This window comes from Anomalospiza imberbis, unplaced genomic scaffold (assembly GCF_031753505.1).
Source record: "Anomalospiza imberbis isolate Cuckoo-Finch-1a 21T00152 unplaced genomic scaffold, ASM3175350v1 scaffold_224, whole genome shotgun sequence".
Lineage (NCBI taxonomy): Eukaryota > Metazoa > Chordata > Aves > Passeriformes > Viduidae > Anomalospiza > Anomalospiza imberbis.
Window position 1 is genome coordinate 41,150 of NW_027099855.1, and position 71,878 is coordinate 113,027.

Consider the following 71,878-nt stretch of genomic DNA (forward strand, 5'->3'; position numbering starts at 1 on the left):
TCATTTGGGTCACAAACATGCCTGCACGTCGGAGGTGCCCCTCCGATCCCATTTCAAATGCAAGCTCCTAGGAAGACGCTGCTGGCCACACCCAGGGCTCTTCACCTCTCAGCTTTCGCAGCCCACTTCTCCAGCTCAAGGCGCAAAATCCAAAGGCTGCTTTTACATGATGGACAAAATGACACCAAAGACACTGCTAGCCAAAACAGGCACTTACTGACGTGGGCTGCTCAGGCCGCAGGCTGACAGCAGGGGCAGGTTCATTGGCAGCGGATTCCTCCTCTTCAGCCTCTTCCTCGGGTGCAGAGGCAGCCAGAGCAGGTGCTGACGCTGCCCCTGTGCTCTGTGGGCAGACAGCAGCATGAGGGTCAGGAAAGAACCTGTCATTCAGAACCTTCGGTATATTCAGCTACAGGCCCCGCTGCAACTCAGCTGTTCCTTTAGCTACTGACTGACTTTAGCTGTTCCGTGGGGAGGGCCTGGTCCCTCCTGGGGACAGTGTCTCCTCATATCCTGCAAGGCTGTGAACTGCATCTTTGCACTGCTCTCTTCACTGGGGACAAGGAGCCTGCACAGCCACTGGGCACAAAGGGCTTCACTTGTACCCCAGGAGCATCCCAAGACATCCTAATGCTACCTCTTGTCTCTGGCTAAGACAAATTCACAGCCCCTGTCAGAACAGTAGGAAAGCGATGCCTAAGCGTCCAAGTTCCACACCCCTTTTCCAGGCCTCACAGGCTGGGGGAAGTGCTCTGGAAGAGCTGGAAGGATTCCAGCCCTCAGCATCTTCAGCCAGGCACGGGAGGTGCTGTCTGACCAGAAACTTGCAGCTATGCTTTGTTCCAGCCACAGGACTACCCAGAGGTGCCACTTACTGATGCTGGATGCTCAGGCCCTGCAGTGGCAGCAGGTGCACTTTGGTGGGAATCTTCCTCCCCTTCGGCCTCTTCTTCAGGAAGACGTGCAGCCAGAGGAGGCTCAGAGGTTAGTTTTGGGCTCTGCAGACAGACAGCAGTGTGAGGGACTGGTAACCTTCTTTATATTCAGCTCTAGAGCCAGATGCACTAAGGAGAAATCATCTGCACAGAAATGGCATTCTAAGTTGTTCAAACTCAAGTAGAATGGGCCAATTCTATGGGACTGCACTCTCTTCTACAGGAGAAATTCCATCATGGCTTAAAGCACCAAGCAACCCCACTTTCAGCTGCTTAAAAGCTCTGAAAAGGAACTGGAGGAAACAGCCCGGGATCCAACTCCTCCTGCAGCTGCTACTGCTGCTGCTGCTGCGGCTGCTTCTGCGAAGAGCCTGCACTGTACTTCCATTCATCCAAGCAGGCTGGCGCTGGACTGCAACAGGCCCAGCTCACAGCTTGCTCCACAATTGTCAAATGCTACCAACGCCAAAGGCTCCTTTCCCACTCACCCAAGGACCGGATTCTCTCCAGGCACGGGTGACGTGACCTGCAACACACAAGGGAAAAAGAACCAGATGCTGTAAGAAAACTGCCTGTGCTGGGCAAGCCTACCAGAAAGTCACCAACCCAAAGACAGATCATTCTGTTTTCACTACGTCACTCCAGCAGCAAGCCTTGTGTCACACAGCAAGCAAGACAACAGCACAAACCACTGCCTCGTGTCTACCTTCTGTCCTCTTTGGCCACTCAACCCATAGAAACTTGAGACTGAGAAAGTCCGAGTGGTTCTGTACTAGGCATTACAGCTTCTGCCCCACCCCATCCAGCAGGAGCTACAGCTCCTCTCTTTCCTGTACTTCAGTTTTCTGAAGAGATTGCATGCAGCAATTGCCATGGGCTTACTGAAAGCCTTTCCCCAAAATAGCTTCGCCCAAGTCCCCCTTAACCATGGTGGCAGTTCTGTGGTGACACAGCACAGGAACAGCTCCTGGCTTCAGCAGCACACAAGAACTCCTCTGAAATGTCTATCTCAGAGGCCTTTTCCAAGCTGAGTCTGTGGTTTCATCACAGAACAAATGGCTCTTCTAGCACGCAGGAAGTGTCAAGTTCCACAGGCACGTCCTGGGATGAGGGAATGCAGACAAGAAGACTTGAACTGAGGGACTTTCCCTCAGTCCTGGAGAGCAGCGCACAGCTTTCACAAGGACTCCTGTCAAGCTCTCCCAGTCTTCCTATCTTGGAAGTTGTCTTGCTTGAGCCAGCAAACTGGGGAGATTGCAGACTCCATTGCCACAGGCTATGCCACGGGAGGAGCGGAACCCCTGCAGGCTACATTACAAATGCTGCCCCACGCCCCACTGGCTAGAGACACCCCCTTCTTAGCTGCAGCTGTTGACAGCAGCTTTACCCAACTAAAGGCCTCTTGGTGGCATTTTGGTTTCCATATGCCGCACTGAACAAAACAGTCCACTTACGTGCCAGGTGGGTGAAAAAGTACCCAGAATAAGCCAAGGAGAAAGCCGTGCAAACTGCAGCACACACCCTCTCCATGGCTCGAGCAGTGCTGCTCAAGTCTGCACCAGACAACGCCTGTGGGGAAGAAACAAAAATACTCAAGAGTCCTGCTGGCAGAGACCTCGGCGATCAGCAGGTTCCGCCTGCAGCGAGCGTGCCACAGAGCTGCTCTGCGCACTGAGCCCTTCCGGGCCTCGGCACAGCAACTTTGCCTTGACAACGCTGGGATGCGGCCGCTGACATCACAATAGCAGCCACCCTAGGCTGGTTTGTGAATTCATGCATAGAACCAGGCCTTCTCTACAGCTCAGGCCAAAAAAAGCCTGCAAAGCTCTCCTCTGCTACAAAGCAACACAAAAAGCCCTCCTAGTCCAGAACCTGCTGCTCAAGGCATCTAAGAGTAACTCCAAGAACACACTAAGCCCCTGTAGCCCACACCGAGAAGCTGAGCACTGAGAAGGGACCAGGAGGTGAGGAACCACGCTAGTGGTCTTTGGCCACCAATGCTTCTGGCCAATAATGTTCCACCTGGACCTTCCTCAGCTCTTGAAAGCAGCAAACAAGGAGAAGCACTGCTTTAATTGCATTTAGAGCTTTCTCCTAGCTACAGAGACGAGGTCATGGATCTTTCAGCACTATTTCTTCAAAACATTGTACATCATAGCCATAGTAGGATTTCAGCAGGGAAATGCCATGACCGGAAATGCAAGGGGGATCCTTCTGTCTGGCTCCCTCTAGCACAGAGGCCTTGGCACCAAAGCACCACCACCGTTTCCCCCCCCAGCCCCAGCCCCCCCAGTTTTGTCCTTCCACAGTATTTCTTAGGACACGGGGCTGAGATGGGTGGCACAGAAGTGACAGCTCTGACACATGGCTGAAACCATCAGGGCCAGGGTGGCATCTGGGACTGTATTTCCGCTCCAGCAGAACAAGGCAACCCAGAGTGGTGACACTGATACCAAGTGAGTTCAGCCAAGCCAAAAGGGAGCCCAGCCAAGCCAAACGGAGCCCAGCAGGGTGGGAGGAAGAGGCAGTGAAGCGGCAGAGCTGATTCCCATGCACACGCCCAGCATGGCGGACTGATGGTAGCGGCAGTACCAAACAGAGCTCTGCAGGGAGAGACACCCATCACCATCGCCGCTGCCACCATCACTGCTGCAGAGAGGGAGCAGGAAACTGCCACTGCAGGTCCACAGCTGCTCCAGGCAGCACCAGCAGCCCCCATCTACCATCAGAATCATTCTGTAAGCCCTCGCCATCTTGTCTTTGTTCCAGGCGCCCCATGTGACACTTCACCTTTGTCGCTTAAGCCATTACCTCTTTTGCACAATTTTCTTCTTCTTGTTGTATACTGCTTTTTTTTTTTTTTTCCTTACTACATTGTAACTCTAACATTTTTTGCCTCTCATAGATTGGTTTTTCCGTTGTTCCCCTCCATTGTCGTGGAGAAGGGGAGAGAGGAGAGGCGTTACAAGGACTATCTCAGGATGAGGACACAGAAAGGAGGGAAGGTCTTAGAAAGAACAAACAAGCCTCATGCTGCCTCTTTTGGATAAAGAGAATAAAAGTGCAGGTTTCTTAATATCCAGCCACAAATCTTTGGAGTCTTGACAGCCAAGAAGCACAGGAACCCAGAAACCTTGTGGTGAGAGGCTAGAGATTGCTGGCTCAAAACATTTCAGGTGCTTGTATGCGGGGAAAGGGGCAGACCAAGCCTTGCTCTGGTGAGGTGATGCCCTACTCTGCCCACCCCACACTGCCAGGCCTGTATCCCAGCCCAGCAGTGGCCGCTGATCCCTGGCACAGCAGAGGCAACGCTCCACACCTGTGTCTGGAACCCCTAACTCAGCTCCTAAAAGGCCGGGTGAGTGGGAGCCCCATGTTGGGGAAGGCCCCAGGAAAGCCAAAGGGTATTTAACTCCCGAGACATGGCAACCACATGTCTTGGCCCTACCTCCTCTTGGAATTCTATCAGCTGAACACCACTGGAACCAGGATTGGTAGCTATGTTGGTTCTTTTCTAGGTATTTTCTCTCCTTCTCTCTTCCCCTTTATTCTTCCAATTCCATCCTCTCAGATTTTTGAGTAACTTAAAATCTAACAGGCTTGGAGTTTGTGAAGTTGAATGGGCTAAGTTAATGCTTGATGGAATGTTTCATGTGGATTGAATCCCGCTCTAAATTTTTTGCCAAAGTTCTCTGATTTTCAGAAGTTGCCAGTGAAGATTATTTTTGTCATTCCGACCTCTTGAGAACGTCTTGTCAGTATTTCTCCTGCTTTTCTACGTCCGAGTACGTGAACAAGTTTAAGTCCTTTTAAAGTGTCCCATAGAGCAACGTTTTTGGGGCCTTACATTTTAACTGGCACAATGAGCAGGCTGTTCTTGAGGTGACATGGCCATTTTATACAGCAGTAACTGCTCATGCCATAATAAAGGAGAAATAAATTTGCAGTCAAAGCTGCTATTTTCTGGCAGAAAAGTAATAGAATCCCACGCAGAAGCTGATCTCAACTGCTCTCCACTGGCAGACCTGCTAAAAGCTTATATATAAAGCTTGTCCAGCCCTAAAGAGAGATGGAGACTGAGAAAAGCCAGCACCATCCGCAGTTACTTGTGGAGAAAACATGAATTTTGGTAGAAGAAAAATTTAAAATCCCAGGAAAGGACCATGCCTGGTATCCATATGCATGGAGATTTGACTCAGAGAGCTGTAAGTTGCCAACAGCTAGAAAAGGAGCTGAATCAGTTGCAAATTGCCTTAGAGCCTGAAACAATAGCCAGCCTCAGGCCGCCGGAGCAGGAAGTGAATGCAGGGATGAAGCCAGCCCCCAAAACCTGAGAAGCCAGTTAAACGCGCTGGTCCAAAGCCAAAGAGCTTTAGACTTGCAACTGAACACGGCTGGGGAAGGCCTGGAACCAGCGTTTTCTAGACTCGAGGAACAGCCAGGCCTCCCTGACTGCAAGGTTACCCCCGCAGCCCTTGCGAGGGGTTTAATGCCTCCGAGTCAAACGCTGCCCTTCAGCCTAAACTCCGCCCGCCCCTAAAACATACAGAGGGGGGTGCCCCGAAGATGATGTCACCTTCCTCCGCTCTCTGGAGGCGAGGTTCGACTCAGCAAAGCCAATCTTCTTCCCTCCTTCTCATCCCAAGCCCTGCCTGCTGATAAAGAAGCAATTTGCTTATCAGGAGGCAGTGTAGGGTAGTGGTACCTCCCTCTGCAACAGAAGTGGTTGAATTACACGGGAAAATTAGCAATGATCCCAAAGAAAGAGAAATGGAGAATGTTTTGAGAATTTTGCTAATGGGGGCGGGGGACGGGGGGGAATGAAATAAATCCTTTTGGGAAAGAAGCGCATGGTGAAAAGCCCTGGTCTTTTGCCCGGGGAACAATCTGTTGCGTGAAGAGTTTGGACCCCTTGGAGCGGGGGAGAAGCCCCAAGCAATGCATGAGAAACAGCTGATGTCCCGTTTCCCTTCTTCTGGGTTATTGTAATTTAGTTCAAAACTTAAGGATCAAGATTAAGAAAACAAAATCTCGGGACCACCTCCAAAATTGGGTTGCGAGAGGGTGGTGAATTCAGCCATCCTAAGAGGCTTTCTGGAAATAAAATGGGGACTAAATGGAGAGTCCGTTTCCTTGTATTCTTAAAGAAGCTTTGCAGACTGCTCCTGCAGCGTCTCCTTCTGGCAGCAGTGGGTATTGAGCCTTGTCTGCCACCAGAGGCTGGAGGCCGAAATGCTGCCACTAGAGACTCTGTAGGAGAATCCTTAGGAGAAAATGCTTTTCTCCTCATGCAAGTTGGTTGTTTTGGTCTCACTAATAACCCTGAATGTTCAAGTATATCCTCACCAGGCAGGAGACTGGGTGTATGTCCAGACCTGGAATACAGAGCCGCTTCACCAGAAGCGAAAGGACTTTTGATGCCAGGGCTGTGAGATTTACAGCTCGAGATTCCCAAATTATGTGCTTAACGTTAGCTCTGGAGGCACGGAATTGTACTGGACAGTACAGTAAATGGAACTCCGCTGCAGATAAAGCTGCAATGGAACATTTCTGAAGTGAAAAGCATTCCATGGTTTATCTTTCTGCCCATTTCCAGAGCAATGTCCCTAGTATGGCAGCATGGCTGTTTGCTCCTGAATTAGTTAACCATGCTAGCAGGAGCTTGTACCTAGTGTCTATAATAGCAAGTATGGCTTTGAGTGCCAGAGGGGTAAGAGAACAAGAAAGAAAAGAGAGCCATGTCCTTTTCCCTGAGGACCACTCTAACATCACACACCTAGAACAAATACTACCTGACCCGTGGAAAAGAAATTTTGGCTTATGGACTGCAGTCTAAATTTGCAAAATAGAATGTAACAGAACGTGTAGATCCGACCAAAAGCCCATGTCACCTAAAACTGAAAAGGTCTCAAAAGGATGGTTGGCTACTCTAACTTTGGTTTGCCTACATGGTGCTAAGAATCCTCATCAGTATTGTTACGGCAGTGGATAATTTAAATAAGATAACTTTTGCCAAATAAGGCTTATTGGCGATTGTTGCTTTCTTGATGTCTTCTCAGTTTCTTTTTACAGGCTTTTTTTGTTGGTTTAATGAAAGGATCACCAAAACTTTCTGTGGCAGAGAAGACAAAAGAATACCAAGGGGATAGTTCCTCGGTCTGAAGCAGGTCCAAATGGGACTGAGTTTTCTCCTCCTAGAGGTGTTTCACGGAAAGATGAAGTGGTGACAGGACTGAAGAATTGCTCTTCTTCACCGCATTGAGTGTTTACATGTTTTTATCTTGCTACCTTTTAAGACATTTACGTGCATAGGTTTTAGATACGTTTGTTGCAAGCAATATTTTAAAAGTTTTGTATCTTCTCTCTGGTTGCCACAGTGGGGAGAGACAATTCCTCCCTACATTTATCTTAGGCAAATTTTTAGACCTCTTCCCGTCTCCTGAGAGCAAAGCACAAAATTACTCCACCAAGGCAAGTAGGTGTAATAATGGTAGGTGGTGTGTAGAGCATGATTGTGCACAAGAAAGGCATGTGGAACTGTGGGTGGCCCCTGGAAGGAAGGAAGGGAGCTTCCTGGAAGTAGGAGGAAAAGGGGCTGACAGAGGAGCAGAGGTGGCAGCTGGAAAACTCTCTCCAGCTGTAGACCAAGAAGGCATAAGTGGTAAAGCTGACGGAAGACAAGAAGAAAGAAAGAGTTTGGGTTTGAGAACCACTGAAGCGTTAGGTAAAGTCAGGAAGGTATTTGGTCGGCAGCCTTGACTGAAATGAGATGCTGGGGAGGTTGGAGCCTCTTGAGTTTTGTTATATCTTTGATCCCCAGCCCTGAGACAATCCAGACTACTAGGACAATGAAGTCATTTCAGATGGCTTTATTGAGAAAGGTTGCTCTGCTGTCATTTTCCGAAAGGCACTGAAATGATCCCTCTCTGGGTGCCGGTTCCCTTCTCTGCCCCACACGACCCAGCTAGCAGTGGGGCGGCCAGAGAAGAATCAGCAACAACACCCCGGGCATCCATGGGGCGCGAGGGGAAACTCTCCGGTCTCGGCAGCATAACTGTGGTGTGCTCCATGGCAGAGCAACAGAGAAGAGACGGGTACAACTGAAGTGCCAAAACTGAAGATATTTCATAAATAAAAGGGCACAAACAAGGGTGCAAAACAAAACATAAAGAGGCTGCTTCAGAAGATGCCAAAGTGAGGTCAACACAGGTAGACAGATATAGATATAGATATAGATATAGATATAGATGATAGAGATAGAGATAGAGATAGAGATAGAGATAGAGATATAGAGATAGAGATATAGATTACATAGATATAGATAGCTATAGCGATAGCTATAGCTATAGATTCAGCTATAAGTAGAGATAGAGATAGAGATAGAGATAGAGATAGAGATAGAGATATACATACATCTATATAGTCTTTCATGGCAAGTTCCAGAAGCCTTCTGGCCAATCACCGGCTGTTGATCTGCATGGCCACTCCCAGTCAGTCCCAGAGTCCTTTACTCTTCATGATATGCTCACCATAAGTTCTCTGGGTGTCAACCGTTGTGGCTTCTCTTCTCCCGAGTCTTCGTGTTGGTCGTTGATTGTCTGATGTGTGGCCACTGCATGGCCCATCCCCTCCAGCACAAGCTCCCACAACTGCCCCCTTTTGGTTTTATTTAAAATGAAAGGTCTAACAATCGTAGTAAAAATAATAACCTTGTTCTAACTAAAAACAACACAATACTTGATAGACATTAACTAAACTTGAGAATTAAAGAAACAGGCGGGTTGATATTGCGGAGCATAACTAAACAATAAGTAAATCCAATTTTCATTTCCCCTCACTTCTGAGGGCCCGAGTCCCAGGCAGCTCTCCGTCACTTCATTCCCCCTCACTTACCCACAAAACAAAAGAGAACAGAAAATCAAAAGGACTTGTGGTGGCACCCTCCCCTGGTGCCCTTGACCAACCACACAAATCAAAAGGAGAGGTTTTGTGGGGGACTAGCCTGTGGGGGACCTTACGGCGGGGCTGGGCACGGGTCTCCTGTGGGGGCAACAGAGCCCTTCCTCCGGCTGTACGGAGGCTGCCGGCTCTCCTGCCTAAATAAATAAAATAACTGGGTCGACTGGCTTCTGGGGGTCGCCTACGTCCGTAATCTCTGAAACATGAATTACAACAAAAATCGGGGACTGCTAATACAATAGGAAAGCGGGAGCAGGGTTGGGGGCTGTCGCAAAGTGGGTTAGGGTAGAATCCGGGGAGGCATGGCCGCTACCGTCCTGGCAAGGGCACAGAAAAGGAGGGGAGATGGCAGATGGCTGGTGGCTGGCCTGTGCTCTTGAGCAGGTTCCATCTCCAGTCCTGTCCTTCTCAGGGATAGTGGGTTCAGGGAAGCGGGGGATGGAATACGAGAACTGGGAAAGGAAATCGGTTAAATATTGTGCAACTAAAATTTAAATTTAAGTGATCGTCAAATATATCCTCAATTATCACCAAACATCGCAAAGTAAATGATTTTCAATAATCCCTATACGATCACTGGATATCACTAATAAGGTATCAAATGTACATTGAGACAAAAAACAGGAGTCCATGGGAAAGGTTAAAGTCTAGGGGACGTTCTTCCAGAGCATAGACCCAAGAAGTCCCCTAGCAGGCCCACAGGCCTCCACACTGGCTCACGCAGATCCAAACTGCACCAGTTTTCACTCCCTCATGTTGGCCTTAGCTCCCGTGGCAGAACTCGCCTTCCCACTGGACACTCACCTGTGCCTGAGCCTGTGGAGAAGCCAGGCTCCCTCCCCCTCTGCCCACAGCAACACAGACACTCCCAACCTTTCCCAAGAGCTGCAGCGCAACCACAGCCACAGCAGCAACCCCAGCAGTGACACCACTGCTCTGCTCCGTTTTGCCCCACTCTGCTCCTCTAGTCACAGCTGCAAGCCTGTCTCTCCACAACAGGTTGTGCCTGGCGGCAACAAAGCCACAAGACTTCTGCCCGCTTCCAATCCATGCCACAAACCCCATCTATGGCTCTTCCCACATTTAAGAAACACCTGACCATTCCGAAGCAAATTTAGACCTTAATGACAGGGTGAGAACAAAGGGAAGCTTCCAACACAGTGAAGGTTTTATTTATTATCCTATTTATTTCCACTATCAGTCTAAACAAACTACAAACTACGAGCTAGAAACTAGGAACTAGGAACTAGAATAAGCAACTATGGCCTCTTCCAGGGCTAGTATCTCCTCTCGGCCATAAACTGCTGCGTTGCCACGATCAGAGGCGTCAGGCTGGAGGTCGGCTCGGCGGAGGTTACAAACGGATGCTGCCCAAAGAGAAAAAGAAGAAATTAATTTCTACTTACCTCACAGGCTGAAACAGGCTTTCTCTGGCAACAAGAAAGATACAGAAAGGAGGGCATTCTGTGCACCTCTGTCTCCACATCCAGGACCTTGCTACATGGGGCCAACATGGCTCCCAATCCCACAAATCCATTAATTCAGATGTCTTCAGCTTAAGGAGATTTGGTCTAGGTGACCTTGAAAGGCTCCTTCCAACCCATCCTAGGCCAGGATTCTCCTCTCTTTTCCTTTGAAAAGCCCCCAGACTGGGGATTCTTAGGAGAGGGGCCCATCTGAGTCTCAATTTGCCAGTCTTTTTTTGGAATCACAATTATTGGGGTGTTCCACAAGCTTGTAGAAGGAACTATATTTACCAGACCCAATTGTTTTGACCAGCTTTTGTTCTGTTGCAGTTGTTCCCTCTGAGGGGCCACTGATCCACCCACAGAGGGGTGTTAATGTTCCACCTGAGTTTAAGTCTTGGCTGCATATCAGAGGCTCCTTTTAAAAATTTGTTTTCAGTGTCAGTCCCCACTGTGATAACAAATCTCTTCCCCACAGTGTGCAGTAGTAGAAAGCACATGTGGTTTTAGCTGTGCTTGTTTCCCTTCTGGCCCATATACCAGGAGTTCCTTAGCTGACTGCTGACATCCTGTGACATCTGCTGACCTCCATTGCCTGTGACCATCGCTGATGGTGTTGTGAAGGGCCAGGTCGGTGGCCATTCACATTCACTGATGATGGTTTTGTCGGCTCTGGTATCTTAATCCTGTGGAAGACTTGCCATCTAAAACACAGGCTAGAAAAGGTTGCTGCACTGAAGTAAATTTAGACCAGTAAACGCGAGGAGTGCCTGTGCTCCCAAAACCTCCAGTGCCCCTGTCAGCATTGACAGATGGTATCCATCTGGCAATATAGGAAGTGGGATGGATTGAGCAATGCATGATCTTGCTGGAATAATACAACGTGGGTTAGGAGTCCAAGCCATGATTTTTATTTCCCCCCTAGAATCAGAGTTGATGATTCCTGGTAAAACAGAAAGTCCACTTTTAGATGATGATGATCTCCCAAGTAACAATGCATGACATTTAAAAGGAAACGGTCAATTTAAACCTGTAGGTATAAGGTGAACCAATGTGCCATTTATTGTGGTTTTGGTGGAAACTGCCAAGTCCACCCCAGCGATGCCTGGGGTCCCCCTGATGTTCCTTGAGCTTGAGCTGCAGCTGGATCCTGTTCTGCTGGGAGACAAAGGATTCTGAACCTGTCTTTGAGTTTCCCTGCTGTGGCAGAGGTTTGCCATTTTGTCATACTTGGAATGGCATTAACTGCTCCAATGGTAACCTTTCTTGCATCTAGGGCACGGTTTATTAGGGTTTTTGTTCCCTTTGTTATTTATTCTTTGAGCAATACTTTTTCACATGACCTTCTTCTCCACAGTCAAAACATTTGGCTGTTGCCCTAGCAACCTGTAGCTGTTGAACTAAGGCTGTTGATAGTAAACCTGCTTGGTTTTGTTCTGTACCAACATGTGCACAAGCTATGATAGAGTCATGTAAGGAAACATCAGGTTTGTGTTTAACCAGGTCAAGTGCCTTGCAGCACTCAGGATTAGTATTTTCATAAGCTGAGGATTTGAGTAAAACTTCAGCTGTATCTGGTAAATCAGTTTGCCTTATCACAGCTGTTTGCAAACGATCAATAAAAGTAATGTAGGGCTCTTGATGTCCCTGCCTTATAGTAGAGAAGCCAGGTTCAGTCTTATTAACATCCATCACTCTTTTTTTGAAGTTCTTATAACCAGCTCCTTTGCTTGGTTATATGTTTCTGGAGGCATCCCTAACTGTTCTTTTATTATGGTCTGATGTCCAGTCCCTGTCAAATGATCCTTTGTTATCGCAGCATTAGCAGTGTCTATGTTAGCCCGCACTTGATCTTCACAAAGCCCATTGTACTGTGAAGTACAACTGTCCACCATATAAAATATTGTGCTGCTGTCCTAATTGACTTAAATAAAGCTTTCCAGTCAGCAGGTAACATAACACAGCTCTCTGCAATAGCTTCTAGGAGTCTAAAGGTAGAGAAAGATTGCAAGCCATTCACTTTCATAGATTTTCTTGGTTCTTTAACCATTTCATAGGAAAGTTGCTCATTGCCTTGATAAACTACAGGCAAAGGATGAAGCAATTCAACATCCCCTTGAAGCAAAGCTGTTTTTCTATAGATATCTAAAAGTCTTTTGGCTCAGGGAGCAGAGAAAATTCACGATCAGTCACGAAGGGCTGTTTTGGCCCTTTTGTGTCAGTAGATGGTGCTGCAGCCATATTTTTCAGCTGTTGCAATGGTCTTTTAGACTACGAATTTCAGCTTTTTTCTACACGTTTGCTTTCTTTTTCCTCCCTAATGGTCCCATCCACATGCAAAACAAGTGAATTAGAACATGAAAGCATTGCTGTGGGTGCGGGGAGAATGTATAGCTGGGAGTACTATGTCTTCAGAATTATGAAAAACTTGCAATGCAGAGTATATAATTTTCCATGTTATAAATTCATCTGAGTTAATATCAGGCATATGTGTTTGATGTGCTTCTAGAGCATCTTCCACTCGCTTCTAGTGATTGCGGTCATAGGAGCCTTTACGGGGGTACCAGCAACAGTTAGTTTTCTCCCATAGAAGAAGTTGTATTACTTTATTTTCCTGAATTTTAAGATTATGCTCCTTTGCTATACATAATAAGCAGTCTTTATGGAAGGCTTCTAGTTTAGAGATATTGTTGTCCATTTCATGAGAGAATTACCTGACCGCACTGCTAACCTTTTTTTTAGTCAGCAATGAAGGGACGTCCTCAATGATCCTTGAGGCTCACCATTGGTACAGTCGGGATGCACTGCTGGTCCAGGATTGCCTAAGGAGATTGTATGTAGGTTCAAGGAGCCATTTGCAAGCATATGAAAGAAACACAGTCCCCGGTTGTGGTATAACCACAGGCGTCTATTAAAAGTGTACATAGCTTTTATAATATTTCCACCATTGGGTTAGAATAGCGTGAGCCTGGAAAGCCAATAGTATAATTGGTAATAAAATTGCTATCCAATAATATTTGTGATCAATTCGCTAATAGCAACATCAGACTTTTCTCTCAAAGATAAATGCTTATATAATAGTTCTTCCTGCAAAATGCTGTGCACCTGCTACTTGTTACACCTGCTACATTTTTTAAAACTTTGTTATATCTCTTCTGCCTTGACTGAATAGTCTTTTTTTTTTTCCTAACTAAATAGTCTTTGTTATAAGTTCCCTTTGTTTTCTTTCCCTACATGAAGTAACTTCTGTCTTCCAATCATTGTGGTACTTGCTTGTGTCTGAATCAGTTTGTATTTCACAAATGAGCAGACCTAGCATAAAAATATCAAATGGTCCACCACAAAGGATTCTGATAGCATTGAGTTACACTTAATACAAAGCACTGCTCCGACAGGCACATCTGTTTACATACATGGCTGAAGGATAAAATCTTTCTGATATAATAATGTATGATTATTTATTAACTCACTCAGGTACTAAGTGACCTAGCTTTTCAGACACTGGAAAACGTGATAGGTTCAAATTTGGCCTCTCTTTTCCAATGAAAGGATATCAGCTACTGCTATAAAACTTTCTTGTCACTGAGAATGAGGGGCAGATAAACAAAGGTTAGTGGAATTAAATGTAGAGGGTAGTGGAGAGAATAATTTTGTATTCTGGATAGAGATGTCTCCAAGGAGAGGACACACCTGAGCCCTGAAATCAACTTCTAGGAGTGTTCATGTGCTTTGCCTTAGTCATGGGATTAAACACCTGATTTGTACTGACTGTTTCCTGCCTGATAGATAGTGTTCTTCTCAGCATTCTGAAGAACTGTGAGTTCTTAAATCACTCTTATTAGTATTAAGAAACTTGAGTTGCTAACCTGGTCCAGTAGAATTCTTTTACAGCACTGGATGTTTCAAAACTTCTTCATTTGACCTACTTTGGTTGTTCAGTTGGATTGTCACCAAAAGTATGTAGCCATTCTGCTTGTTGGGTGCACATGCGCTGAGGGTGGGACACAAAAGTAGTGTCCTTATTTAACAAGGACACATCTAACATCTGTGTACTTCATTCTAAAAGCTGTCTGACAAGCTGCCTTGACAAATATCTCATTTCATTGTTTGATAGTCCCAGAATGTGTTTTGGTGAAAATAAAAGACACCACCCAGAATTCTCCATTCAAGAATAGCCTTAATATTTTAAACTTTAACAGTTATTTGCATTGTATTTAACAGAGGGGTTTTGTGGATTTGTTTTGTTGTTAATTGTTGGGGTTGTTGTTGTTAATTTTTGGGGTTTTTTTAACTCTCTACTGTATAGAGAATTGTTTGCTTGCCTTGATGAAATGAAAGGGACAAATACTGATATGATCAGCTTCTTTTCAGTGTTTGGCGTTTTCTTGTTCTGGTACCAGTGTATTAAATTCAAATATCCTCATTCTAGAAAAAAAGAAGTAAGAGATTTTGGTATTCACTAGATAAGGTGCTGTTTACATTCTCCCAAACATTTCTGTAATGAATAATTTCTCTAAACTTCATGCTTAAAGCACATTAAAGTAATATTTTTGTATTCCCTGCCTCCTGTAAATGAAAACAGCGGTGAAATTTAATATGAAATTTGACACACACTTCTTTAGAAGGTGCATTTTTGTCAAGTGCCATTGACACTCTTGCCTGAGACAGGGGCTTAAGGGTCTGTATAATGGTGCAAACTCAAAAATGAGATTCCACTGCTAAAATCTGGCAGGGAGATAGTAGCTTTTATAAATAATATCCTGACAATTCTTTTGCTGCCCATAGCAATGGAGGAGCAAAGGAGAGACCACTTTTACTTTTCTGCTTAACATGTACAATATCAGCTTCCTAAATAGTTAAAAATGTTTCTCTTCTAGGATGAAGATTTCCTTACTTTAATTTACAAGGCTATGATGAAGGATGCTTTGAATTCTTCACATCCAGTCTCTTCTGCTGTTCAGTCTTCAGAGCAAATTGAAGAAATGTTTGATGCTCTTTCTTATATCAAGGTAACTGTAAAAATATTCCAAAATATTTGGAAAGTGATACATTAGCTATTGAAACTATGAATGTGGATCACAAGTGAATAGGCATGTATTGACAAACCTTTGGAGGTTATTTACACCCAACTCAAACAATGCAGGATTTCTCAATAATGTTTTTGAGCATATATGTAGCATTTAATTAGGAAAATATTATGTATATGTATTTGTTGCCTTACTTACCATCTTGTTGAACGCTTGAGCACAAAATATAGTTGTAGGAGGGAAACCAATAGATGAAGCAACATAACCAGCTAGGCATATATTCTTCTGGTAGCAGACTGTAACAAGTGATTTTAAAAAGAGTAAAAACAAAACAACAAAGTAATAGTTCAATGTTATGCTCTCCCTAGTTCCCTCGGAACACCTTTCCTCTCGCCTGTGTCCTCCGATGTCCTTCTGTGTGGTGAGTGTGCAGCCGAGGCTGCCTGTTGCTTTTGACCAGGCTCTTCCTTTTTCATTTTCATTTGTTTCAAGGGGGAATTCATACCGAGAGAGAAAATGGGTAATCGCCTCTCTCCGGTTAGACGGGATTTTTATGTCCAAGTTAAGTCTGCCTTTGTGCTGGGGGATGTTTCCTTTAAAAAGAGGGAGTTGAAAGCTTTTGTTAATTTTATTTTCGACCATTTCCCCGATGTTACCCAGGGAGATGCTTCTTCTATTTTATTCTGGGGAAAAGTTGGGAAACATATATATGATTTACAAGTAAAGGGGAATTTTAGAGTGGGACGTTTTTTTCCTATATATGATTCTATTTTTAAGTTATATAAACCAGAAAGGGAAAGTTGGGTCCCTGGTTCTCCTACCCCTCGTTCCTCCCTCCCCAATCCTCACCCCACTTCCCCTAAGAGTGGGTTGGGAGACAGATCCTGCCAAGAGGCACAGGGTTGCTGCCGTCCCCCTGCTGCTTCCCATCCCACTCTGTCCTCTTTTCGTTCTGGGACTGGCCACCCCAAAACGACTCTTGCCACTCTCCTCAATCCGAAAACCCCTGACCCCAGTTTTAATCCCAGTTGTATAAATAGTGATTGTATTACACAAAATGATGACGGCCACATGGTTGGTCATCAAACACCACAAAATGGCGCTTTCCCCCTCACTCGAGTTCCCGCCACTTCGCCATCACTCCCTCCCCCGTCGGGTCCCTCCTCCATCATTGCGTTGACGCCCATGTCATCGGGACCCTCCCCTCCTGCTTCCCAGACCACACCCCTGGGTGGGCCCCTGGTGGTTGGGTCAGAACCACCAGAAGGCCACGCCCTGGGGGGTGGATCAGGCCACACTTCCTCTCCTCCCACTTCTGGTTCCCACGCTACCAGAACCGGAAGTAGGCTCTGCCAGAAGCAGGCCATCTTGGCCTGCCGAGTCTCCCGTCACCGGGACTCACCAGTAAGAGAGAAGCTCCGTGCTCTAGCCCATCCTGCTTCATCCTCCGATGAGGATGAGGACAGTGATGACCCCCGACCTATCATCACGCCTGGGGGGGGGCTGGGCCCAGATCAGGGAGGAGGCCATTTGGGATGGGGACCTGGATCTCGCTAGAGATCTAGGGACGTTTGCGGCACCAGTAATTTTAAAAAAGGGGAAGGAGCCTAGGTGGGAACAGCTACCTTATGTGGAGGTAAAAGAACTTAGGAAAGCGGCAAAAGACTATGGGCGCAATTCGCCATTTTTTAAGAACGTATTAGACCTCACGTTTGCGGGACATACATTAATCCAGCATGATCTAAGATACATAGCCAAAGCACTCTTCTCCCCTACGGAACTCCTTTTATGGGAGATTCACTGGAAGAAGCTTTTAAAACCGCTTCTCAAAAAGTATGAACTGTCAGCACTTTTGGGAGAAGGGGCTGAAGGAGTCGACGCCCTGGCGGGAGAGGGAGAGTTCGGCAGCCCACAAGATCAAATTTTGTTACCTAACACACTGCCGGATGAGATCAGGGACGCTGCCAAAACAGCGCTTCTTAAGATCCCTGATGGGAATACCCCTCTCCAAAGCTTTGCATCCATTATACAAGGCCCAGAAGAAACTTTTATAAGGTTCATAGACCGGTTGAGAGAGGCCATAGAAAGACAAATAGACAACATGGAAGCCAGGGACGAACTGCTTCGTAAAATGGCTATGTCCAACGCAAACACAGAAACTAAAAAGGTGCTCCGAGCATTGCCTCAAGACCCTTAACCTACCATCTCCCAAATGGTAAAGGCGTTCTCTAAGGCAGCATCTATTGAACATACGGTGGCATTAGCCGTTAGTAAAGGAATTGGAGAAGCAATGGTCAATCTGAATAATATCAGATGTTTTAAATGTGGCCAGTTGGGTCATATGTGGACGGACTGCCCTCATTGGCAGGTGGAGCACCCCTTCCCGGTTAACATTCAGTATCCTAGATCCAGTTACAGGAACCCTCATCAGCATTGGCACCATCGGCTGGGAAACGGGCAGCAAAGCGCGACGAGGGGCCGCGCGAGGACAACAAATGGCCCATCATAGCGCCCAGGTCTCCCCACCATTCAGGAGAACCATTGCCCACCCGGTACATTTCTGCGGACCGGCGCAGCCATGAGGACGGCCTCCGTTACTTCCACAGAACAAACTGCCTAGATCAAGATCTGCATCAGGTCCTCACCAGCTCCATCCACATCATGTTTCCAGATGAGGACCTGGTACGTGTGCCCGCAGGGTTCCTGCCGCCGCCGTATGATCAACGACCTACGACCATCCTGTTGTTAGGAGACAGCCAACACACCCCGGAGGAACTGACTATTCTACCTGAGGTAGTGTGCATAGACCCAGGTAATAAAATTACAGTATCAGTCACCTGCACTAATCCTCCTTTTTCATTGTGCAAAGGATCACCCTTTGCATTGCTCTATATTTTAGACCCTCAGGATTTGGACTGTAACGAAGAACACCATCCATATGTGTTTCTAACACAAAACATATGCAAAGAGAGACCTTTAATTAAATCTGTTGTTTCTTTTCAGGGAAAGTCCATCTCCCTGAAGGTGATGGCAGACACAGGAGCTGATGTCACCATCCTCCCTCAGTCAAAGTGGCCCCGCAACTGGGAGTAAGTGTCCCCTTGTGGCACAATCTCTGGAGTGGGGGGAGCTGTCAACTCTAGAAGGAGCAAGCATCTGGTAACCATAGAGGGACCCCAGGGTCAAATTGCCACGGTTAGACCCTTTGTAGTTACATCAGAAATCATGTTGTTGGGGAGAGATGTTCTATCTCAGTGGGGAGCCAGACTTGATATTCCGGACCCTAAATGGGATTTTTAGTATGGGCCACTGCAGAGCGCACCACCCCACCTTTAGAGTGGAAATCCGATACGCCAGTGTGGGTGGATCAGTGGCCCCTTCCTATAGAAAAATTAAAAGCGCTTCAAAGTTTAGTTGAGGAGCAGGTGCGTTTGGGACATTTAACACCTTCCACCAGTCCCTGGAACATGCCAGTCTTTGTAATAAAGAAACCTGGAAAAGACCGGTGGCGCCTGCTCCAGGACCTGCGTAAGGTTAACGAGGTCCTTGAAGACATGGGTCCCCTTCAGCCTGGTCTCCCCTCTCCCTCTATGCTCCCAAGAGATTGGCAGCTCGCAGTCGTCGACATTAAAGACTGCTTTTTTAATATCCCTCTGTTCCCAAGAGATGCTCCCAGGTTTGCTTTCTCCGTACCATCCATCAACCGCGGAGAACCATATAAGAGGTATCAGTGGACCACTTTGCCTCAGGGAATGAAAAATTCTCCTATGATCTGCCAAACTTGTGTTGCACAGGTCCTCTCGCCTGTCAGAAAAACCTTTCCTGAAGCCATCATATTACATTATATGGATGATGTTCTAATATGTGCTGCCACTGACACTTATCTTAAAGCAGCACTTACAAAGACAATACAGGCTATTACAAATGCAGGGCTTCAAATAGCCCAAGATAAAATTCAAATGACTGTGCCATGGAAATATTTGGGATACTTAATAACTGGAAGGACCATAACACCACAGACTCTTTCTATTCGAGAAGACCCTCAGACCTTACGAGACATCCAACAGATCTGCGGGACCATCACATGGATCCGGCCACTACTAGGACTCACCACGGAGGAGCTAGCACCTCTCTTCAACCTTCTCAAAGGGGACGGCGATCTAGCTTCACCTCATCCACTGACATCGGACGCCCGGAGAGCCTTAGACCGAGTGGTGGATGCGATGAAGTCCCGTCAGGCGCACTGAGTAGTCCGGTGCCTTCCAATAAACTTCTGCATTCTGGGTAAGTGTCCCAATTTCCATGGTCTTTTATTTCAGTGGGACTCTACACAGAAGGACCCACTTATAATCATCGAGTGGATGTTCCTTCCACATCAGCCAAACAAAACCATCTCAACTCCACCCGAGTTGATGGCGAAGTTAATAATGAAGGCTAGGTCTCGCCTCCGAACCCTCGCAGGGTGTGATCCGGCGTGCATCTACATTCCATTCACTCTAGATCAATTGGAGACTATATTACAAACAAATGAAAACATTCAAATTGCCCTTGATAGCTATCCCGGACAAATCTCAATTCACTATTCGAAACATAAATTATTCAAAGATGCATTGCATTTGGCTCCAAAGATCTGGAAAAGTAAAACTCCTATTAAAAATGCTCTCACAGTGTTCACGGATGGATCAGGTCGATCCCATAAATCAGTGATCACCTGGAAGGACCCGGATAGTCAGAAGTGGGAGTCTGACGTCCAGACAGTCAAGGGTTCCCCCCAGATCGCAGAACTCTATGCGGTTGTGAGAACATTCAAAAAATTTCAACAGCCTTTTAATTTGGTCACTGATTCGGCCTATGTTGCTGGGATAGTAGAAAGAGCAGAACATGCACTTTTAAAAGAAGTTGACAACAAAATTCTATTCAGCTTGCTCTCTGAATTGATTTGGCTAATCTCCCAAAGAGAGCAACCTTACCATGTGATGCATGTCCGTTCACACACGGATTTGCCAGGCTTCATTGCAGAGGGCAATCGGAGAGCAGATCTTCTGGCTATGTCAGCACAAATATCACCGGCTACCCCTAACCTACCTGATGTCTTTCAGCAGGCACAGCTCAGCCATGCCTTTTATCATCAGAATGCACCAGCACTTTCTCGACAATTTAAAATATCCAAAGAACAAGCTAGAGCGATTATTGCCACATGCCCTAATTGCCAGTCCTTTGCCCTTCCATCTCTGGCGATGGGAGTTAATCCCCGAGGATTAGGTGCGTTAGAGTTGTGGCAAACAGATGTCACCCATTACGCTCCTTTTGGACGTCTAAAATATATTCACACGTCGATGGATACCTTTTCTGGAGCGGTGTTCGCCTCTTTACATACGGGTGAAAAGGCTAAAGATATAATCAAGCACTTTTCTATGGCTTTCGCTACTCTTGGCGTGCCAAAAAATATAAAGACAGACAACGGGCCAGGATATATGTCTAAAAACTTCCAAAAGTTTGCGCAGCAGTGGGGAATTGCCCATATTACAGGCATTCCACATAACCCCACCGGTCAGTCTATTATAGAAAGGACCCATAAAGAGATCAAGAAGCTCTTAGAACAGCAACATGATCATACCCTGCTGATGACCCCAGTAGAAAGGTTGTGCAAGGCAATATATGTTTACAACTATCTTAATTGCTCGGAAAAGGAGCCAAATCCTCCCATACTGAGGCACTTCCACAATAACACCCGCGCGGTATTGAAGGAAAGGCCTCCAGTCCTTATTAAGGACCCAGAGTCCCGAAAAATCATGGGACCATATCCGCTGTTAACTTGTGGAAGAGGGCATGTGTTTCTACAGAGCAGGGTCCGAAATGGATTCCCGGGAAGTTTGTCAAACCATACCTGGACGCCGCTGTAGAAGAAGATGCTATGCCAGAACATGCTCCAGAACCTCACCAACCTGACTCTTCCGTCGCGTGGAGGCGTCGGAAAAAGAAGAATACCACACCACCCAATCTCGTATCCCGAGTATTAATCACCCGCCGCTGCTTCCCCATTCCCGATAACCATATATCTGCTGTACCTTCCCTTCCAATTTACCCTTCCTTTCCCTCTTACCATTTCCCTCGAACCTCCACCCTCTCCCACAAATAATGGGTTTTTACTTTTTATAAAATCCTAAAAGGATGGGAAGAAGTGGGAACAGGGAACTTATGTGGAACTTCATTAATTGACTTTCTTTTGTTATTATACCAGAACCACACAGGATATGTCCTCCCAGATGGCTGCTGTCATTACCTTCATTCTTCCTATTTGGGTCCAAATGGCTAGAAGCTGGATGGTACCACAACCAAGAGAAAACATCTGGATCACACTTGCAAAGTCCCTACAACAGGACAATTTTTGCTTGGCCATGGGTAATGTGGACAATCCGCTCTCCACTTGCTTGGTAGGAATACCCCTGTCACCTAATGACTATCCTTATGCAGGTAAAAGACCCAATCCTGTGGACACCTGGGATGAGTAGACAAGGATATTGCCACATGCACCACAGGAGCCTCAGGAATTGGACTTAATAGGCTCCACAAAAGCTATGTTCTGTGTGAGGTTCTCCTATCAGCCCACACAAGATTGGACAGAAATAGCCAAATTCCATCCAGCGGGCTCACACAATATTAACAAAAATGATGTCTCTCCTCATGATAGGAAATATAACGCTGCAAATTGGTGCAATTACACTAGTAACATGGTATCTAAGTCCTCTTCAATTCCCAGAGTGCTTCCGAAGGGAGTCTTTCTCATTTGTGGTGACAGGGTGTGGGCAGGGATCCCGTCCAAGATCAAAGGAGGTCCCTGCAGCCTTGGCCAGTTGACTACACTAACCCCCAACAAAACCCAAATTATAAATTGTAAAAATGAAAAACAATTGCCTCGCCAAAAAAGATCTTACACAGAATTTGATCCAAACTGTGATTCCCAAATTTATAATTGGAATAAAGCAAAAAGAGTTGCAGCATCCATTTTTCTGCCTTGGTACGCAGCAGCGAAAGCTCTAGGAGAACTCTCTCATTTGGGGTGTTGGCTGAGTAAACAGGCCAACGCTACATCCGCCGCACTCTCCGACCTATTAGCGGATGAAGAAACCACCAGGCATGCCACCCTACAAAATCGAGCGGCAACTGATTTCCTGCTACTCACCCATGGTCACAGCTGTGAAGACTTTGAAGGACTATGCTGCTTTAATTTGTCTTCAAGAAGCACATCAATTCAAGCCCACATAAAGGAGATCCAGACACAGATAAAAGACATTAAGACAGAGGCTCAAGCCGTGGACCCAATCAACAAGATTCTTGCCCAATGGGGCATCCCAGGATGGGTGGCCGCAATATTAAAAGGACTTGCCTGGGTTTGTCTTATAATTTTTATTATCCATCTTGCTTTAATTTTCTTTAAGAAGACTATTGAAAAGACTATCGGAAATGTTTATTTAGTTAATAACAAGGGGGGAGATGTGGAAGGAGGTCTCGGAAGAGATCTACCGGGATTACCATGGGAAACTACTGTGGTGTAGGGGCATGGTAATAAGATTCCCACCGTTCCCTATGTCCATCATTTGGTGTACCCTCCCCAGTTAATGTCAGTTAAGCAATAGTACCATCCCAGGTTCTGGAAGGTTCTTTGTTCTAAGTTCTGTTATTGGTTCCCTCCTTGTAACCACTCCTTCCCTTATCTCCCATTGGTTCGTACTATCCCTATCCCTCCCACAAGATCTTACCCTATTGGATGTATGTACCCCGACCCCACCTCCTCTCTCCCGGATATAACCCCTATCCCCTCCTTCGTGGGGGGGGGGCTCTGAGGGCTCTGGTCACCCAGACATCGGAGTTCAGGCACTCAGGGTAGCTCCCCTCTCAAAAGGTTGTCTCCCTTTGCTCCTTTTACTTTTTCCTGTCTTTTCCTGCCTTGAATAAACCTCTGAGAACTGCAGCGCTCCGTGTGCCGACCCGTCTATTTGGTGGATTCGAGCTTTAGTCATCTGGGGCTCCTGTAGACCAGCGACCGGCGGGTTTCCCTGTGGGACCTAGGTCTGGGACGCCTCAGTATCACATTATATTTGGAGAATTATTTTATTACTTCATTGCTACTAATTATGCACATTTTGAATAGAATTGTACTAGCCTGCACCTTTGAGAGCTGACCAAAAGAGGTTTTTTGCACATTGTCAGAAATAGTGTTTTCACTAGCTGCTTTCTGTGTTTCAGAGGATTTCATTACATAGCTTTTCATTTATGCCTGAAGTTCTTGTATTCCACTACTCTATAGCTTAGGTAGAGTTCTTGGCAATTCACATGAGAAGACACTGCAGTGTAGTCCCAAATAAGCAAAGGATTGTCTGTTACTGAATTGTACAACATAATTTGTTTTATTGGACTACCAACTGACGCAGATTAGTAGGTGACCTCTGCATTGTACTGTCTTGAATAGAAATAATTGTACAATATTATTTTTAGTCTGACTGTTTTGCAGACTGTCCATAAGCCTAACACCCATAGGTGGTTCAAGATCCACCTGGAAGGATATGACAGTAGGCAAAACAAAGGAGCAGAGCTGTAGGTGAAGTATGGGTGCATACAGGAGAGGAGATTGTGGCCATATTATTAAAAACTGTAGTAAGGGCTATTCCTGATGTTCGGTGACTAGTGAATAACCAGGCAGCCTTCAGTTTCAGATAAGATGTTACTCAAATTCCAGAACCTGAGATTGAAATGTATGAGAACAATGCATTGTCTCTCTAAAATCTTCTCCTCCTTGTTTCTTTCCCAAAAATACAAAGTGCACCTTTAAACTATTCTTGATCTATGACTGCTCCTCTGCATTCACTTCTACAGTATGCAAGTCTTCAGGCAATTTACTTATTGGTGGCTTTCACATAGAAACATTCACAACCCCTTTGATACTAAAACTACTCAGTTACTACTTCTTTTTTTTTCTTTGCAAGATATGGCTGTATTTAAACTCAAGAAAACATACTTGTTCTTCTGCAGTCAATTCCAGCCTACCAAGCGTATCTCATGTTTTTTCCTGTGTTTTTAGGTTTTTGATATAAGTGCACATCATATGATTGTTAAACACTGACTCACAAGTGCAGTTCTGTACCATACGGATGAGTATTGATAATGAAAAATGGCAGCCAGCAGAGACATATCAATAAGAATGCAATATTTTTCAGATCATGTTGATTGGAAAAAGTGTCAAATTCTACTAGTCCATTTTGTAATTGTAATTTGAGCCTTTAAAATATTTTTTTTCCAAAGCAGCTGGGAAAAATTTTCAAACTACATTAGCCTTTTCTGTAACTGTATTTGGAGTTTATGAAATAGTAAAATAATATTTTTCCAAGGAAACTGAGTGTAAAGGTAATTATTTGAAGGATATTATTTGGAATAAAATCTGCTAGTTTCTGACTAACTCCTGTACTGTGAAAGAGCTATAATACACATAGGCTTAAAAAAGTTTGGTAACTTCAATTTATTGATTCATTTTCTATTTTTTTTTTCTCCTTATAGGGGGCTTCACTTCTTTTGATGCTGAAGCATTATCTCACTAAGGATGTTTTTCAGGCTGGCATTGAGGTATACCTGCATAATCACAACTATGGAACTGCCCAGAGTGATGACCTGTGGGACACCATGAATGAGGTATCCATCTTGGACACACTGTTCTTTCCTTTTTTTTTTCCCCTCCACTTCTCTAAGAGTGTCATAGGTTTCATTTATTTCCTTGTTTATTAAAAAAATAGGATAATGGACTGCAGGTAAATACTCTCAATTTTTTGCTCATCCTATCCCAAAATTCTCTCATATAGATAGGGAGATTACTGAAGCTTCTTGGGCTACATCGCATATCATCCCAAGAAAGCACTGTGAGTGAGTATGTACTGCCCTGCATGTCCATCCAGAATGGACATATCCTATCTAGAATTACATGGGTAGTGTGTTAAGACTGGAACGAAAGTAATAAAATTCAGGATAAATTTTATTTTCAAGGAATAGCTATACCCAACCTCACAGAGGTCTTGGGTTACTCTCAACTAGTGTAACTTTGTGGTAGCTTTTGTTTTAACAAGTGTGATGAAATTCTAGAAAAGCAGACTGTACAGGCAGTTCTCAAATTATAAGGAAGGCGTTAGGCTGTGTCTAATTTTAAAATGGGTGTGAAGCAGTCAATAAAGCAAGGGCTCAGATAGAAGAGAGTAAGGGCTAGTGTCAGCAAGGCTGTGGGAATCAGAGAGGCCAGGGAAAGGAGGGTGGAGAGACAGACAGCAGGAAGGACAGGGGAAGGACTGAGGGTCCTGAGAGCTACAGGTCTATCAGTCTGAACTGAGTGCCAAGGCAGGTCATGGAGCAGATCATCTTTAGTACCATTACAGGGCACATACAGGACAACCAGGGAATCAGACCCAGCCAGCATGGATTTAGGAAGAAGAAGTCCTGCCTGACCAACCTAGTCTCCTTTTATGACCAGGTGACCCACCTGGTGGATGAGGGAAAAGCTGTGGATGTTGTCTCCTTGACCTTCAGCGAAGCCTTTGATACTGTCTCCCACAACATTTTCCTGGAAAAGGTGGCAGCTCATGGCCTGGGCAGGTGGACTCTTCGTTGGGTTAAGAGCTGGCTGGATGGCCAGGCCCAGAGAGTGGAGGAAATTTGCAAGTTTATTGTCAAAGTGATTGTTTACAGATGCAAAATTGTGCAACTACTTGTTTAGTGACATAAGAAGGAAGTGTTCTCCATTTGCTTTTTATGTTATTATTGTTTTTACAGATTACTAATGGAACGCTAGATGTAAAAAAAATGATGAAGACTTGGATTGTGCATAAAGGATTTCCTTTAGTCACTGTTGTCCGAAAGGGCAAGATTATTTCAGTACAACAAGAGAAATTTTTGTATCGTGTGGAACCAGAAAACTGGACATCCGATGCAAGGTTATTACCTTCTTAATACCTTTTATCCATTAAAAACAAGCTGCTGTCTTAAAGCTTGTACACCTTTCTGACTTGTATTCAGGCCTTTTAGTGTTTCCTTTGAAGGTAGGTAATACCTTCAAAGGAATTTGGCACAGAAATTCACACATCTAGTGTCTGCCTGAAGGCCCATGTCTGTTTCCACTGAAGCAAGTGGTAAAAATCGGTGACACCCTTTGTAACCTGAATTTCTTTCATGCATCCTTTTCCTGAAGCTTTTAAGCTTGACATCATGAGTTGGTTTTCAATACCAAAAGGCAGATCTCATAAGTAAAGGTTTCTTTACATTTGAGAAAGTTTTGTGTGTTTAACAAGACTCTGAAGAAAGGCAGGCTGCAGAAGTTTCACAGAAGTTACAGATGCATGTATTCTACTTTAAAGCCTCTGCTTCTTACTTCCAAAATTCAGTTGTATAACTTGGGCTTTACTACAAGAAGGTAGAGAAGCTAGCATCAATGCTTTCTTGGCTTCAAAATTTTAAGATGACACTACTACCTGACAACAAATGACTGAATGTGCAACAGAGGCAATATCTATTGTACCAAAACCTAAAAGGAAATACATATGCAAATACTGGAGAAGTAAAGATGTGGCAGTTGGTAGTTTTAAAATTTTGTTAACTGCACATGTAACTTACCATATGACCCTCAACAGTGTCTTCTAACAAAAACATGTAAGTGTGAATTCGTTTGATATTTTGCTGGTTTTATTCATTTGTTTGAAGTTTAACAGGAGCTAAGTCCATTGCATCACCTTGCTGAAAATTAGGTCTGTGAAAGAAATTTGTCTCTTGAAATGTAGGAATTTAGAGGGCTCTGTTTTACTTTTGTTATGCGGAGAAAGAAAAGCAATGTGAGGTTGAAAGGTAAGAGAAGAAGGGAAGGATTTTGAAGCTAAGTAGTTTCTGTTTCTAGTTGATGTAAGTTTGGGGCATGTATGAAAGGTTTAGAAAGAGAGCACTCTATGTGAGTCATACATAGAGGAGATCCCTGTCAAAATCGGATTTATGTGTGCAGCTTCCTTCATCCCACTCAGATTTATGTTTTTCTCTAAATAGCCAAGTCCTTATAATCATGACGAGCCTCCTTAGCATTTGTTCTTCCAGCTTCCAGTTCACTTAAGAAAGTCTTTGTGGTACACCATGAATTGTGGTTTCTATGCCATGATTTGGAATTTGAGTCTTGTACTTGGATAACTTTTTAATTTTAGCTAAAACTTGTAAAAGATCAGATAAACAATGTTGGACTCAGGTAAAAATCATACTGGATGAACTTCTGATGCAGCCAGAGATTTACTGTCTGTATGATTTTGGACTAGCTACCTAGCATGCTGGAACTGGGAAAGAAGTACTAGGAAAAGTAGAGTCCATTAGGGACTAGTGCAGTTTAAGTTCTTCATCGGTGATGTACACAGTGGGATCAAGTGCTCCTGCAGAGAATTTGTAGATGACACCAAGCTGAGTGGTGCAGTTGGTGTGCCTGGCGGAAGGGATGCCATCCGGAGTAATCTGGGTAAGCTTGAGCAGTGGGCCCTTGGTCAGGCCAGCTTCTGGTATCAACACAGGCTGGGGGATGAACAAATCGAGAGCAGCCTTGCAAAGGAGGACTTGGGAAGAGTCAGGGTACTGGACACAGGCCAGCAGTGTGCATTCACAGCCCAGAATTCCAGCTGTATCTTGGGCTGCATTCAAAGCAGCGTGGGCAGCAGGGGAGGAAGGGGATTCTGCCCCTCTGCTCTGCTCTGGTGAGAGCCCACCTGGAACCCTGCATCCAGCTCTGGGGTCCCAGCACAGGAAGGACATGGAACTGTTGGAGTGAGTCCAGAGTAGGTTCACAAAAACAATCATGGACATAACACCTCTCCTATACAAGGACAGACAGACAGTTTGGGCTGTTCACCCTGGAGAACAAAAGGCTCTGGGGAGACCTTACTACATTCTTTCAAGTACTTAAAGGAAAGATGGGGACAGACTTTTTAGCAGGTCCTGTTGTGATAGGACAAAGAATAATGGTTTTAAAATAAAAAAGGGCAGATTTAGACTAGATATAAGGAATAGTGTTTTTACAATAAGGATAGTAAAACAGTGGCACTGGTGGCCCAGAGAGGTGGTCGATGCACCATCCCTGAAAGCATTCAGGGCCAGGTTGAATAGGACTCTGAGCAACACGATCTAGTTGAAGATGTTCCTGCTCATTGCAGGGGACCTGAAAGAGATGACCTTAAAAGGTCTTTTTGAATCCAGTCTGTTCTATAAAATTTACTCATTTCTCAACATGATGGGATTTAAAAAAACAATTTCTGTGCATTCTGTTCATGTGTTCTTTCATCATATTCTGATTATAGAAGTGAGATTTATACTTTATTATTCTACACAGCATTCAGTGATTCTAGTATTATTAGTGTACAAAAGTGCTTAAATTAAAACAAACCATTCAAGGGAGATAATATGTATAGAACATGTTAGTAAACATTTGTTTTCCTTTGCAGTTACCTGTGGCATATTCCTCTCACTTACATAACAAATAGGTGCAACTTCACCCATTGCACTAATGCATATTTACTGGATCAGAAGTCAGGTATGTAACTAAAAGCTTTTGTAGCAAGTTAATTTAGGGTTACAGATCCATGATTTTTCTGAGAGCACCCTTGAGTAAGATGTGAAGCTGAAGACATACAGGGTACAAAGTAATTTCAGAGCTCCGGAGCAGAGCACTGCTGGTGTTGTCATCATCACAGAGCTGGTTCCCTGTAGCATTGTGTGTATAAATACATGACAGCAACTGGAACAGAATCACAAGTTTGAAATTTGTAAAAGCCATGCTTTTCATCACAGTGCATACACACAATCTCTCATATGTTCTTTAGAGAGCAAGTTATGTGAAAGTCAATCTGCCAGTTTGCTGAAATGTTAGGAAGTAACTTTTCACTGAAATCTTTATTTTATTTGATTGTGTGGAAAAATATTGTATTTGGAACAGTAGATGGGGCTGTTTGAAAGAACAACAGGACAAAAGGAGAAAAATTTACTGGTGCAACTTGGGGCGGACTGTGTTAATGTTCATTCAATCAGATGTAGGAAGAAGGATGAAGAAGTACAACCTGGAATTTTTGAGCTGTCTTTCAAAACCTTCGTGCTGACTTTTCCTTTGTCATTGTGGGGGGAAGTAGTGGGAAAGAATTTACTGTCTCTCTGGTACTAGTCTACTTTGTAGACTTTGATTTGAACAAACAGTTGTTAAATGTTTGTTTCAGCTGATAACATATTGTCTGTCCACTGGCTGTCACTGAACTTCCAGAAGAGGTGGAATGGATAAAATTCAATGTGGACATGAATGGCTATTACATAGTACACTATGCTGAAGACTGGAAAACACTGATTGATCTCTTGAAAAAAAACCACACTGCTCTGAGTCCTAAAGACGGAGCAAATTTGATCAACAGTATCTTCAACCTTGCACGATAAGACTTCTGTACTGGGAAAGATATTTAATATGTGTTTCAAGTTTTTTCCAAGTCTGAGAAGATCAGATTTAGTTTCTAGAGACAGCTGCTTTAGAGGAAGTTTAATTCAGTCTTCAATAGCCTTGTTGGAACTGTTCACTGTCACTATTGGACACAAAATGAGTACACAGAAACTTGGTAAGTTCAAAAGAGAAAAAGAGTAAGTTTTATTCAAACATCTGATATTTATATAATTCCAAAGGTGACTGTGGATTGGAGGATGGAATTACCACCTCTCCAGCCATACTGGTCCAAAGATCAATCAATCATTTCTCTCCACCCACAGAGAAATATGTAAACTATTCTATTTATACATGAAATTTTGTGGGAACTCTGACTCTCAAATATATAAACATTATCAGAAGGCTAAAGAAGTTTTATGAGAACTTTAAAACTTTCCAAAGAGCTATAAAAGAAAACTTAACACTTTTCAAAATCAGGGCAACAGTTCACTGATGCTCTAGATGTTATTTCCCTCTTCTTTATAGCATCATCTATTTGTTTGGATCACAGAGAGCCACATGATAGTTTCCATTTCTGGAAGACCCTGTTTTATTTAGTGCCCAGTGATCTGCCTGCTGTTTTCCTGTACTCTACTGCTCCACTGTAGAAAAGTAAGCTATTTCCCTCTTAAATTTTTGCTGGTGCCCTCTCACATGTTTCACCACCACAATCAGAAGCAGGCGAGGTGGAACTTTATAGATCGTCTCTTCAGAAACTGCTATTCTATCAGAGTACCCTTATTTATGATAAATATTTTCAGACATCCTTGCTACACTTCCTTACCCATTTTCAATTTTTATTAACTGGAGGCATGTTAGTGGCCATTGTTGCTTTGTTGTAATCTTGCTGAAGTTAAAATATGAAAATTTCTACATGTAAATTGTTTCTTATGTCATCCCCTCTATTCACTTATCTCTCTGTTAGTGTAATGGAAAGCATCACTTCTGATTTGTTTCAGAGAGTGCCTTTGTTTTGTAGTCTATTTTAATGTTTGTGTTATTTGACCCCTAGTCTAGGAAGAGAGTCTCTGGAAAAGGCCTTTGAGTTGATTGATTACCTCAACAAAGAGAACAGCACTGCACCACTTACTCAAGCTTTGTTTCAGCTGAGTCTTATATACAGCCTTTTAGACAAAAAGGGTGAACAACAGCTGGCAGCACGAGTCATGGTATGTCTTAGTTTTCATAATTATAATTTTAAATAATTAGCTATAATGTTCTTTATAGTTACATTCTCTTTTTACATGTTGACTGCTGAACATACTCATTAAATTCACTAAGTTTGATGGGGACTCTAGAGAGTTGCCAGTCTTGCCAGCTTTTTCTAATGGTCTCTTACCAAAATGCTACATTTTTTGGACCAGCTTCTTCCCCTCTCCTTCCTCTGTTTCCATACCATACCCATATGCCCCAAAATGTTTTGTAGGGAGTGTGGTGCAGTGGTGTCTGGGGCTATCTTAAAGTGCCATACAGGTCAGTAGAAATATGTAATTAAACAGATTCCATGTACTTTTCTTGCGCAGGAACGTTATTTTCAAAAGTTAGAGTGGCTAGAGATCGTGGATCTAATTGCTTTATAGAGAGACAAGAGAAAAAAACGGAACTGTTTTCTGTAGAAATAGAAACACAAGGATGGTTGTCATTGTCCTGTGCCAGTTGTGTAATAGAGTAATACTAGTAATACAAAGACTTGACAGTGAAATCAATATTGTAGGTTCAGTTCTTGATGAGCATATGTCTTTCACTTCTGTGTTTACCTTCTTATTATAGAGTTTCTTCTCCATAATCATCTACTGGTTTAAAATGACCTTTGCTGCTTCGCAGTGTAAATCAGTAAAGGGATTTAGTCTATAAGGAAACTATTAAATGATTAGATAAAATAACATGGTTTTTCTTTATGCTAGGAAAGGATAACTAGTGAATGCTTAAGGAAACATAAGGAAAAAAAAGCAGTATTTTAATTTACCCAAAGTTGTTATGTATCTGCTATAAACAGCCCAAGCTCTGGTTTGCAATGCAGTGTCTATGCAGTTTTATTTAAGTTCAGAATTTTCAGCTGAGATACGATAGCTGATCAGGCATCCTGCTGTGGTTTTGGCAAGCTACGGAACTACAAAACTGAAGGGTGTTCAGCCTATAGACATACAAAAGTGATATCTTTGTGCTAAATGAAGGTGTATTTACTGTGACTTGGTGAAGTTAAAAGCAGTTAAACATACAGAAGTTACAGTACTTTGTGATTGTAAGCTGATTACAAACAAGTTTGAGGCATGACTCAAAGAGGGGTCTTCAGTTTCCATGTGCAGTTTAAGATGTAACCTGGCCTATCTTTCAGATTTATGTGGTATCTAATACTTTTTTCTGCAGTTAAGAAATAGGATGTGTAAGTTAGAATAAATAGATGAAAAACTACTGTGTTTAGCTTCTATAGTTTGAAAGCTCAACCTTTTATTTATTTTTCTTACTTTAAACTAATTTTATATATAGAAAATCCTCTTGGAAGGATTACTAGCTATTGCTAGTAACTTTTTCCTCCTTTAGCATAGGATAGAGCACTTGCTTGGAGATAAAATGGATCAACAGCACTGGACAGATGATGGGACCTTGTCTGAACGAGAGCTCCGGTCAACACTGCTGGCTTTTGCCTGCACCCATGATATAGGAGACTGTAGAACAACTGCTGCTAAGATGTTTGAGACATGGATGAAGTCTAATGGAACAATAAGGTACCACAGAAACTGAGCTTCCACTTCTTTTACCCATCTGCTTTCCTGTTACATTGCCACCATTGTACTTGGGAAAATCCCCCCAACAGCAAACAGAACAATCAAAAAAAAAACCCAAAAAACCAAAAAAAAAAAAAAAAAACCACCACACCACCACCACCGACTTGGTATTGATAAAGAATGTGATTCTGTCTTTAACTGTTCCACATGTAGAGGTAATTGCTGTTTCACAATGAGAGGATGACTCTGCTAGGCTTTGTCTCCAGTCTCATTTAGTTTAACTGCAAAACCAGCCTTAATTTTTTTTTCATCTGAATTCCCTGAGCTGCATGCTGAAAAAAGATTACTTAGTGGCAAGGCCAAAGCACGTGTTTTTATCAAGCAGCACTCATTCTGCTGTGTATTCATGTGCATTTTGAGCCATAGAAAATTCTCAATTTTGTGTACAATTTACTTTGTTTTCATGTGGCTAAATGATTTGCTTTTTCCTAGTGACTGAAAGTATTAGATTGGCATGAGTTCAGTAATGCCAAATTTTAACAATTGCTATAGAATCAAATTGCTCCAAAAAGAGGCATCTCCTTCAAGTGAATATTTTAATTTTGTGAATTCTTTCTTATTTCGTCAGGTGAGCATTTTTGTACCCCGTTATGTTTATTTGTTTTGTTGTTTTTGTTTTTCCTTGTAGTCTGTCTAGTGATGTTATGAAAGCCATATTTGCAGTTGGAGCCAAGTCTGATGATGGCTGGGAATTCCTCCTGAAGATGTATTTCTCTTCAGTTTCCAAAGCAGAGAAGAGCAAAATGATTGAAGCCTTGGCCAGCACAGAAGATGCCAGAAAGCTGATCTGGTATGAAGGAATCGAGATGTTGTATGCTGTGTAAATTACAAGTGATAAAATCTTCTTGGAAAAGTGCATTTCTTTTTTTCTATTGCTGAAAAAATTTCTGATTGCTAAAGAAAATCCATCCAAATGTTTTGCACAGGCTTCCATACACACAAAGAACCTTATATTTTTCACTTAAAAATAACTTACGTAACAGAGCAGCACAAAAAACCAAATTCTGGATATGCATAAAGAGAAAATAATTGAACTTACAGGCTTTTGCACTACTGGTAACACAGTTTCAGATTTTGCAGTGCAGATAGCAAAATTGTAAGCTGGTCTATAGAATCTTAAAAGATTGATATATATAATCAAAATAATAACTAGTTGAAGTATAATTTTTGTTTGGGTTTTTTTCCTCTTCTTTTTTTCATTTCTTTCTTTGGGTGAAAATTTGACTTTACATTATGTTCCTCTCTGTAGACTAAATCTTAATACTTCATGGAGAACACAAACTTGTCCTGCTAATTTAGTCTTCAGCTTCCATCTCTTACATCTTCAATCTGTTGTTTTTCTTTTACAAGTTATTAGAATTTACTTGATCTTTTCCAACGCCAGTAAAAATTTAGGTACCTGGATTAGAGCTAAGGTCATTCTGACTTCTGGAAATTAAAGCTAAGTAAATACAGTTGTTGTAATAAAATGTAACATTGATTTCTTCCATGTGCCAGAATTTGCTTGCTTGATGTATTATATCATCTTTTCCATCTAATTGAGGACTGTCAGGAAACCCATGTGAACATAGGAATGATGTTTTTTTCCTGTCTCTTTGCATATGCTTTGTCTCCTAGGCTAATGCAGAACAGTCTTGAAGGAGAAATCATCAGGTCACAGGAGCTTTCACATATCATAGCAACCGTTGGCCAGAGTTTGCCTGGGTGTTTGCTGGCCTGGGACTTCGTCAAAGAAAACTGGGAAAAGCTTACACGAAAGTAAGGCTTTTGATGCAGCTGAAACTTTCAAACTCACTGTGGCAAAAGCACTTATTTCTTTGTTTCAAACAAGACAATAAATAGGAGCGTTCATATAAGATTCATATTAAAATTCTAAATCATGTTTTAAAATTAGAGTTTACAAATACAACTTGCTACATAAAATTTGAACTCTGAACAAGTGTCCTAGAGCCCCAGAGTAATTCTAAACAATCTTGATCTTAATTTCTCTTGAAAGGTTGCTGTCTCTAAGATGATTGGTTCAGTTGCAAGATATTGATGTGAATCAAATGGTTTCAAAAGGACATCCAGGGAAATAATTCAGCATTTATATTTTCTGAATTGCCACAGCACTCCTAAAACCAAGTAACCAAAATATACACTTGCTTCAGAAATATGTTATCTTTCACTGTCCTTGAAGTGTATCCAGCAGGAAAGCTGCCCCCCCAAGTCTTCAAAAAGCCAGCAGTACTAGAAATCTCTGTTTCTAAATCCCAGTTTTGATTTTAAATAGTTTCATGCTGCTTTAGAAGTTTCTCCTCTATGAAAACTTCTGCTCTAGCAAGCTCTTCATAAACCAGTATTACAGAGTTACCTCACTTGAAAGAAAACTTGGTTGCAAATTCAATTCTGGTAGAGCTTTAGAACACATAGGTACCACAAATACAGATCTTGATATTCACTGTGTGGTGTCCTCAGTTCTTTACTGTTTGATCTGTGATAGTTTGAAAATTTTCCATGGCTTTTCTCTCTAATATTACATTTTAGAGGGAATAGGGAGCCAGAGGCTTGGATTTCTAAGAACATATATTTCTTTAGAAAAATAAGGGATGTAATTATAATGTAAGGTATTGCATTTAAGTGCTTTTAATATTTTTGAACTACTAAACAAAAAAGTAGCAAAAATAGAAAAGAATGGATACATACACCAAAACTGCATCCTAAAGTGTCTCCTAGCTGAAAATTATTTGTTTGTCTTACAGGTTTCACCTAGGCTCCTATACTATTCAGAATATCATTACCTGGTCAACTTCTCAGTTTGCAACGAAGGCACATCTGCTTGAGGTTGGTGGCACTATCTACCGGAAAGGGGTATTTTCTAGTGCCAGTGTTGTTTTCATTTAGTTGAAGGATGAGGAAAATACACGTTCACGTCTTATTTATATCCTTGATACCCTGTTGAGAGTATATGTACAGTTCCTGTACACTGGAACACACAGTCTCACAAAATAATGACTTGATTTATATGTAATTTTGTTCTAGATTTTGTAAATGAGATACATGTTCTGCATCTCTGAAATGTGATACTGTGCCATAAAAATTGCTTTTTGCTGGTTTTTTTCTGTCATCAATCCCGAAGAGTTATTGTGGAAGTTGAGTATCAGCCAAGAGTTGTTTACTAGCTTTTAGAAAGCTCTGTTGTCTTCCCTAAAAAGGCTTCTTTACGGTTTAGTCTAATGTTTTCATTCATATAATTTGGTAGAGATAGGTGTTAATGGTTTCGTTTATAATAGTTTAAGTGTTACCATTGACAGTTATAAAGATGATTGGGTGTGGGGGCTGTTCCAGAATGCTGAAGAGGATTGCTTGCAACAACCAATTCTTTGTCACAGAATAGGACTCCTTTTCCAGAGCTCTGCATCCTCTGCAGGCTTTGTGATATGGTAAATGAGTGTCTGTTTATTGGTGAAATGACATATTGAAACCAAATGAGTTATTGCTGCTGTATCCATGAAAATGCTTTCCTTGCATTTTGGGAACTCCTTGGAGAGGTTTGTTTACTGCGTAGATACAAACAGTTCTCAAAAACGGATTTCCTGCAACGTGTGTATAACCTTTGCTGCTGAACCTATTTTTCTGGCTAATGTTGATTTTAATTAAGATTTTCTTTTTCTTTCTTTATTCTTGCTATGCAGGTCAAGTCATTTTTTGAGTCAAAATCAGAGGAGAGTTCTCAACTGCATTGCGTAAAAGCGGCAATTGACACAATTCAGCTCAATATCCAGTGGATGGAGAGAAACTTGGCAAAGCTACAAGAACTGCTGTAGTGCATATAATACTGTGCTGTGTCAGCCATTTAGGAGCTCTGTGAGCAGTTACTGTGTTTCATTTGCAAAAGCCAGGGTGAAACCAGGCATCACTGCAGCATTGCACTATCAAGGAATCTAGATAGCTCAGGGCATGTCTCAGATAAATTTTTATTTTCCTTGAAGCATTTTCAGCAATATGTAAGTATTTACCCTGAAACTGTTTTCATCTATAGACTAAACATCTGCACAAATGATTAAATATAATTTTATATTTGAAACTTAAGCCCTTTCCTTTGGAGTTGTGTTATCGTTTCTTGGCAGTGGGTTAATACTGGTGCGTTAATACAGGTAAGTGGGTTAATACAGGTAAGAAAGAGTTACCATGAGCTGTTACTTCTTTGCAAACTGCTCACTGAGCAGTAGATTTTTTCTTAATGCAAAACTGTATGTGGTTTCCACATTTGTAGATATAGAAGCTGTTGTGAAACAGAATTATATTTCAGATATGTAAGCAGAAGTGAATGTTATCGAGTTCAAGAGGCAAAATAAATACAATTCCAATTTGATTTAAGTTTGGATTTTTTTATTTTCATGGTGTTCTTTAGAAATTACATGTTAAAAAAATCTTATGCTAATCGTATACAATTTGATATATAAAAGTGGCTGAATGGTAATACAGAAAAGAAAAAACAGATAGCAAAACCAAGTGTTTTAGAGGTGGGATTTCCAGAAACAGTGGTGTGACTTTGGTACTTGTACTCTGAATTTATCAGATAGTTTTGAGAATCTCATTGTCATGGTTTGACACTGGCACGATGCCAGCGCCCCCATGAAAATATACTTTTTTAAATAATTGCTGTGAGATGTGATCAGGAACAGAGCAGAGCAGGCCCATCTTAGTAACAAAGAAAGAACTTTATTAAACTACTACTACTAGAAAAAAACTACAAACACTAAATCCTGGATGAAGACTTTCCAAAACACCCCTCCTCCTCCCACCTAATTTCTAAACAAACCTAACAGTGAGACACCACCCAGGATCCTGATCAAGTTGCTCCCCTTCAGATATTCAAATACTCAGTCTTTCAAGGGAGACAGGAGTCTCTCCTGTGCCACAGACCCCCCCCAGGAAACACAATTGCCACCCTTGTGTTTCCATGTCACACATGGCAACTGCCCGGAGGAAATTTGCCATGGTGACACTCTCCTTTCCATGTCACAGTGCTCTCACCACCGTGCATGGACAGACTGCTCATAGGGCTCCTTTAAGGATGCTTTGCCATGGACCAAAAGAGACAACAGTTCAGTTTCTCATTTTGGGACTACAGTCCCCCCCATTTTCCCCTGGGGCTGAGGGTCCAAGAACAGAGGTCTTCTTCTCCTCTTCTTCTTCCTTGAAGATAGAAGGCTTCTCCACACCTTCTCTCTACTCCTCTGCTGGTAATCACTGAAACAGGTCTCCTGGCACACCAACGCACCACCCTAATTGCAGCTTCTGTTAGGAGAATTTGGTTCAGTCTATGGCTAACAAGAGAAGTCCAGCCACAAGCCACTCCATCATCTCCTTCCGACTCGAGAATTTCTTCTTCCATCATCTCGGATCCCAGACTGTCTCTCTTCTACTTCAAATCAAGGAGGAGTAATATTTTACAAAGCCTTCATTTCTCAGGAAAGGGTTAAAAGCTCAGACTCCCTGGACGGCTGATATCTCTGCCCAGCAGCCGATTCCCAAGGCCAAGGCTGGGCGCCTTCCCCCCCCCCTCCTTCTCCTCCGCGCCGGCAAAGTTACAGGTGCCGTCCGGACTCTCTATCTCTTCCCTCTGGGGGGGGGAATGACAAAGACATCTCCGCTTCTCTCCACCCTTCCGTCCACAGGAGCTGGCTCGGTTCCAGTCCTTCTACCCCTCGGCTCACCTCGACCAGGCCTCATGGTATCCCCTCCCCCACCCAGCCCCATGGCTGGGCAGGGGAGGTCTGCACAGCACCTTGACTGGAACCAAAGAGAGCGAGCTCTTGGGAGTTCTTGCTTTTAACCCCCTGTGTTCTCAGAGGCGTATCCCTATCTTCAGTGGTCACTTCAGGTGCCAATATCCAAACTTGACCACTGATTGGTTTGACCCAACTTCCTGAAAAAAAAAAAATCACTTCCATGTCAAACCACGACACTCATCATTAATTGTCGAACTATAACTGATTTTGTGGTATTGGTCTCTGACCAGCTGCACAGAACTGTATTTTTTTCAGGTTAGTTCATCTGTTAGACTGATACTGATTTGTGCTCTTTTGACTACTGCCTTTCAATTTCACCACTTGTTGCAGAGGATTTGCAGTTGATAGATTAGTCAGTCACTGCATTTTTTGTAAGCTTCTGGTCTTTCATTGCCTGATAACTTGCAAATCACAGTGTAATCTGTCATCATGGCTTATTCTCTATGGCATTAGTTTTAGGAAAGCTTCTAATTTACATTTTAATGATTTGTTTTTCTACTATTGTAAAAAATCTTGTGAGACAGATCCTCAATATCTTTTGAAGAATAGGAGCTAAAACACTAATGTGCAACACTATAAAGATGCAATACCTGCAGTGCAACCTGTGTCTTTCAGAAGTGATGAAAAAAGCCATTTTGGAGTTATATATATATATATATATATATATATATATATATATATATACACTACATGCAAGAGTAAACGTACTTTTTTATCTTTTCATTTCACTACCAGTGTATCTTCTGTTGATTCATGCAAGCAGATTTAGAACTGTTAAATTATGGAATGAGAATTGCAATTAAGTATATTCTTGGAGTTTTTATACTGTTATGTGTTATTACTTTGATTCCTCCTTTACTTTAAATCTTTCAAATTCTACAGAAATACTATTTCCATCTTTGAATATTTTTGTGTATGTATATGTGTGTGTGTATGTATGTGTGTGTATGTATATATGCCATCTTTCTCTTCCTAGTCACTTCTTAAATTAAATTAGAAGACAATAGTAAACTTCCACCTTTCTATCTCTGCTGTCCCCTCACTTGTGTTTTATTTCATTCCTGGTCACAGTATCGAGTCTTTAAAACTTTAAAATCAAAACCACGGAAGAGGATCCCATCTTCCTTTTCATTTCTGCTCTGGAATTCTAAAAATGTTCACTATTCTATTAAAATGTTTTAATGACAACTATGAAGCAATAACATAGAGCTGAGACAGGAAAGTGTACCAAGAAAATCTGGAAAATTGGGGAAGTTTTTTTTTCATTTTACCATTTGTCGCATATGCATACTTTTGTTATGTCAGTTGTAGAGGTTTTAAAATTGTTTTTCTGTTAGGGAGTCTCCAGTCCTATTATTAAGTTGTACTGGAGTCAATTCCTCCTTCCATGAGAAATGCTTAAATATAATTCTCCTTTTTTTGAGTGTATTGGGAATGGATGAACACTGAAATGTCTTAAGACCTGGTGCAAGGCAGATTGCCTTTGCTGGCAAAGTTCATGTTGCTGTAGAAATAAAGTGGCCTATTTTCACAGATAGCCATGTGTGCAGTCCCCCTCATTCTGCTGTGTGAGCCAAGGCCTCCCTGAGCTGGGATTTGCAAAATGCAGCTGTGGGCAGGCAAGTCAAGCCCAAAGGGAAAAGGTCCCTCCAAAGGGCTGGAACTGCCCACTTGAAGAGGAGGACAAGGGAGTAGTGGACTAAGGGAAGACAGGTCCTAGGGGCTTCCAGCTCTTGGGGACAGCAGCTGGAAATGCAGTGTCTTAGGCTTCTGACACATGATCCATCTGTGTATGTGCTGTACAGCACACTAGGGAACTTGAAACTGGACTCTGGATATCTTGGCAGGAACCTTCTCTCTCATTGGTCTTCCCTGAACTTCATCAAAGGAAAGCTAAGAAAAATGGAATGTGGTAATCAAAGAGAGGAACTTATTGGCAGTAACTGAAATGGCAGTCCAATGCACAGCCTCTGCTGTACCTCTCGAAATAGGGGTAAGCTGTTCAGCAGTCCAGTGGAAACGACTAAATAAACAGGCTCAACTGTAAAGGGGCTCTGGCTTCTTGAAGGAACATGACTTTTAATTAGAATTTGGCATAGTTTCTAAACAACACCAAAAGAGCTTAGGCATTGAGACTTTTTTTTAAGGCCTTGAGTTAAAGTTTGTTTAGTTGGTTTTTCTGTCTCAAGCAAAGCAAGTGAAAACAATTTCACAAATTGTTTTTAAAAATCAGAATGTGTGTTGCTTTTAATTGTTGTTGCTGCAAATTCTGTAGGATTTTTTGATGACAAGTAAAATCTTGTATCATTGTCAAAGTACTGGCACAGGTTGCCTGCCCAGAGAAGCTGTGGATGCCCCATTCCTGTTACCATTTGAGGCCAGCTTGGGTGGGACTCTCAGCAACCTGGTGTAGTGGAAGGCATCCATGTGCATGGCTGGGGTTTGAAACTAGTCGATCCTTAAGGTACTTTCCAATCCAGACCTTTCTGTGGTTCTGTGTTGCCCTTCCAATCCAGACCTTTCTGTGGTTCTGTGTTGCCCTTCCCCCCACCTACAGAGGCCAACACCATGCCCTGAACATGGAACCAGTCCCTCTGTGACATCAGCTCCAGGAGCAAGGGCACTGTGGCAGTGCAGATTCTGTGGGCACTACGTTGGCAGCTGCACTGAAGGTGACAGGCCTTCTCTCCTTGCAGCTGACTTCTGTGTCTGACCACGATGATTTTGCTGTACATCCTCATCCTTCTGGCTCTGTGCAGGCCTGCACATGGCACCTGTGGGTAAGTAGCCCCAGGCTTGACCTGAGGGGAGCCAGGCTAAGGCTTAGGGGGTTCCCTGAGGATGCCCACTTGCCGCCTGTATCCATACCAGTTTCCAAAGCCCTAGGCAGGAGTCTCAGTTCATCACCAGTACCCAGGTGGCTGGCACCACTTGTCTACGGGGCTCAAGCAGAAACAGGCCGACATATGCACACCCCAGGCAGTTTCCTGTCCCTGCTGGCTTTGCAACCAAAGCCTTGTGGAAGCCTTCTCACAGGACAGTAATGACCTTCTGCTTACAGACAGACCTGTGGGCTCCGGCCCATGGGTGCTACCTTCGGCTCAACACGTGTGGTGGGTGGCACAGATGTCATGCCAGGGACTGGAGCCTGGGCAGGCATCGCCAGTGTCCGTCGCTACTGGAACCCACCGGTATCTGTGCATGTCTGCGGAGGGACCCTTGTCAGTGCGCAGTGGCTCCTCACAGCTGCCCACTGCTTTCTCAACATCACAAAGTAAGGAGGACCTAGGTACAGGGATATCCCCATACCACCAGTGCATGCTCTCCCCATCCCGTTTCCTTGCAGTGTGCCTAGTGCCTTGACATTGCAGGGCCCAGCTGAGAGACTGCTCAGGGAGAAGACTGGGCTCATGCCACTGCTTCCTAGCAGCCTCCAGCTTAACTTACCTTGAGTCTACTTTCACTCTCTGTAGTCCTGTTTTCCTCTCTGCCGCCTCAGGAAGCAGAAGGCAGGGAAGTGCTGGTCTGTCACAGCACATGATTCTACTCCCTCTCACCCCTCTCTCCATCTGCCTTCCAGTCCCCTCAGCGAGTGGGCCATCGTGCTTGGGGCCACCTCGTTGGGCCAGTCAGGCCCTGGTGTGGAAGTGCGCCGGATTAAGCGGCTGATCGTTCACGAGAAATACACTCCTGAACTCGGGTATAACGACATCGCCTTGCTGGAATTGGACCGGCCAGTCCGGTGTAGGTCTTCCATTCAGACTGCCTGCCTGCCTGGTCCTTCGGTGAAAGTATCGGAGCTGAAAAACTGTTACGTTGCTGGCTGGGGAGACAGAATTGTCAAATGTGAGTTCCCACAAAGGACCTGTGCCCTGAGGGCAAGGCTGACACACAAGGGAGGGATGGCTGGGGCTTCCTGACAGCAGAGGCAAAATGATAGTTGGGCTATGGGACATGTGCCTCTGGAGAGATGGGTCTGGCCTGCTGCCCAATGCCAGACAGCATTGGGCAGGGACACAGCAATCCAGCAGCTCTCTAGAGGCAGAGCTAAGCCCTAGGGAAGGACTTCAACACAGAGACAGGCCAGAAGAATAGGCAAGGAGCTGCTGGGAACTCATTCCTTTCCCTGCTCACAGCATCAGGTAGAGATGTCCTGCAGCAGGCCAAGGTCCAAGTTGTCGATAAGCAGCTCTGCAACAGTAGCGAGTGGCTGCAAGGGAACATCCATGACTTCCACGTGTGTGCTGGGCAAGGCGGTGTTGGCACCTGCCAGGTAGGAGCGTGCTATGAGAGCCCCAGCCCCCAGCAGTGTGGGCAGCCCCATCACACCACCCAAGCACAGCCCAGCATCTGCTTTCCCTGGTCAGTTGCTCTCAAAGCCCCAGCTCGGCACCACTGCTGGAGCTTCCACCCCCTTTCCCATCTGTGTGTCCTTGCTCACTGAGGTCCAGATGCCAACCCTGAACCATCCACATGCAGGGGAGACAGAGAGTCTCACCTTACAGGCCCCCACCTGCTCCCAAGGGTGTCAAGGTTCTGCAGGTCCCAGAACTTGAACAGAGCCTTGCTCTGCCAGGAATCCAGTTCTGGCAGGGGCTGGGAGAGTAAAAGAGCCAACTAACTTCTGACAGGGGCATGCAAAAGCACCTTAATCCTCTCTGTTCTGCTTCAGGGTGACAGTGGAGGGCCTCTTGTCTGCCAAGATAAGCGTGCTGGCTTTTTCTGGCAAATCGGTGTGACCAGCTGGGGAGTAGGCTGTGCCAGACCTAAACGGCCTGCAGTCTCCAGCTCCACTCAGTACTATTACAACTGGATCTGGACCACAATGGGAAAAAGGCCAGCACCAGCAGTTACTCCAGCACCAGCACCAGCGCCAACCTATACCGCAGCCCCCCTGCAGACAGTAAATCCAAGACCAACACAACCCTGTCCATTCCCACCTGAAAAGCTGCTGCAATTCTTTAATCTGCTGAAGGATATCTTGCGGTACCTAAAGAAAAAATTATTTTGAACGGCAGAATGGACCACCAGCAGTTCAGGCTATAGTGGACCACAACCCGTTCCTTCTGAGTTATATTAATTTGAATTTCATTAAACTGAATTAAATTTTAAATTGTAAGCCAAAAATAAAGAAATAAAGAAATAAATAAATAAATAAAAACCCAACAGACTGTATTTTCTGCTCTGAGAATATTCTCCATCCAAATTTTATAAAATCCTACTGGCTTGATCATTGCCCAAGCAGCCCTCAACTCAGGGAACCCTTCACCCTCATCTAGGAAGAATTTGGCTTCACACTCCCTTTTGTACAGATCAATGCCTTCCCTACAGATATTAATATATCTACAGTGGAAAAGTAGCATCTGGCACCTTAAGTCTGTAATAACAACAAGCGCCAGAAACACAACACTAGGAAAACAAGAGAAAGGGGGAAAAAGGGTGCAGATGTTGCCCTGTCATTAAGAATGTGAAGCCCTTCTCTGCCCTAAGGATGATTTTTGTCCCTATCAGATGGTAACTGGGTTTTTTTTACCAATGTAGAAACCTAGGCAGTAAAGAGTTAACACATTGCTATGCCCTGAACACCAACAGCCATCAAGCAGCCAAGTTATAACAGGATGTGCCTGGAAAGGGCACATACGAAGGTAACGCAGCACCATTCTGGAGCTGAATTTCCTGTTCCAGTCCACGGTGACCACACAACATAAAGGACAACTTAAGTGTAGGAGTGGGGTTAAGGAGCAAGCAAGACCAATAGAGGGAGAATCAAGACCACCAAAAAACCCACAAAGCCCCCCCCCCGCCCATTTCCAGAAAGGTCCAGAATACTGGGCTGCACATGCTAACTCATTTGTATGAAGAGTGAGGAACCTAATCCCGTAATGGGGAAAACTTACCTGTAAAAATGTACCGCCACAGAGGCTGGGTGGCATCCTCTCAGGACCCTGGACACCTGTTGGCTGGATCAATGCTTGACCAAGGACCATGAACTTCTTTCCTCTCCTACCTGATTTCTTTTTCCCTTCTTCCCTCTATTCTTTTATTCTTTGTTTCTCTTACTGTGAGAAGATAGTGGCAAAACACACACCAATTGCCATGCTGAGTGTGTAGTTTGTTAATAAATACTTGTAAGGTTTTTTTGGACCCTTTTGATTTTTGCCATTCTTTTTCACCTGTGAACATCTACAAATCTTGTTTGCTCCCTTCCACATAGGGGTGGAATGTAACACCAATGCACAAACACTCCAGGGAAGATAAGAGCTGCACCTGCCTTCTCCAGTGCCAGTCCCTGGGCCAAGGATCAGCTGCACCTCTCACCCTCTCACAGCAGCAATCTGTTGTGTCAGCACATCTGTTATGATCCAATTACTGACAGACGCCTCTACCTGAATTAAGATGCAGACAACACCATGTGCCAAAGTCAATAGTATGGATTTTATTTAACAGTCAGTGTGAAATAGATAGACAGAAATAGGAAAGAGGAGGAAGAATAGGAAAGAAAAAGAAAAGGAGGGCCAGAGGGAGAGAAAGAGCAAGACAATTTAAGAAGAACTATCACCACACCTGGGTCCAGAAAGCATCCTGTTGCATCTCTCTTCACCCTGGTCTTCTTGCTGATGTGGTTCCCAAGGTGTTCAAAACTTTTCACTCTTTCTACATTTTAGCAAACAAAGGAATTAACGCTCATTGGCTACACGCAGAGTTGATTTTCAGCACAGCTGCTGGGTTGGCTTTCTCTGTGGATTCTTTCTGTCCAGTATCAGTTCTCTTCCAGTATCTGTTTTCCTCCCACTAGTCTGAGAAAGCACCCAGACAATCTTATCTCACGTTCATCTCAAGTGGGTTAACTCTTTCCCAGTTTCACAGAGACATGTTCAGAGCGGGGAAGCTTCAGTCATCACAGATGAGCAGTTGCCTCTTTGGAGAATTTGCCACGGTGGGCAAAGTCCTTTGGTGAACTTAACACATCTTGGAGGGGCAAGGAGAACCTCCATTCTTTATTGGACAAGGGGGGAATACAGTTAGCAAAGATGAGGAAAAGGCTGCGGTACCTAACGTCTTCTTTGCTTCAGTTTTCAACAATTGGACAGGCTGTCCTCAGGACAACTGGCCTCCTGAGCTGGTAGATGGGGACAGGAAACAGAATAGCCTCCCCTGTCATCCAGGAGGAAGCAGTTAGAGACCTGCTGAGCCACTTAGATGCTGTCAAGTTTATGAGACCGCAGAGGATCCATCCTAGGTTGATGAGGGGGATGGCAGAAGACCTTGCCAAGATGCTTTCTGTCATTTACCATCAGTCCTGAGTAACCAGGGAGGTGCCAGATGACTGGGTTGGCCAATGTGATGCTCATCCATGAGAAGGGCCATAAGGAGCACACAGGAAACTACAGGCCTGTCAGCCTGACCTTGGTGCCTAGTAAGGCTATGGCACAGATCACCTTCAATGTGGTGACACAGCACCTACAGGACAGCTGAGGGATCAGACCCAGCCAGCATGGATTTAGGAGCGGCAGGTTGTGCTTAACCAATCTGATCTCCTTTGATAACCAGATAACCCACCTGGTGGATGAGGGGAAGGCTGTGGATGTTGTCTACTCGACCTTCAGCAATGCCTTTGACACCATCTCCCCACAGGACACTCCTGGAAAAGCTGGCAGCCCACGGCTTGGACAGGAGCACTCTTTGCTGGGTTAGAAACTGGCTGCATAGCCAGGCACAGAGAGTGGAAGTGAATTGTGTCACATCCACTTGGTGGGCATTCACCAGTGGAGCCCCCCAGGGCTCAGCGCTGGGGCCAGTCCTGCTGAATCCCTTTATTAATAGTCTGAGTGGACTGAGTCCACCATCAGCAAATCTAGATGACACCAAATTGGATGAAAGCATTGATCTGTTAGAGGGTAGGAAGGCTCTGCAGAGGGACCTGGACAGGCTGGGTAGATGGGCTAAGTCCAGTGATATGAGGTTTAACAAGTCCAGGTGCCGGGTCCTTCCCTTGAGTCACAACAACCCTCTGCAGCACCACAGGCTGGGGACAGAGTGGCTGGGCAGTGCCCAGGCAGAAAGGGACCTGAGGGTGCTCGTCAGCAGGTGATTGAACATGAGCCAGCAGTATGGCCTGGTGGCCAAGAGGGCCAACAGCATCCTGGCCTGTATCAGGAATGGTGTGGCCAGCAGGACCGGGGCAGTGATTCTTCCCCTGTACTCAGCACTGGTGAGGCCACACCTTGAGTGCTGTGTCCAGTTCTGGGACCCTCAGTTTAGGAAGGATGTTGAGATGCTCAGATGTGTCCAGAGGAGGGCAATAAGTATGGTGAGTGGTCTGGGACACAGGTCCTATGAGAAGCAGCTGAGGGAGCTGGGGTTGTTTAGCCTGGAGAAGAGAAGGCTCAGGGGTGACATTATCAACCCATAGCAACTCCCTGAAAGGAGGGTGTAGCCAGGTGGGGGTGAGTCTCTTCCACCAGGCAACCAGCAATAGAAGAAGACAAAGTCTTAAGCTGCACTGGGGAGGTTTAGGCTAGACATTAGGAAAAATTCTTCACAGAAAGGGTGATTTTGGGCATTGGAATAGACTTCCCAGGGAGGTGGTGGAGTCACTGTCCCTGGAGGTGTTTAAGGAAAGACTGGACATGGCTCTTAGTGCTGTGATCTGGTTGACAAGGTGATCTTTGGTCATAGGTTGGACTCAATGATCTCAGGTTTTTCCCAGCCTAGTTGATTCTGTGATTCTGTGATTGGTGTTTAAGGCAATTGTGCTCTTTAAGTCTCCTACAATATTTTATGCAGCTCTGGTCATCAAGGGTGCACAGGTTCTCAGAGCCCCTGAGATCCGTGAGCAGGGAGCAAAGCCTTCATTCTAGTCTTCACTAGAGATCACCTGCACAGGTGGTGCTTGACCAGCATACCCAGCTGATGTGCGTAGGGCCTTGTAGGGCCACACTGGATTTTTGTCCAAAGTGTTTACTTTGTAAGAAGCGAACCTCCCTGTTAAAAAAACTGCATTCAATTAATAACATTTGCTCGTTCAAGAGTGATCTTACAACAAAAAATATAGAAAGAAAGGAAAAATCCAGCCTCCAGCCCTGAGATTTAATTAAAAATCCAGGACCTCAAAGGTATTGAACCACTTAATTCCCACTATCTATTTATGACAGACAGGTGTCTCAATCCTACATATTTTCAGCTGCCAGAGACCACCTTCCCAGGCTCTCAGAAAAGACACCGCCTGTCAAGCATGCCTGTAAGATCTGGAGGGCTGAGTCTCTCCAGAGTGGTAGTGAGAAGGGCACTAGGGCTTGAGGAGTCAGGAGGGCATCCTTCTCCAGGGGATTGGGTATTTCTTCATCTCCTCCTTGGGACAGCAAGGGACCAAGGTTTCTCCGTTTTGTTGCAGTGTGTGAGATTCTTTGGTAGTGCCTGTGATGGGGAGCAGCTTCTCAGGACTCCCTGAATTTGCCATGGAGAACAGACAAAGCCATGGGGACAGAGTGGAGCTGCCCCATTTGTCATGATGAGCAAGAGGGTGTCGCTTATGTGATACCCTGTGGCCATGAGTTCTGCATGGGCTGCATCCTGCGTTGGGCAGAGAAGAAACCAGAGTGCCCACTCTGCAGAAGATTGATAGAGTCCCCCAGGTTTTCTCTGCAGGAACAAAAATACCTAGAGTGTGTCATCACACCCCAGGGAGAATCACCAGAGACCAGCAGCCAGGCAGAAAGATCTCTTGGCCTCCTGGATGGAAACAGCTGCCAGCGCCCCGGAGCAGTTCCTGTGCAAGGAACACCCTCCCCGGTTGAGCTGAGGCCCGCAGGGACAGAGGCTGTGGGTAGCCTGCTGCCCAGGGACTGGGCAGAACTTTTCCAGAAAGAAGAACATGTTCTTGACCCTATGCTGCCCTGACTGCGCCAGGGGCTGGAGGCAATGTATGGGTCCCAGGGGTGGCTGGCACTGAGAGCAGAGAACAGCATCTTGTATGCCCCGTGCCTCTGCGGTCCAGATGGGGAGGTCATGGTCCAGACGCTGCAGCCTCTCCTGAAGGAATACACAGAACAGCTGGTTGATGGCACTGTCAGTTTCATTGTGGGCCAATGCAGTGAGGAGGCCAAGAGGCTGCTGTGCTCCCATGCTGCTGGAAAGGAGGACAACAGCCCCGAGGCCAGTTCCTGCTCCACCGGCTCCCAGGGAGGGACTCCCACCTGGCATCCTATCGCCGGCTGGGGGACAATGTAGAAATCACGGATGGGACGGGACTGCTGAGGGGTGCGTCTCGAGCTGTTTATTTTCCAGCATCAGCGTCATTACATAGTTACGACAATGGGAAGATGCCTGCAGTTCACATCCCCGGCAGCTGTCCAAGAACTTAATGTTACAGCTTCCTTTAAAAACTTTTTGACCAATCACACCAAGCAAAGCCTACTGACAGTAGTTCTACGCAACCACTGCAAGCACATGTAGCTTTGGTTAAAACAATGCTGGCTTATTTCAAATACAATACCTGCTTGTAAGCCTTAAGATGCATTGCACAGAGCTCCATCATTAAGCTTAGAATTTCCTAACATCTCGCTAGATATACTTTTCTGTATCTTAGGGAGTTATTCTGTTTAATACACAGAGCATTGTTCTATTTGTCCTTACTCTTCTACTCCTTATATGATTTTTCTGCTGACAGATCTTATGGCTACTGCTTAGCTCTAATCGCAGTTCTGCTGTCTGTGAGGCCTGCCTTTTGCAGCTTTCCCAAAACCTTCGGATTTTAAGGATTCCCACCCCAACACACTGTGAGACAACTCACAAAGTGCTGGTAGGAGGAAAGCAGAGGGCCCATTTGGGCCAGTCCCAGCCAAATTTGAAGCTGTGAGAGAGACCACACATCAGGTGCTGGACAGGCCATAGGAAGGAAGGCTTAGGCTTAGGAAAACAGAAAAACCACCACCATTCCAAAAATCGGAAGCTTCATTCTCCCTCCTCTTGCATTTAAACCACTTTTTCTCTATTTCTCATGTTGTGGTTTAATCCCAGCCAGCAACCAAGCACCACACACAGTCATTCTCGCTCAATGACCCACCAGCAGGATGGACTGGGCAGACAATTGCCAGGGTAAAAGCTGGAAAACTCACAGGTGGAGAATAATTCAGTTGCATAGGGAATGCAGAAGCTACACACACAAGCAAAAAGCCCCAAAGAACTCATTCACCATTTCCCATGGGTAGGCAGGTGTTTTGCATCTCCAGGACAGCAGGGCCCCCTCACACCTCACAGTGACTTGGGAGGACAAATGCCATCACTCCAAACATCCTCTCCTTCCTCCTTCTTGCACGCAGCTTGGAATACTGAGCAGGATGTCAGAGGGTCTGCAATATCTCTTTGGCCAGTTTGGGTCACCTGTCCTGGCTGTGCCTCCTTCCAACCTCTCATGCTAGGTAGTGGACTAAGGGAAGACAGGTCCTAGGTGTTAAAAACAGGCGAATCAGAGCCAGAGTATTTTTAAAAAGCCTGGGCCTGTTTATTAAAAACAAAGACAACCGAGGAGGAGGCCCCAGGATAAGCCCAGGACCTCAGCGGCAAGTCAGAGTAACAAAAAGTAACAAGGGTCTGTGCACAGGGCACAGGGTGTTTCTTTGGATCCAAACCCCACCTACTAAAGCCAGGTTATTTATAACACTAGGGGCTTCCAGCTCTTGGGGACAGCAGCTGGAAGTGCAGTGTCTTAGGCTTCTGACACATGATCCATCTGTGCATGTGCTGTACAGCACGCTAGGGAACTTGAAACTGGACTCTGGATATCTTGGCAGGAACCTTCTCTCTCATTGGTCTTCCCTGAACTTCATCAAAGGAAAGCTAAGAAAACTGGAATGTGGTAATCAAAGAGAGGAACTTATTGGCAGTAACTGAAATGGCAGTCCAATGCACAGCCTCTGCTGTACCTCTCGAAATAGGGGTAAGCTGTTCAGCAGTCCAGTGGAAACGACTAAATAAACAGGCTCAACTGTAAAGGGGCTCTGGCTTCTTGAAGGAACATGACTTTGAATTAGAATTCGTCATAGTTAGTTTCTAAACAACACCAAAAGAGCTTAGGAATTGAGACTTTTTTTTAAGGCCTTGAGTTACATTTGTTTAGTTGGTTTTTCTGTCTCAAGCAAAGCAAGTGAAAACAATTTCGCAAATTGTTTTTAAAAATCAGAATGTGTGTTGCTTTTAATTGTTGTTGCTGCAAATTCTGTAGGATTTTTTGATGACAAGTAAAATCTTGTATCATTGTCAAAGTACTGGCACAGGTTGCCTGCCCAGAGAAGCTGTGGATGCCCCATTCCTGTTACCATTTGAGGCCAGCTTGGGTGGGACTCTCAGCAACCTGGTGTAGTGGAAGGCATCCATGTGCATGGCTGGGGTTTGAAACTAGTCGATCCTTAAGGTACTTTCCAATCCAGACCTTTCTGTGGTTCTGTGTTGCCCTTCCCCCCACCTACAGAGGCCAACACCATGCCCTGAACATGGAACCAGTCCCTCTGTGACATCAGCTCCAGGAGCAAGGGCACTGTGGCAGTGCAGATTCTGTGGGCACTACGTTGGCAGCTGCACTGAAGGTGACAGGCCTTCTCTCCTTGCAGCTGACTTCTGTGTCTGACCACGATGATTTTGCTGTACATCCTCATCCTTCTGGCTCTGTGCAGGCCTGCACATGGCACCTGTGGGTAAGTAGCCCCAGGCTTGACCTGAGGGGAGCCAGGCTAAGGCTTAGGGGGTTCCCTGAGGATGCCCACTTGCCGCCTGTATCCATACCAGTTTCCAAAGCCCTAGGCAGGAGTCTCAGTTCATCACCAGTACCCAGGCGGCTGGCACCACTTGTCTACGGGGCTCAAGCAGAAACAGGCCGACATATGCACACCCCAGGCAGTTTCCTGTCCCTGCTGGCTTTGCAACCAAAGCCTTGTGGAAGCCTTCTCACAGGACAGTAATGACCTTCTGCTTACAGACAGACCTGTGGGCTCCGGCCCATGGGTGCTACCATTCGGCTCAACACGTGTGGTGGGTGGCACAGATGTCATGCCAGGGACTGGAGCCTGGGCAGGCATCGCCAGTGTCCGTCGCTACTGGAACCCACCGGTATCTGTGCATGTCTGCGGAGGGACCCTTGTCAGTGCGCAGTGGCTCCTCACAGCTGCCCACTGCTTTCTCAACATCACAAAGTAAGGAGGACCTAGGTACAGGGATATCCCCATACCACCAGTGCATGCTCTCCCCATCCCGTTTCCTTGCAGTGTGCCTAGTGCCTTGACATTGCAGGGCCCAGCTGAGAGACTGCTCAGGGAGAAGACTGGGCTCATGCCACTGCTTCCTAGCAGCCTCCAGCTTAACTTACCTTGAGTCTACTTTCACTCTCTGTAGTCCTGTTTTCCTCTCTGCCGCCTCAGGAAGCAGAAGGCAGGGAAGTGCTGGTCTGTCACAGCACATGATTCTACTCCCTCTCACCCCTCTCTCCATCTGCCTTCCAGTCCCCTCAGCGAGTGGGCCATCGTGCTTGGGGCCACCTCGTTGGGCCAGTCAGGCCCTGGTGTGGAAGTGCGCCGGATTAAGCGGCTGATCGTTCACGAGAAATACACTCCTGAACTCGGGTATAACGACATCGCCTTGCTGGAATTGGACCGGCCAGTCCGGTGTAGGTCTTCCATTCAGACTGCCTGCCTGCCTGGTCCTTCGGTGAAAGTATCGGAGCTGAAAAACTGTTACGTTGCTGGCTGGGGAGACAGAATTGTCAAATGTGAGTTCCCACAAAGGACCTGTGCCCTGAGGGCAAGGCTGACACACAAGGGAGGGATGGCTGGGGCTTCCTGACAGCAGAGGCAAAATGATAGTTGGGCTATGGGACATGTGCCTCTGGAGAGATGGGTCTGGCCTGCTGCCCAATGCCAGACAGCATTGGGCAGGGACACAGCAATCCAGCAGCTCTCTAGAGGCAGAGCTAAGCCCTAGGGAAGGACTTCAACACAGAGACAGGCCAGAAGAATAGGCAAGGAGCTGCTGGGAACTCATTCCTTTCCCTGCTCACAGCATCAGGTAGAGATGTCCTGCAGCAGGCCAAGGTCCAAGTTGTCGATAAGCAGCTCTGCAACAGTAGCGAGTGGCTGCAAGGGAACATCCATGACTTCCACGTGTGTGCTGGGCAAGGCGGTGTTGGCACCTGCCAGGTAGGAGCGTGCTATGAGAGCCCCAGCCCCCAGCAGTGTGGGCAGCCCCATCACACCACCCAAGCACAGCCCAGCATCTGCTTTCCCTGGTCAGTTGCTCTCAAAGCCCCAGCTCGGCACCACTGCTGGAGCTTCCACCCCCTTTCCCATCTGTGTGTCCTTGCTCACTGAGGTCCAGATGCCAACCCTGAACCATCCACATGCAGGGGAGACAGAGAGTCTCACCTTACAGGCCCCCACCTGCTCCCAAGGGTGTCAAGGTTCTGCAGGTCCCAGAACTTGAACAGAGCCTTGCTCTGCCAGGAATCCAGTTCTGGCAGGGGCTGGGAGAGTAAAAGAGCCAACTAACTTCTGACAGGGGCATGCAAAAGCACCTTAATCCTCTCTGTTCTGCTTCAGGGTGACAGTGGAGGGCCTCTTGTCTGCCAAGATAAGCGTGCTGGCTTTTTCTGGCAAATCGGTGTGACCAGCTGGGGAGTAGGCTGTGCCAGACCTAAACGGCCTGCAGTCTCCAGCTCCACTCAGTACTATTACAACTGGATCTGGACCACAATGGGAAAAAGGCCAGCACCAGCAGTTACTCCAGCACCAGCACCAGCGCCAACCTATACCGCAGCCCCCCTGCAGACAGTAAATCCAAGACCAACACAACCCTGTCCATTCCCACCTGAAAAGCTGCTGCAATTCTTTAATCTGCTGAAGGATATCTTGCGGTACCTAAAGAAAAAATTATTTTGAACGGCAGAATGGACCACCAGCAGTTCAGGCTATAGTGGACCACAACCCGTTCCTTCTGAGTTATATTAATTTGAATTTCATTAAACTGAATTAAATTTTAAATTGTAAGCCAAAAATAAATAAATAAATAAATAAATAAATAAATAAAAACCCAACAGACTGTATTTTCTGCTCTGAGAATATTCTCCATCCAAATTTTATAAAATCCTACTGGCTTGATCATTGCCCAAGCAGCCCTCAACTCAGGGAACCCTTCACCCTCATCTAGGAAGAATTTGGCTTCACACTCCCTTTTGTACAGATCAATGCCTTCCCTACAGATATTAATATATCTACAGTGGAAAAGTAGCATCTGGCACCTTAAGTCTGTAATAACAACAAGCGCCAGAAACACAACACTAGGAAAACAAGAGAAAGGGGGAAAAAGGGTGCAGATGTTGCCCTGTCATTAAGAATGTGAAGCCCTTCTCTGCCCTAAGGATGATTTTTGTCCCTATCAGATGGTAACTGGGTTTTTTTTACCAATGTAGAAACCTAGGCAGTAAAGAGTTAACACATTGCTATGCCCTGAACACCAACAGCCATCAAGCAGCCAAGTTATAACAGGATGTGCCTGGAAAGGGCACATACGAAGGTAACGCAGCACCATTCTGGAGCTGAATTTCCTGTTCCAGTCCACGGTGACCACACAACATAAAGGACAACTTAAGTGTAGGAGTGGGGTTAAGGAGCAAGCAAGACCAATAGAGGGAGAATCAAGACCACCAAAAAACCCACAAAGCCCCCCCCCCCGCCCATTTCCAGAAAGGTCCAGAATACTGGGCTGCACATGCTAACTCATTTGTATGAAGAGTGAGGAACCTAATCCCGTAATGGGGAAAACTTACCTGTAAAAATGTACCGCCACAGAGGCTGGGTGGCATCCTCTCAGGACCCTGGACACCTGTTGGCTGGATCAATGCTTGACCAAGGACCATGAACTTCTTTCCTCTCCTACCTGATTTCTTTTTCCCTTCTTCCCTCTATTCTTTTATTCTTTGTTTCTCTTACTGTGAGAAGATAGTGGCAAAACACACACCAATTGCCATGCTGAGTGTGTAGTTTGTTAATAAATACTTGTAAGGTTTTTTTGGACCCTTTTGATTTTTGCCATTCTTTTTCACCTGTGAACATCTACAAATCTTGTTTGCTCCCTTCCACATAGGGGTGGAATGTAACACCAATGCACAAACACTCCAGGGAAGATAAGAGCTGCACCTGCCTTCTCCAGTGCCAGTCCCTGGGCCAAGGATCAGCTGCACCTCTCACCCTCTCACAGCAGCAATCTGTTGTGTCAGCACATCTGTTATGATCCAATTACTGACAGACGCCTCTACCTGAATTAAGATGCAGACAACACCATGTGCCAAAGTCAATAGTATGGATTTTATTTAACAGTCAGTGTGAAATAGATAGACAGAAATAGGAAAGAGGAGGAAGAATAGGAAAGAAAAAGAAAAGGAGGGCCAGAGGGAGAGAAAGAGCAAGACAATTTAAGAAGAACTATCACCACACCTGGGTCCAGAAAGCATCCTGTTGCATCTCTCTTCACCCTGGTCTTCTTGCTGATGTGGTTCCCAAGGTGTTCAAAACTTTTCACTCTTTCTACATTTTAGCAAACAAAGGAATTAACGCTCATTGGCTACACGCAGAGTTGATTTTCAGCACAGCTGCTGGGTTGGCTTTCTCTGTGGATTCTTTCTGTCCAGTATCAGTTCTCTTCCAGTATCTGTTTTCCTCCCACTAGTCTGAGAAAGCACCCAGACAATCTTATCTCACGTTCATCTCAAGTGGGTTAACTCTTTCCCAGTTTCACAGAGACATGTTCAGAGCGGGGAAGCTTCAGTCATCACAGATGAGCAGTTGCCTCTTTGGAGAATTTGCCACGGTGGGCAAAGTCCTTTGGTGAACTTAACACATCTTGGAGGGGCAAGGAGAACCTCCATTCTTTATTGGACAAGGGGGGAATACAGTTAGCAAAGATGAGGAAAAGGCTGCGGTACCTAACGTCTTCTTTGCTTCAGTTTTCAACAATTGGACAGGCTGTCCTCAGGACAACTGGCCTCCTGAGCTGGTAGATGGGGACAGGAAACAGAATAGCCTCCCCTGTCATCCAGGAGGAAGCAGTTAGAGACCTGCTGAGCCACTTAGATGCTGTCAAGTTTATGAGACCGCAGAGGATCCATCCTAGGTTGATGAGGGGGATGGCAGAAGACCTTGCCAAGATGCTTTCTGTCATTTACCATCAGTCCTGAGTAACCAGGGAGGTGCCAGATGACTGGGTTGGCCAATGTGATGCTCATCCATGAGAAGGGCCATAAGGAGCACACAGGAAACTACAGGCCTGTCAGCCTGACCTTGGTGCCTAGTAAGGCTATGGCACAGATCACCTTCAATGTGGTGACACAGCACCTACAGGACAGCTGAGGGATCAGACCCAGCCAGCATGGATTTAGGAGCGGCAGGTTGTGCTTAACCAATCTGATCTCCTTTTATAACCAGATAACCCACCTGGTGGATGAGGGGAAGGCTGTGGATGTTGTCTACTCGACCTTCAGCAATGCCTTTGACACCATCTCCCCACAGGACACTCCTGGAAAAGCTGGCAGCCCACGGCTTGGACAGGAGCACTCTTTGCTGGGTTAGAAACTGGCTGCATAGCCAGGCACAGAGAGTGGAAGTGAATTGTGTCACATCCACTTGGTGGGCATTCACCAGTGGAGCCCCCCAGGGCTCAGCGCTGGGGCCAGTCCTGCTGAATCCCTTTATTAATAGTCTGAGTGGACTGAGTCCACCATCAGCAAATCTAGATGACACCAAATTGGATGAAAGCATTGATCTGTTAGAGGGTAGGAAGGCTCTGCAGAGGGACCTGGACAGGCTGGGTAGATGGGCTAAGTCCAGTGATATGAGGTTTAACAAGTCCAGGTGCCGGGTCCTTCCCTTGAGTCACAACAACCCTCTGCAGCACCACAGGCTGGGGACAGAGTGGCTGGGCAGTGCCCAGGCAGAAAGGGACCTGAGGGTGCTCGTCAGCAGGTGATTGAACATGAGCCAGCAGTATGGCCTGGTGGCCAAGAGGGCCAACAGCATCCTGGCCTGTATCAGGAATGGTGTGGCCAGCAGGACCGGGGCAGTGATTCTTCCCCTGTACTCAGCACTGGTGAGGCCACACCTTGAGTGCTGTGTCCAGTTCTGGGACCCTCAGTTTAGGAAGGATGTTGAGATGCTCAGATGTGTCCAGAGGAGGGCAATAAGTATGGTGAGTGGTCTGGGACACAGGTCCTATGAGGAGCAGCTGAGGGAGCTGGGGTTGTTTAGCCTGGAGAAGAGAAGGCTCAGGGGTGACATTATCAACCCATAGCAACTCCCTGAAAGGAGGGTGTAGCCAGGTGGGGGTGAGTCTCTTCCACCAGGCAACCAGCAATAGAAGAAGACAAAGTCTTAAGCTGCACTGGGGAGGTTTAGGCTAGACATTAGGAAAAATTCTTCACAGAAAGGGTGATTTTGGGCATTGGAATAGACTTCCCAGGGAGGTGGTGGAGTCACTGTCCCTGGAGGTGTTTAAGGAAATACTGGACATGGCTCTTAGTGCTGTGATCTGGTTGACAAGGTGATCTTTGGTCATAGGTTGGACTCAATGATCTCAGGTTTTTCCCAGCCTAGTTGATTCTGTGATTCTGTGATTGGTGTTTAAGGCAATTGTGCTCTTTAAGTCTCCTACAATATTTTATGCAGCTCTGGTCATCAAGGGTGCACAGGTTCTCAGAGCCCCTGAGATCCGTGAGCAGGGAGCAAAGCCTTCATTCTAGTCTTCACTAGAGATCACCTGCACAGGTGGTGCTTGACCAGCATACCCAGCTGATGTGCGTAGGGCCTTGTAGGGCCACACTGGATTTTTGTCCAAAGTGTTTACTTTGTAAGAAGCGAACCTCCCTGTTAAAAAAACTGCATTCAATTAATAACATTTGCTCGTTCAAGAGTGATCTTACAACAAAAAATATAGAAAGAAAGGAAAAATCCAGCCTCCAGCCCTGAGATTTAATTAAAAATCCAGGACCTCAAAGGTATTGAACCACTTAATTCCCACTATCTATTTATGACAGACAGGTGTCTCAATCCTACATATTTTCAGCTGCCAGAGACCACCTTCCCAGGCTCTCAGAAAAGACACCGCCTGTCAAGCATGCCTGTAAGATCTGAGGGCTGAGTCTCTCCAGAGTGGTAGTGAGAAGGGCACTAGGGCTTGAGGAGTCAGGAGGGCATCCTTCTCCAGGGGATTGGGTATTTCTTCATCTCCTCCTTGGGACAGCAAGGGACCAAGGTTTCTCCGTTTTGTTGCAGTGTGTGAGATTCTTTGGTAGTGCCTGTGATGGGGAGCAGCTTCTCAGGACTCCCTGAATTTGCCATGGAGAACAGACAAAGCCATGGGGACAGAGTGGAGCTGCCCCATTTGTCATGATGAGCAAGAGGGTGTCGCTTATGTGATACCCTGTGGCCATGAGTTCTGCATGGGCTGCATCCTGCGTTGGGCAGAGAAGAAACCAGAGTGCCCACTCTGCAGAAGATTGATAGAGTCCCCCAGGTTTTCTCTGCAGGAACAAAAATACCTAGAGTGTGTCATCACACCCCAGGGAGAATCACCAGAGACCAGCAGCCAGGCAGAAAGATCTCTTGGCCTCCTGGATGGAAACAGCTGCCAGCGCCCCGGAGCAGTTCCTGTGCAAGGAACACCCTCCCCGGTTGAGCTGAGGCCCGCAGGGACAGAGGCTGTGGGTAGCCTGCTGCCCAGGGACTGGGCAGAACTTTTCCAGAAAGAAGAACATGTTCTTGACCCTATGCTGCCCTGACTGCGCCAGGGGCTGGAGGCAATGTATGGGTCCCAGGGGTGGCTGGCACTGAGAGCAGAGAACAGCATCTTGTATGCCCCGTGCCTCTGCGGTCCAGATGGGGAGGTCATGGTCCAGACGCTGCAGCCTCTCCTGAAGGAATACACAGAACAGCTGGTTGATGGCACTGTCAGTTTCATTGTGGGCCAATGCAGTGAGGAGGCCAAGAGGCTGCTGTGCTCCCATGCTGCTGGAAAGGAGGACAACAGCCCCGAGGCCAGTTCCTGCTCCACCGGCTCCCAGGGAGGGACTCCCACCTGGCATCCTATCGCCGGCTGGGGGACAATGTAGAAATCACGGATGGGACGGGACCTGCTGAGGGGTGCGTCTCGAGCTGTTTATTTTCCAGCATCAGCGTCATTACATAGTTACGACAATGGGAAGATGCCTGCAGTTCACATCCCCGGCAGCTGTCCAAGAACTTAATGTTACAGCTTCCTTTAAAAACTTTTTGACCAATCACACCAAGCAAAGCCTACTGACAGTAGTTCTACGCAACCACTGCAAGCACATGTAGCTTTGGTTAAAACAATGCTGGCTTATTTCAAATACAATACCTGCTTGTAAGCCTTAAGATGCATTGCACAGAGCTCCATCATTAAGCTTAGAATTTCCTAACATCTCGCTAGATATACTTTTCTGTATCTTAGGGAGTTATTCTGTTTAATACACAGAGCATTGTTCTATTTGTCCTTACTCTTCTACTCCTTATATGATTTTTCTGCTGACAGATCTTATGGCTACTGCTTAGCTCTAATCGCAGTTCTGCTGTCTGTGAGGCCTGCCTTTTGCAGCTTTCCCAAAACCTTCGGATTTTAAGGATTCCCACCCCAACACACTGTGAGACAACTCACAAAGTGCTGGTAGGAGGAAAGCAGAGGGCCCATTTGGGCCAGTCCCAGCCAAATTTGAAGCTGTGAGAGAGACCACACATCAGGTGCTGGACAGGCCATAGGAAGGAAGGCTTAGGCTTAGGAAAACAGAAAAACCACCACCATTCCAAAAATCGGAAGCTTCATTCTCCCTCCTCTTGCATTTAAACCACTTTTTCTCTATTTCTCATGTTGTGGTTTAATCCCAGCCAGCAACCAAGCACCACACACAGTCATTCTCGCTCAATGACCCACCAGCAGGATGGACTGGGCAGACAATTGCCAGGGTAAAAGCTGGAAAACTCACAGGTGGAGAATAATTCAGTTGCATAGGGAATGCAGAAGCTACACACACAAGCAAAAAGCCCCAAAGAACTCATTCACCATTTCCCATGGGTAGGCAGGTGTTTTGCATCTCCAGGACAGCAGGGCCCCCTCACACCTCACAGTGACTTGGGAGGACAAATGCCATCACTCCAAACATCCTCTCCTTCCTCCTTCTTGCACGCAGCTTGGAATACTGAGCAGGATGTCAGAGGGTCTGCAATATCTCTTTGGCCAGTTTGGGTCACCTGTCCTGGCTGTGCCTCCTTCCAACCTCTCATGCTAGGTAGTGGACTAAGGGAAGACAGGTCCTAGGTGTTAAAAACAGGCGAATCAGAGCCAGAGTATTTTTAAAAAGCCTGGGCCTGTTTATTAAAAACAAAGACAACCGAGGAGGAGGCCCCAGGATAAGCCCAGGACCTCAGCGGCAAGTCAGAGTAACAAAAAGTAACAAGGGTCTGTGCACAGGGCACAGGGTGTTTCTTTGGATCCAAACCCCACCTACTAAAGCCAGGTTATTTATAACACTAGGGCTTCCAGCTCTTGGGGACAGCAGCTGGAAGTGCAGTGTCTTAGGCTTCTGACACATGATCCATCTGTGCATGTGCTGTACAGCACGCTAGGGAACTTGAAACTGGACTCTGGATATCTTGGCAGGAACCTTCTCTCTCATTGGTCTTCCCTGAACTTCATCAAAGGAAAGCTAAGAAAACTGGAATGTGGTAATCAAAGAGAGGAACTTATTGGCAGTAACTGAAATGGCAGTCCAATGCACAGCCTCTGCTGTACCTCTCGAAATAGGGGTAAGCTGTTCAGCAGTCCAGTGGAAACGACTAAATAAACAGGCTCAACTGTAAAGGGGCTCTGGCTTCTTGAAGGAACATGACTTTTAATTAGAATTCGTCATAGTTAGTTTCTAAACAACACCAAAAGAGCTTAGGAATTGAGACTTTTTTTTAAGGCCTTGAGTTACATTTGTTTAGTTGGTTTTTCTGTCTCAAGCAAAGCAAGTGAAAACAATTTCGCAAATTGTTTTTAAAAATCAGAATGTGTGTTGCTTTTAATTGTTGTTGCTGCAAATTCTGTAGGATTTTTTGATGACAAGTAAAATCTTGTATCATTGTCAAAGTACTGGCACAGGTTGCCTGCCCAGAGAAGCTGTGGATGCCCCATTCCTGTTACCATTTGAGGCCAGCTTGGGTGGGACTCTCAGCAACCTGGTGTAGTGGAAGGCATCCATGTGCATGGCTGGGGTTTGAAACTAGTCGATCCTTAAGGTACTTTCCAATCCAGACCTTTCTGTGGTTCTGTGTTGCCCTTCCCCCCACCTACAGAGGCCAACACATGCCCTGAACATGGAACCAGTCCCTCTGTGACATCAGCTCCAGGAGCAAGGGCACTGTGGCAGTGCAGATTCTGTGGGCACTACGTTGGCAGCTGCACTGAAGGTGACAGGCCTTCTCTCCTTGCAGCTGACTTCTGTGTCTGACCACGATGATTTTGCTGTACATCCTCATCCTTCTGGCTCTGTGCAGGCCTGCACATGGCACCTGTGGGTAAGTAGCCCCAGGCTTGACCTGAGGGGAGCCAGGCTAAGGCTTAGGGGGTTCCCTGAGGATGCCCACTTGCCGCCTGTATCCATACCAGTTTCCAAAGCCCTAGGCAGGAGTCTCAGTTCATCACCAGTACCCAGGCGGCTGGCACCACTTGTCTACGGGGCTCAAGCAGAAACAGGCCGACATATGCACACCCCAGGCAGTTTCCTGTCCCTGCTGGCTTTGCAACCAAAGCCTTGTGGAAGCCTTCTCACAGGACAGTAATGACCTTCTGCTTACAGACAGACCTGTGGGCTCCGGCCCATGGGTGCTACCATTCGGCTCAACACGTGTGGTGGGTGGCACAGATGTCATGCCAGGGACTGGAGCCTGGGCAGGCATCGCCAGTGTCCGTCGCTACTGGAACCCACCGGTATCTGTGCATGTCTGCGGAGGGACCCTTGTCAGTGCGCAGTGGCTCCTCACAGCTGCCCACTGCTTTCTCAACATCACAAAGTAAGGAGGACCTAGGTACAGGGATATCCCCATACCACCAGTGCATGCTCTCCCCATCCCGTTTCCTTGCAGTGTGCCTAGTGCCTTGACATTGCAGGGCCCAGCTGAGAGACTGCTCAGGGAGAAGACTGGGCTCATGCCACTGCTTCCTAGCAGCCTCCAGCTTAACTTACCTTGAGTCTACTTTCACTCTCTGTAGTCCTGTTTTCCTCTCTGCCGCCTCAGGAAGCAGAAGGCAGGGAAGTGCTGGTCTGTCACAGCACATGATTCTACTCCCTCTCACCCCTCTCTCCATCTGCCTTCCAGTCCCCTCAGCGAGTGGGCCATCGTGCTTGGGGCCACCTCGTTGGGCCAGTCAGGCCCTGGTGTGGAAGTGCGCCGGATTAAGCGGCTGATCGTTCACGAGAAATACACTCCTGAACTCGGGTATAACGACATCGCCTTGCTGGAATTGGACCGGCCAGTCCGGTGTAGGTCTTCCATTCAGACTGCCTGCCTGCCTGGTCCTTCGGTGAAAGTATCGGAGCTGAAAAACTGTTACGTTGCTGGCTGGGGAGACAGAATTGTCAAATGTGAGTTCCCACAAAGGACCTGTGCCCTGAGGGCAAGGCTGACACACAAGGGAGGGATGGCTGGGGCTTCCTGACAGCAGAGGCAAAATGATAGTTGGGCTATGGGACATGTGCCTCTGGAGAGATGGGTCTGGCCTGCTGCCCAATGCCAGACAGCATTGGGCAGGGACACAGCAATCCAGCAGCTCTCTAGAGGCAGAGCTAAGCCCTAGGGAAGGACTTCAACACAGAGACAGGCCAGAAGAATAGGCAAGGAGCTGCTGGGAACTCATTCCTTTCCCTGCTCACAGCATCAGGTAGAGATGTCCTGCAGCAGGCCAAGGTCCAAGTTGTCGATAAGCAGCTCTGCAACAGTAGCGAGTGGCTGCAAGGGAACATCCATGACTTCCACGTGTGTGCTGGGCAAGGCGGTGTTGGCACCTGCCAGGTAGGAGCGTGCTATGAGAGCCCCAGCCCCCAGCAGTGTGGGCAGCCCCATCACACCACCCAAGCACAGCCCAGCATCTGCTTTCCCTGGTCAGTTGCTCTCAAAGCCCCAGCTCGGCACCACTGCTGGAGCTTCCACCCCCTTTCCCATCTGTGTGTCCTTGCTCACTGAGGTCCAGATGCCAACCCTGAACCATCCACATGCAGGGGAGACAGAGAGTCTCACCTTACAGGCCCCCACCTGCTCCCAAGGGTGTCAAGGTTCTGCAGGTCCCAGAACTTGAACAGAGCCTTGCTCTGCCAGGAATCCAGTTCTGGCAGGGGCTGGGAGAGTAAAAGAGCCAACTAACTTCTGACAGGGGCATGCAAAAGCACCTTAATCCTCTCTGTTCTGCTTCAGGGTGACAGTGGAGGGCCTCTTGTCTGCCAAGATAAGCGTGCTGGCTTTTTCTGGCAAATCGGTGTGACCAGCTGGGGAGTAGGCTGTGCCAGACCTAAACGGCCTGCAGTCTCCAGCTCCACTCAGTACTATTACAACTGGATCTGGACCACAATGGGAAAAAGGCCAGCACCAGCAGTTACTCCAGCACCAGCACCAGCGCCAACCTATACCGCAGCCCCCCTGCAGACAGTAAATCCAAGACCAACACAACCCTGTCCATTCCCACCTGAAAAGCTGCTGCAATTCTTTAATCTGCTGAAGGATATCTTGCGGTACCTAAAGAAAAAATTATTTTGAACGGCAGAATGGACCACCAGCAGTTCAGGCTATAGTGGACCACAACCCGTTCCTTCTGAGTTATATTAATTTGAATTTCATTAAACTGAATTAAATTTTAAATTGTAAGCCAAAAATAAAGAAATAAAGAAATAAATAAATAAATAAAAACCCAACAGACTGTATTTTCTGCTCTGAGAATATTCTCCATCCAAATTTTATAAAATCCTACTGGCTTGATCATTGCCCAAGCAGCCCTCAACTCAGGGAACCCTTCACCCTCATCTAGGAAGAATTTGGCTTCACACTCCCTTTTGTACAGATCAATGCCTTCCCTACAGATATTAATATATCTACAGTGGAAAAGTAGCATCTGGCACCTTAAGTCTGTAATAACAACAAGCGCCAGAAACACAACACTAGGAAAACAAGAGAAAGGGGGAAAAAGGGTGCAGATGTTGCCCTGTCATTAAGAATGTGAAGCCCTTCTCTGCCCTAAGGATGATTTTTGTCCCTATCAGATGGTAACTGGGTTTTTTTTACCAATGTAGAAACCTAGGCAGTAAAGAGTTAACACATTGCTATGCCCTGAACACCAACAGCCATCAAGCAGCCAAGTTATAACAGGATGTGCCTGGAAAGGGCACATACGAAGGTAACGCAGCACCATTCTGGAGCTGAATTTCCTGTTCCAGTCCACGGTGACCACACAACATAAAGGACAACTTAAGTGTAGGAGTGGGGTTAAGGAGCAAGCAAGACCAATAGAGGGAGAATCAAGACCACCAAAAAACCCACAAAGCCCCCCCCCCGCCCATTTCCAGAAAGGTCCAGAATACTGGGCTGCACATGCTAACTCATTTGTATGAAGAGTGAGGAACCTAATCCCGTAATGGGGAAAACTTACCTGTAAAAATGTACCGCCACAGAGGCTGGGTGGCATCCTCTCAGGACCCTGGACACCTGTTGGCTGGATCAATGCTTGACCAAGGACCATGAACTTCTTTCCTCTCCTACCTGATTTCTTTTTCCCTTCTTCCCTCTATTCTTTTATTCTTTGTTTCTCTTACTGTGAGAAGATAGTGGCAAAACACACACCAATTGCCATGCTGAGTGTGTAGTTTGTTAATAAATACTTGTAAGGTTTTTTTGGACCCTTTTGATTTTTGCCATTCTTTTTCACCTGTGAACATCTACAAATCTTGTTTGCTCCCTTCCACATAGGGGTGGAATGTAACACCAATGCACAAACACTCCAGGGAAGATAAGAGCTGCACCTGCCTTCTCCAGTGCCAGTCCCTGGGCCAAGGATCAGCTGCACCTCTCACCCTCTCACAGCAGCAATCTGTTGTGTCAGCACATCTGTTATGATCCAATTACTGACAGACGCCTCTACCTGAATTAAGATGCAGACAACACCATGTGCCAAAGTCAATAGTATGGATTTTATTTAACAGTCAGTGTGAAATAGATAGACAGAAATAGGAAAGAGGAGGAAGAATAGGAAAGAAAAAGAAAAGGAGGGCCAGAGGGAGAGAAAGAGCAAGACAATTTAAGAAGAACTATCACCACACCTGGGTCCAGAAAGCATCCTGTTGCATCTCTCTTCACCCTGGTCTTCTTGCTGATGTGGTTCCCAAGGTGTTCAAAACTTTTCACTCTTTCTACATTTTAGCAAACAAAGGAATTAACGCTCATTGGCTACACGCAGAGTTGATTTTCAGCACAGCTGCTGGGTTGGCTTTCTCTGTGGATTCTTTCTGTCCAGTATCAGTTCTCTTCCAGTATCTGTTTTCCTCCCACTAGTCTGAGAAAGCACCCAGACAATCTTATCTCACGTTCATCTCAAGTGGGTTAACTCTTTCCCAGTTTCACAGAGACATGTTCAGAGCGGGGAAGCTTCAGTCATCACAGATGAGCAGTTGCCTCTTTGGAGAATTTGCCACGGTGGGCAAAGTCCTTTGGTGAACTTAACACATCTTGGAGGGGCAAGGAGAACCTCCATTCTTTATTGGACAAGGGGGGAATACAGTTAGCAAAGATGAGGAAAAGGCTGCGGTACCTAACGTCTTCTTTGCTTCAGTTTTCAACAATTGGACAGGCTGTCCTCAGGACAACTGGCCTCCTGAGCTGGTAGATGGGGACAGGAAACAGAATAGCCTCCCCTGTCATCCAGGAGGAAGCAGTTAGAGACCTGCTGAGCCACTTAGATGCTGTCAAGTTTATGAGACCGCAGAGGATCCATCCTAGGTTGATGAGGGGGATGGCAGAAGACCTTGCCAAGATGCTTTCTGTCATTTACCATCAGTCCTGAGTAACCAGGGAGGTGCCAGATGACTGGGTTGGCCAATGTGATGCTCATCCATGAGAAGGGCCATAAGGAGCACACAGGAAACTACAGGCCTGTCAGCCTGACCTTGGTGCCTAGTAAGGCTATGGCACAGATCACCTTCAATGTGGTGACACAGCACCTACAGGACAGCTGAGGGATCAGACCCAGCCAGCATGGATTTAGGAGCGGCAGGTTGTGCTTAACCAATCTGATCTCCTTTTATAACCAGATAACCCACCTGGTGGATGAGGGGAAGGCTGTGGATGTTGTCTACTCGACCTTCAGCAATGCCTTTGACACCATCTCCCCACAGGACACTCCTGGAAAAGCTGGCAGCCCACGGCTTGGACAGGAGCACTCTTTGCTGGGTTAGAAACTGGCTGCATAGCCAGGCACAGAGAGTGGAAGTGAATTGTGTCACATCCACTTGGTGGGCATTCACCAGTGGAGCCCCCCAGGGCTCAGCGCTGGGGCCAGTCCTGCTGAATCCCTTTATTAATAGTCTGAGTGGACTGAGTCCACCATCAGCAAATCTAGATGACACCAAATTGGATGAAAGCATTGATCTGTTAGAGGGTAGGAAGGCTCTGCAGAGGGACCTGGACAGGCTGGGTAGATGGGCTAAGTCCAGTGATATGAGGTTTAACAAGTCCAGGTGCCGGGTCCTTCCCTTGAGTCACAACAACCCTCTGCAGCACCACAGGCTGGGGACAGAGTGGCTGGGCAGTGCCCAGGCAGAAAGGGACCTGAGGGTGCTCGTCAGCAGGTGATTGAACATGAGCCAGCAGTATGGCCTGGTGGCCAAGAGGGCCAACAGCATCCTGGCCTGTATCAGGAATGGTGTGGCCAGCAGGACCGGGGCAGTGATTCTTCCCCTGTACTCAGCACTGGTGAGGCCACACCTTGAGTGCTGTGTCCAGTTCTGGGACCCTCAGTTTAGGAAGGATGTTGAGATGCTCAGATGTGTCCAGAGGAGGGCAATAAGTATGGTGAGTGGTCTGGGACACAGGTCCTATGAGGAGCAGCTGAGGGAGCTGGGGTTGTTTAGCCTGGAGAAGAGAAGGCTCAGGGGTGACATTATCAACCCATAGCAACTCCCTGAAAGGAGGGTGTAGCCAGGTGGGGGTGAGTCTCTTCCACCAGGCAACCAGCAATAGAAGAAGACAAAGTCTTAAGCTGCACTGGGGAGGTTTAGGCTAGACATTAGGAAAAATTCTTCACAGAAAGGGTGATTTTGGGCATTGGAATAGACTTCCCAGGGAGGTGGTGGAGTCACTGTCCCTGGAGGTGTTTAAGGAAATACTGGACATGGCTCTTAGTGCTGTGATCTGGTTGACAAGGTGATCTTTGGTCATAGGTTGGACTCAATGATCTCAGGTTTTTCCCAGCCTAGTTGATTCTGTGATTCTGTGATTGGTGTTTAAGGCAATTGTGCTCTTTAAGTCTCCTACAATATTTTATGCAGCTCTGGTCATCAAGGGTGCACAGGTTCTCAGAGCCCCTGAGATCCGTGAGCAGGGAGCAAAGCCTTCATTCTAGTCTTCACTAGAGATCACCTGCACAGGTGGTGCTTGACCAGCATACCCAGCTGATGTGCGTAGGGCCTTGTAGGGCCACACTGGATTTTTGTCCAAAGTGTTTACTTTGTAAGAAGCGAACCTCCCTGTTAAAAAAACTGCATTCAATTAATAACATTTGCTCGTTCAAGAGTGATCTTACAACAAAAAATATAGAAAGAAAGGAAAAATCCAGCCTCCAGCCCTGAGATTTAATTAAAAATCCAGGACCTCAAAGGTATTGAACCACTTAATTCCCACTATCTATTTATGACAGACAGGTGTCTCAATCCTACATATTTTCAGCTGCCAGAGACCACCTTCCCAAGCTCTCAGAAAAGACACCGCCTGTCAAGCATGCCTGTAAGATCTGGAGGGCTGAGTCTCTCCAGAGTGGTAGTGAGAAGGGCACTAGGGCTTGAGGAGTCAGGAGGGCATCCTTCTCCAGGGGATTGGGTATTTCTTCATCTCCTCCTTGGGACAGCAAGGGACCAAGGTTTCTCCGTTTTGTTGCAGTGCGTGAGATTCTTTGGTAGTGCCTGTGATGGGGAGCAGCTTCTCAGGACTCCCTGAATTTGCCATGGAGAACAGACAAAGCCATGGGGACAGAGTGGAGCTGCCCCATTTGTCATGATGAGCAAGAGGGTGTCGCTTATGTGATACCCTGTGGCCATGAGTTCTGCATGGGCTGCATCCTGCGTTGGGCAGAGAAGAAACCAGAGTGCCCACTCTGCAGAAGATTGATAGAGTCCCCCAGGTTTTCTCTGCAGGAACAAAAATACCTAGAGTGTGTCATCACACCCCAGGGAGAATCACCAGAGACCAGCAGCCAGGCAGAAAGATCTCTTGGCCTCCTGGATGGAAACAGCTGCCAGCGCCCCGGAGCAGTTCCTGTGCAAGGAACACCCTCCCCGGTTGAGCTGAGGCCCGCAGGGACAGAGGCTGTGGGTAGCCTGCTGCCCAGGGACTGGGCAGAACTTTTCCAGAAAGAAGAACATGTTCTTGACCCTATGCTGCCCTGACTGCGCCAGGGGCTGGAGGCAATGTATGGGTCCCAGGGGTGGCTGGCACTGAGAGCAGAGAACAGCATCTTGTATGCCCCGTGCCTCTGCGGTCCAGATGGGGAGGTCATGGTCCAGACGCTGCAGCCTCTCCTGAAGGAATACACAGAACAGCTGGTTGATGGCACTGTCAGTTTCATTGTGGGCCAATGCAGTGAGGAGGCCAAGAGGCTGCTGTGCTCCCATGCTGCTGGAAAGGAGGACAACAGCCCCGAGGCCAGTTCCTGCTCCACCGGCTCCCAGGGAGGGACTCCCACCTGGCATCCTATCGCCGGCTGGGGGACAATGTAGAAATCACGGATGGGACGGGACTGCTGAGGGGTGCGTCTCGAGCTGTTTATTTTCCAGCATCAGCGTCATTACATAGTTACGACAATGGGAAGATGCCTGCAGTTCACATCCCCGGCAGCTGTCCAAGAACTTAATGTTACAGCTTCCTTTAAAAACTTTTTGACCAATCACACCAAGCAAAGCCTACTGACAGTAGTTCTACGCAACCACTGCAAGCACATGTAGCTTTGGTTAAAACAATGCTGGCTTATTTCAAATACAATACCTGCTTGTAAGCCTTAAGATGCATTGCACAGAGCTCCATCATTAAGCTTAGAATTTCCTAACATCTCGCTAGATATACTTTTCTGTATCTTAGGGAGTTATTCTGTTTAATACACAGAGCATTGTTCTATTTGTCCTTACTCTTCTACTCCTTATATGATTTTTCTGCTGACAGATCTTATGGCTACTGCTTAGCTCTAATCGCAGTTCTGCTGTCTGTGAGGCCTGCCTTTTGCAGCTTTCCCAAAACCTTCGGATTTTAAGGATTCCCACCCCAACACACTGTGAGACAACTCACAAAGTGCTGGTAGGAGGAAAGCAGAGGGCCCATTTGGGCCAGTCCCAGCCAAATTTGAAGCTGTGAGAGAGACCACACATCAGGTGCTGGACAGGCCATAGGAAGGAAGGCTTAGGCTTAGGAAAACAGAAAAACCACCACCATTCCAAAAATCGGAAGCTTCATTCTCCCTCCTCTTGCATTTAAACCACTTTTTCTCTATTTCTCATGTTGTGGTTTAATCCCAGCCAGCAACCAAGCACCACACACAGTCATTCTCGCTCAATGACCCACCAGCAGGATGGACTGGGCAGACAATTGCCAGGGTAAAAGCTGGAAAACTCACAGGTGGAGAATAATTCAGTTGCATAGGGAATGCAGAAGCTACACACACAAGCAAAAAGCCCCAAAGAACTCATTCACCATTTCCCATGGGTAGGCAGGTGTTTTGCATCTCCAGGACAGCAGGGCCCCCTCACACCTCACAGTGACTTGGGAGGACAAATGCCATCACTCCAAACATCCTCTCCTTCCTCCTTCTTGCACGCAGCTTGGAATACTGAGCAGGATGTCAGAGGGTCTGCAATATCTCTTTGGCCAGTTTGGGTCACCTGTCCTGGCTGTGCCTCCTTCCAACCTCTCATGCTAGGTAGTGGACTAAGGGAAGACAGGTCCTAGGTGTTAAAAACAGGCGAATCAGAGCCAGAGTATTTTTAAAAAGCCTGGGCCTGTTTATTAAAAACAAAGACAACCGAGGAGGTGGCCCCAGGATAAGCCCAGGACCTCAGCGGCAAGTCAGAGTAACAAAAAGTAACAAGGGTCTGTGCACAGGGCACAGGGTGTTTCTTTGGATCCAAACCCCACCTACTAAAGCCAGGTTATTTATAACACTAGGGGCTTCCAGCTCTTGGGGACAGCAGCTGGAAGTGCAGTGTCTTAGGCTTCTGACACATGATCCATCTGTGCATGTGCTGTACAGCACGCTAGGGAACTTGAAACTGGACTCTGGATATCTTGGCAGGAACCTTCTCTCTCACTGGTCTTCCCTGAACTTCATCAAAGGAAAGCTAAGAAAACTGGAATGTGGTAATCAAAGAGAGGAACTTATTGGCAGTAACTGAAATGGCAGTCCAATGCACAGCCTCTGCTGTACCTCTCGAAATAGGGGTAAGCTGTTCAGCAGTCCAGTGGAAACGACTAAATAAACAGGCTCAACTGTAAAGGGGCTCTGGCTTCTTGAAGGAACATGACTTTTAATTAGAATTCGTCATAGTTAGTTTCTAAACAACACCAAAAGAGCTTAGGAATTGAGACTTTTTTTTAAGGCCTTGAGTTACATTTGTTTAGTTGGTTTTTCTGTCTCAAGCAAAGCAAGTGAAAACAATTTCGCAAATTGTTTTTAAAAATCAGAATGTGTGTTGCTTTTAATTGTTGTTGCTGCAAATTCTGTAGGATTTTTTGATGACAAGTAAAATCTTGTATCATTGTCAAAGTACTGGCACAGGTTGCCTGCCCAGAGAAGCTGTGGATGCCCCATTCCTGTTACCATTTGAGGCCAGCTTGGGTGGGACTCTCAGCAACCTGGTGTAGTGGAAGGCATCCATGTGCATGGCTGGGGTTTGAAACTAGTCGATCCTTAAGGTACTTTCCAATCCAGACCTTTCTGTGGTTCTGTGTTGCCCTTCCCCCCACCTACAGAGGCCAACACCATGCCCTGAACATGGAACCAGTCCCTCTGTGACATCAGCTCCAGGAGCAAGGGCACTGTGGCAGTGCAGATTCTGTGGGCACTACGTTGGCAGCTGCACTGAAGGTGACAGGCCTTCTCTCCTTGCAGCTGACTTCTGTGTCTGACCACGATGATTTTGCTGTACATCCTCATCCTTCTGGCTCTGTGCAGGCCTGCACATGGCACCTGTGGGTAAGTAGCCCCAGGCTTGACCTGAGGGGAGCCAGGCTAAGGCTTAGGGGGTTCCCTGAGGATGCCCACTTGCCGCCTGTATCCATACCAGTTTCCAAAGCCCTAGGCAGGAGTCTCAGTTCATCACCAGTACCCAGGCGGCTGGCACCACTTGTCTACGGGGCTCAAGCAGAAACAGGCCGACATATGCACACCCCAGGCAGTTTCCTGTCCCTGCTGGCTTTGCAACCAAAGCCTTGTGGAAGCCTTCTCACAGGACAGTAATGACCTTCTGCTTACAGACAGACCTGTGGGCTCCGGCCCATGGGTGCTACCATTCGGCTCAACACGTGTGGTGGGTGGCACAGATGTCATGCCAGGGACTGGAGCCTGGGCAGGCATCGCCAGTGTCCGTCGCTACTGGAACCCACCGGTATCTGTGCATGTCTGCGGAGGGACCCTTGTCAGTGCGCAGTGGCTCCTCACAGCTGCCCACTGCTTTCTCAACATCACAAAGTAAGGAGGACCTAGGTACAGGGATATCCCCATACCACCAGTGCATGCTCTCCCCATCCCGTTTCCTTGCAGTGTGCCTAGTGCCTTGACATTGCAGGGCCCAGCTGAGAGACTGCTCAGGGAGAAGACTGGGCTCATGCCACTGCTTCCTAGCAGCCTCCAGCTTAACTTATCTTGAGTCTACTTTCACTCTCTGTAGTCCTGTTTTCCTCTCTGCCGCCTCAGGAAGCAGAAGGCAGGGAAGTGCTGGTCTGTCACAGCACATGATTCTACTCCCTCTCACCCCTCTCTCCATCTGCCTTCCAGTCCCCTCAGCGAGTGGGCCATCGTGCTTGGGGCCACCTCGTTGGGCCAGTCAGGCCCTGGTGTGGAAGTGCGCCGGATTAAGCGGCTGATCGTTCACG

The 71,878-nt window shown here is 46.1% G+C and overlaps 1 protein-coding gene across 1 annotated transcript; it reads left to right on the forward strand.

The window, feature by feature from the left end:
* Positions 1-11,333: 11,333 nt before the first annotated feature.
* Positions 11,334-37,037, forward strand: LOC137466470 (leucyl-cystinyl aminopeptidase-like). Its single transcript, XM_068178199.1, has 12 exons — positions 11,334-11,348; positions 15,238-15,369; positions 24,940-25,071; positions 26,197-26,357; positions 28,884-28,970; positions 29,673-29,851; positions 30,908-31,068; positions 32,441-32,625; positions 33,314-33,475; positions 34,303-34,443; positions 35,427-35,508; positions 36,360-37,037. The coding sequence occupies exons 1-12, from the start codon at positions 11,334-11,336 to the stop codon at positions 36,489-36,491; spliced, it is 1,569 nt and encodes a 522-aa protein (XP_068034300.1). The 3' UTR covers positions 36,492-37,037.
* Positions 37,038-71,878: the final 34,841 nt, after the last annotated feature.

Coding starts and splice junctions, on each gene's coding strand:
- LOC137466470 (XM_068178199.1), top strand. Junction 26,358..28,883: donor AACTGGACATCCGATGCAAG/GTTATTACCTTC, acceptor TTTCCTTTGCAG/TTACCTGTGGCATATTCCTC. Junction 28,971..29,672: donor TATTTACTGGATCAGAAGTC/AGGTATGTAACT, acceptor TGTCTGTCCACT/GGCTGTCACTGAACTTCCAG.